Below are 72089 nucleotides of genomic sequence, written 5' to 3' on the forward strand. Positions count from 1 at the left end.
TCGCAAGCACAAGCGCGAAAGAAATTTCGTTCCGTTCGCCCCTTGAAGTCTTATGTATATCTATAGGCTGTATTTACCAATCGGAGAACATTTTGGGTGCATTCCCAAAACACCCTGCTCTTTCTGTAGAAGCACTGCTAATGTAATAGTTCTCTGTAGCAACAGTTATGGTTAGAGATAACAGGGGCTTTGGAATGTGCGCCGGCCAGTGAGGGGAGTTTTTTTTTCTTATTGTGTGCCTGAGTCGCTCGATACACCCGCGGTGCTGCAGGCATGTTTTAAGCCGAGGATGCTAAAAGCGTTTTCCTGGTTGCTCTGTATGGTCGCAATTGCCTTGTCAGGGTGCACTGCTATTTCGACTTTCATCTTTTCCCCGATTCTTTGCATCTCTGTGGGACCGTGATTTTAAAGTTCAGCAAATTTACTCACAATGACAGCTATTTATTGGGACTTCAGAAGCCGAAATGGTCTGAATAGATAAAGTATGACAGTTCTGCATTGTCCTGAGTTACAACACCGGTGTTGGGTTTTGTATTACAGGGTGCTTTGTCGTTCGGATAAACTCCATCTCTATTAGGAGCAGGAACCCAGACGTGATATATTTTTATTTATTTTTTGTGCTGAAATGTATTTTTGTTGCAATTATGATTTGAGCTAATTTTATTCCTTTCACAATTTCCCCGAGAAGGTAATCTCCAAAATAACGTCCAGAGTGAACTTTTTCTGAATGATTCTCTCATCCGTGCGTCTCCATGCATTTCAGATTTTCAAAATACCTGCATTTTAATATTTTAAACAGGTGAAATTCTGCACATGGTGGAAATCCAAAACAACACACAAAATAATGGAGTAACTCAGCAGGTCAGGTAGCATCTCCAGAAATGAATGAAAAGGTGACGTTAAATTCCCTCATCATCCCGAGAACATTTTTCAGGTCGGGAAAACAAGGGGGGAGACCCCAGAATAAAATGTCGTGGAGAGGGGAAAGGTGATAGATGAAGCGAAGTGGGTATGAATGATAAAGGATTCGAGAGCAAGGAATCTGAGAAAAGATGCATGGAGTACAGGGAAAACGGAAGCAAGACGGGGGCGCGTGTGAGGTGATAGGCGGGTGAGAACAGGCATGAGGCCAGAGTGGTGAATAGAAGTAGAGTGGAGGCGGAGGGATTATTTACCGACAGTTATGACATCAGATTGTTGCCGTTGCCTCTTGAGGGTCGCACAAGATTAAACCATGGACCGAAAATGTCGGATGGGGATTCGGAATCAGAGTCCAAATGTTTGGACGCCGGAAAGCTGCGGAGAGGTGGTGATCGACGAAATGAAGCCCAGTTTGTCACGCGCCTCGCCATTGTGGAGACGGCCGCAATGAACGACCACAGCACGTTCACAGGTGATGTGTTGCCTCACCTGGAAGAATGGTCCGGTAGACCTGAATAGTTGTGAGGGAGGGGTAGTGAATGGCAGGCGTAGTAGATTGGCCGCTGTCAAGGAAAAGTACCGTGAGGGAGATCAGAGGTGAGGGACGGATGACAAAAAGAATCACGGAGGGAGCGATCCCTGCCGAAAGCAGAGTGATGGGGTTGGGAGGGAGTGATCTGTTTGTTTGAGGCATCCCTTTCAAAATGTGGTCGGCCGATCCACGTTCACCATGTCTTGCCGCCGCCTTAACAGCGACAGAGTTCCTTTTTGTCCTTATCTACCACACAATGACACCCGGCATTCAACATATTCTGCTCTGCAATTTCCGCCGTGCTACCAAGAACTTACGTTTCCCTCTCCCCCACCCTCAACTCTCCGCTTTCCGCAGGGTACAGGAGCAATGTTTCTTTTTTTAAAAATTCTGGGTAGCCTCCAACCTAATGACATGACTATCGAGTCTCCTGCCAATAACAAAAAGCTCCCTCTCCGCTTTCGTTCTATTCCGCAGTCTGGCCTCCTGCCTCCTCTCATCTGCCTCGCACCTCCTCGTTGGTCCCTCCCCCACTTCCATTTCTCCTCTCCCATCAGATTCCTCCTCTCCAACCCTTTACCTTTCCTGTCCGGCTAGCTTCAACTATCACCCTCTTGCTATTCTCCTTCTCCTCCACCAGCTTTTCTCTTCTACAGTCTTCAGCTTTCCTTTCCCGTTCTCCAGAAGGACTTTGGACAGAAAAGCGAACTGTTGGTTTCATTTTAATTTCAGTAGATTCTATCTAACCTGCTGAGTTTCTCCTGCATTTTGTCTGTTTCTTTTAATATTTGGTGGTGAGATATCGTACTGGAGCATTCGATCCAAGAGAGTTAGTGCAATGCTCTGTTGGAGCCAGTGATGCCTCGCTCTATTTCAATGTTTAACTTGCTTTAAAAATCGGTTCCCTATGATGTTCAGGTTTTTAAAGAACTATGCAAACTTACACTCATATAGGGTGTTTGAAAGGCCATACTTGAAGCTATTTACTCTGATGAACACCAGTTGTCATAGCTCTCACTGTGTAATTTTGAGATAGTCATTTCTCTAAAGTTACATTGCCGAGTTTACAGGAAGAGTGTTAAATTCACTTGTCAGTTTTACGACTACGATTTGTGAATAGAAAACAAAGGCTGTACCTGTTGGAAACAATCTGAGTGCTTAAGACATTGAAACCAATTGAACAGAGTTGCAGATGACAGCCGATCAGACTGTATCAGGGCAGTCTGACTGTCAGGAAGTGTTAAAAACGGAGGGTTGTGTCCGTCCATCTAGGAAGAGTTTGGAGCAACACGGGTAATCAATGGACAACATTATCACCTCCTTCTTGAAAGCAGAAGATAAGGACGCTGGTCACATAGACTATCAGTGTCGATTCCTTTTCAAAATGAGCGGCGGACGAGAATTCAGCACCTGATTCAGCTGCTCTCTGAACTTAGTCTGGCTGACGGCGTAAAGAGCGGTGTTCGTGCAGCAGTTCAGAAGTTGCAGCATGTAGCACAGTTCGTTGAAGAATGAAGGTATCGTCAACCAATATGGGACGCCCACTGCATAAAGCGTTCCGTTCCATATTGCCATCACCCCGTACAACGCCCATAACAGGATGAAATTTCCCGAGACGACCAGCAGTAAAACGAGGCACTTTCTGCGGCTCTGCAACTCCGGGTCTCCAGAACTTTGACTATTACTGCAAGCCCGGAGTCTGCTGCAGGCTATACTGGTGATGCACCATCAATAACTCTCGGAGACGTGAGTTAAGGTAGGCCTTTATTGGCTGGAAGAAAGCACAAACAGCAAGTGACCACCACACAACATCCTGGAGACTGAGGAAGGGTCTGTGCCTCCAGTCGCCTTTATACCGGGGTCTGTGGGAGCAGCCACGGTCTGTGGGAGGAGCCACAGGAACAGTCAGCGGGGGGGGGGGGGGGGGCGTGCCCAGACAGGTATATGTAGTTCACCACATTCAACCCCCTTTGTTTTAAAAGAGAGTCCCCATGGGGCGAAGTTTCTTACAAGTATATTTACTGGTTAAGTCTATCAGGTGGTCGAATCTGTCGCTGCGATCTACGTAGCACCGGCTGTGATTGCACCGGAGACGGTGGTTGTGCTGGTTCCGGCCTGACTGGAGGTGTCAGCCCACTAGGCGTCAGTGATCCCTCATGCGTGTGCGAGGTGTTCTACTAGCAGCAATGACCCGAGCCAGCAGGTACTGGCGCAGCTCATCACTCATAAAGGCGGACCCTCTATCACTGTGGATATAGCAGGGATATCTGAATAGAGTGAAGAGCTGGCGCAGGGCTTTTATGACGGTCGTGGCAGTGGTGTCGGGGCAGGGGATGGCAAAGGGGAACCGCGAGTACTCGTCGATAATGTTGAGAAAGTAGGCATTGCGGTCGGTGGAGGGAAGGTGGCATTAAAGTCAACAGTCAGTCGCTCAAAGGGGCGGGTGGCCTTGATAAATTGCGCCTTTTCAGGACGGTAGAAGTGCGGTTTGCACTCAGCGCAGACTTGGCAGTCCCTGGTCATCGTCCTGATGTCCTCAAGGGAGTAAGGCAGGTTCCGGGCTTTCACGAAATGGTAAAATCGGGTGACCCACGGGTGGCAAAGATCTGCATGGAGGGCGTATAGCTGGTCGAGCTGCGCGCTGGCACACGCTCCCCGGGATAGGGCATCAGGGGGCTCATTGAGCCTTCCAGGCCGGTACAGGATATCATAGTTGTAGGTGGAGAGTTCTATTCTCCACCGCAAAATTTTAACACTTTTGATTTTGCCCCGCTGTTGGTTGCTGAACATGAATGCAACTGAGCGCTGGTCGGTCAGCAAGGTGAACCTTTTGCCGGCGAGATAGTGCCTCCAGTGCCTAATATGGCCTGGGCTTCCACTATGGCCTGGGCTTCTTTCTCCATCGCGGAGTGCCGAATTTCAGGGCCTTGAAGGGTACGAGAGAAGAATGCTACTGGCCTGCCTGCCTGATTGAGGGTAGCAGCCAGCGCGAAGTTGGAGGCGTCACTCTCTACTTGGAAGGGAATGGTCTCGTCCACCCCATGCAACGTTGCTTTGTCAATGTCCCCTTTAATGCGGCTGAAGGCCGCACGGGCCTCGGTAGAGAGGGGAAATGTGGTAGACTTGACCAGGGGGCGTGCCTTGTCTGCGTAATGAAGGACCCATTGGGCGTAATAGGAAAAGAAGCCCAGGCACCGTCTGAGGGCTCTGAGGGTGGTGGGAAGAGGGAGTTCTAACAGGGGGCGTATACGGTCGGAATCAGGGCCAATGACCCCGTTCTCCCCGACATATCGATGCAATGCTCCTCAGACAGGATGAAGAGGTTAATACTCCCCAATGCCATTAGGCTTTACAATTCTACCGCCAGGACTTAAGAACTTTTTAAAAGCTATTATTAATGCTTTTTGAGATAGTGATTTAGATGCATATCATATTCTTTACTGAGTTAAGTATTGTATGTAATTAGTTTTGCTACAACAAGTGTATGGGACATTGGAAAAAAGTTGAATTTCCCCATGGGGATGAATAAAGTATCTATCTATCTATCTATCTATCTATACCCAAGGATAGCAACTCGGGTGGTTCCGAACACACACTTGTCCCTGTTATAGGTAAGGTTCAGAGCTTTGGCCACTAGGAAAAATCGTTGGAGGTTGGTGTCGTGATCGGCCAGTCGTGACCACAGATGGTGATGTTATCCAAATAGGGAAATGTGGCCTTCAGCTGGCACTGGTCCACCATCCGGTCCATTTCCCTCTGGAAGACAGAGACACCATTCGTGACACCGAAGTGACAGAGTCTGCCGCCCGCCTCGAAGTCGGTGTAGCGGCGGTCCTCCGGGCGGATGGGGAGCTGGTGGTAAGCGGATTTCAGATCTATGGTCGAGTACACCTTGTACTGAGCTATCTGGTTGACCATATCCGCGATGCGGGGTAGGGGGTACGCGTCAAGTTGTGTGAACCTATTGATGGTCTGGCTATAGTCCACGACCATCCTCTTTTTCTGCCCGGTCCGAACAACAACCACCTGGGCCCTCCAAGGACTTGTGCTTGGCTCAATGATCCCCTCCCTGAGCAGCCGCTGCACGTCCGACTGAATGAAGGCCCTGTCCCCCGCGCTGTACCTCCTGCTTTTAGTTGCCACAGGTTTCCAGTCGGGGGTCAGGTTGGCGAACAGCGGTGGGGGAGGGATCTTGAGGGTGGAGAGGCTGCAAGTGGTGTCAGTAGCGCAGCTATCGGCATGGTGCTGGGTGGGATGTGCGGGTCGGTCGGTGTGTGTGTGTGTGGCCAGTATTCCTGACAGTGAGTGGTAGGAGGGGCCCGTCATATGCCATAGTCACACTTTTTAGGTGGCTCTGGAAGTCCAGCCCCAATAGCACAGGCGCGCACAGTTGAGGCATGACCAGTAGCGCAAAGTCCCGATATTCTGTGCGCTGCACCACCAATGTCGCTACACAACCACCCCCCCCCCGGATGTCTGTCGAATGCGACCCAGAAGCCATGGTGACCCTCTGGCTTACCGGCCGTGTCACGAGTCCGCAGAGTTGCACCGTGTCCGGGTGAATAAAACTCTCAGTGCTGCCCGTGTCAAACAGGCAGCTAGTCCTGTGCCCCTCCACCAGAATGTCCATCATTGACCTTGCAAGCTGGTGTGGGGCGCTTTGGTCGAGGGTTACGGAGGCCAGAGTTGAATCGCCGTCTTGGTACCCGGTAAGTACCCGTGGGTCGGAGGCGGGGCGAGGTGGCGCCGACAAAGATTGCCGCCCCCATGTCTCGCACCAGGCGGGCAGGCAAGATGGCGGCGACCAAGATGGCGACCCCCATGCCTCGCACGCGGCGCTGCTCGACCCCGCTCGTGGTTTAGACTTACAGACCTTGGCGAAATGGCCCTTCTTTCCGCAGCTGGAGCAGGTAGCTTCTCGGGCGGGGCAGCGTTTTTGGGGGTGCTTTTCGAGTCCGCAGAAGTAACACTGCGTGGACTTGCGACTGGCAGCAGCTGTGGTCGGTTTCGGAGAGTTCGTGGACTCGCGAGTGGCAGCAGCGGTGGTCGATTCGCTCGCAGGTGGCAGGGTCTGCAGCGTCCATGGGACCGGCGGGAGATCGCGCGGCTGGACAGCGTCAGCGTTGTGCAGAGCAGCCTCCAGCGTGTCTGCCATCTCGGTCGCCGAATGTAAGGTAAGATCGGCGTTTTCCAGCAGCCGCTGGCTCACGTACATGACCTGATCCCCGTAACGAAGGCGTCTCGTACCAGGAGCTCCGCATGCTGTTCCGCCGTCAGTCCCTTGCATTCGCAGGCCCGCACGAGTGTCTGTAGGGCCCAGACAAACTCCGCGCTCGACTCTCCGGTCCGCTGCCGCCGCGTCGCTAAGCGAAGTCTTGCGTAGACGGTGTTCACCGGCCGCAGGTACAGTCTTTTGAGGGCGTCCATTGCCCCTTGGTAGGTCGGCAGGTTCCTGATAAGGGAGTATACTTCGGGCTGATCCTGGAATGGAGGATTTTGTGCATGATAGCGGGCTCAGTCACGCGAATCTCTTCTAAGTATGATTGGAAGCATGCAAGCCGGAGTTCAAAGGCAAGAGCTGCTTCTGAGTCTTGAGGATCAATGTCCAATTTTTCTGGACGTAAAATAGTTTTCCATGTTTTAAAATTTCCAGCCTATAAAATTGATGCACCATCAATAACTCTCAGAAACGTGAGTTAAGGTAGGCTTTTATTGGCTGGAAGAAAGCACAAGCAGCAAGCGACCACCACACAACATCTTGGAGACTGAGGAAGGAGCCGTGCCTCCAATCGCCTTAATACCGGGGTCTGTGGGAGGAACCACAGGAGCAGTCAGTAGGAGGGGCGTTCACCACAACTGGCCAGTAATAAGTTTGCGATGGTGAAAGCATTGAGCAGGATAACAACGAGGAATGAGATCACAGTGGAAAAGACAGAACGAACGACACCAATTACTATGCAGAATATTGACCCCAGTATTACCCATCTTTGCATGCAAGGCCACCCTATGTTCGAGGAACTATATATATCTTGGACCATGAAGAACCAGAAAACGTTCTTTAAACAGGGCGATGCAGTCACTGTGCTCAGTGTCTTTGGTAGAGGGGCTGGTAGAATGTTGGTCAATGGAGTGTCCAATGTGTGACTGTGGAATCAAGGGTCAATGGGGCGGCGTAGCTGTTGAAACGATGAGATCAGCGGGAACATCTGATGGGAAGACGGGGCTTCCAAAGGAAAGCTCAGTGAGATGGTGTGTGATGATGGGGCTTGTGTAAAACGCGTCTTGGTGCCCATGACTTAAAAGGCAAGAACCTGTGGTGATGGAATGGACTCAAGGAGGTTTGCACCTAGAGGGAGGAGACCTTGCAGAGGCGTGTGGTCAGTGGGAGCAGGTGGCTGATGGGTGTATTTAGTGACAGCGTGAAGAGGAAGATGGGATAGTGCTGGAGGTTGTGGAAGGTTGCGCGTCAATGGGTACTGGTAGAGTGCAAGGCATTAGGGGGATTACAAGAAGCTTGTGGACGAGTTGTGGTGTTTGTATTGGCAGCTGCTGCCGAGGTCTAGGTGTCTAGTTGAGACGTGCGTAGTCAGTGCAAGAGGCGTGTTTTATCATTTGGTGTCATTAGATAACACTGCTTGATCCCCTTTATCGAATTTCAAATGTCATATTTTTTGTTATTCTCTCAACCACCTGCATCACCTGGTTGGGCAACTCCAAACTTGCTCAGCTCTTTATTAATGCTAAGAAAAACAAAGTTCTGCTGTTTCTGATCTCTGAAGAAATCCAGTGTAAATGTTCTAGCAGGCAGAAAAAGGAAGAAACAGATCAGGGTTCTGTTTTGGTTAAGTACAGTAGCAGTTTCTATTATCCAAAGATACGTAATTTCTATGACAGCCAATTATCTACCAACTTCCTAAATACCTTTTGGAAACCAGGATCTGTCCCACTTGCTTATTCATCCGCTGCATCATTGGAAGATACTGTCCCTTTTTAAAGTGATTTCACTTTAATAAATGCAAATTCTCGAAGTGACGACCGAAGGAGCCACTTTGTGGCATTGTATCCCTCTGTTTGGAATGCTGTTTTATTATTTCATATTATAATTAATGATATAATTTTCTGAGGTAGGTTTTGAAGTGTGTGAATCACTAGATGTAGATGATGGAGGTTTATGGATTAGAGGTAGAAATTTTGATTTTACTTAATATAGGATGGATTCGCAATTAATAAGGTCGAACAGTCGGCAAATAGATGGGATTTAACATTTCAGTAGCTACAAGACAAGTTAAGTGTTTTTCAAACTCGATTAATGGACCTGCTCTTGATTGGAAATGATATGGTCAAACTCGTTAAAAGGTGTCAATAGTAAGTTTCCAGGCATGAGGATGGATAATAAGCTGACTTGGAAACGCTGGATCAGAAAATAATTGATAAATATAAAGAAACATTAAATACTCTCAGTTAACTCTGTGAGCATTCTAGGGTGTTAATGAAAGTATTTGTTTGTTTAATTGGTTCTGTTCTTGATTATGGCTGTGGTTTATAGACCAGCTTCATCTTCAACGTTATTTTGTTTGGGTGTGATACAAGCACAGGCTTTAAGATTGTGTTATGGTGCAGTCAAGTCGTCCCCTGTTTCGGCTTTACTGGTTGAAATTGTAGAGGTTGAATTTAATGTTAACATACTGGATTAATTTAAGGGGGGGGGGGATGAATAATTATCCTGTTAAAGGTGTGTTGGAGGACGGTTGGGAACTTCACAAGCAGATTGTTTGTGATTTTTGGGTGCCTGGGTTCCGATCACGCTTGAAATATGGGTACGTTCGGTTATGCGGATATCCCACAGTCGCCTTCTTGGTAACCCAACCTTGTTTCTTTCAATGCCTTTAGTTGATTATTGGATGCACGATTTATTGAAGTCTAACGATTATGTTATGCCTGAGAATTTGTTGGTTCAGTATATATTAAGGATATTATTGAGATAGCTTAACCATTTTTACAGAAGATTCAAAACATAATTTAACTGGGAATGTTGGTGCTGCTGTGTTATGCGTGAATTATAGGTAACAAGAAAGAAATGAGCTACCAACCATTTATCAGTATTTTCAACAGAATTTGTTGCCATCATTTAGTATGTGGAGGAATTTTTTCCATATAAATTTGTAATTTGTTCAGATTCCCATTCGGTTTTCAAGACTTAAAACAGTTCATTCTCGCAACAGGTCAGATTTACTGCTGGAAACTCATCAAACGTCATTTCATATTCAAAGCATTGGATTCGGGGTCCGCACTGATTTGGGGGTGCATGAAGACACGGAGAGCAGTCGAGTCCTGAGGGGTCGGTAGACCAGAGGGATCTTGGAACACAGATTCATAATTACTTGAAAGTGAAGTCACAGGTATACAGGGTCGAAATGAGACCTTTTGGCACATTGGACTTCACAAATCAAAGTACTGAGTACAGGAGATGGTGTGACGACCCACTTTCTGCGTAGGCGCCCCGGCTCACAAATAGCCAGCGCGCGGGGAGAGACTTTGGTAATGCACCGCTGACGTCATTTGCGCTAGGGATTAAGTGCCAGTGCCGCGAAGTTTAAATAAACTAGTCTCGAAACGACTTACCGACTGCGTGTCGTTGTCCCTAGCTCTGTATGTAGTACATCGCTACATTGGTGACTCCGACGGTCCAAACGGGATTTGGATCAAAGATCACCGACTCTTCATCTGTTCACGCAGTTTCACTAAAACTGCCGACTTTCTGGACGCTGCGACCACGCGTGTGGTTTAGCCAAGCAGAAGCCCAGTTCCAGATTCGGCAGACATCTTCTGATTCCACGCGTCACTATCACGTGGTGAGCGCCCTTGACCAGGAGACGGCCGCCCAGGTTGCGGATTTCATACAGTCGCCCCAGGAAGAAGGCAAATTGAGGGTGGGTGAGATGAGAACTAGACGTTGCAGTTTAAGGGTGAAAGATTAAATATTGAAGAGGGACCTGAGTGGGAATTCCTTCACTCAGGGGGTGGCGAGGGTGTGGGAAGAGCTGTCAGTGGATGTTATGGATTTCATTGTGGAGAAGTTTGGATAAGTACATGGACGGGAGGGGTATTGAGGGCTATAGTCCAGCTGCGTTTATGGGCCTCGGCACAATAACAATTCGGTACAGACTAAATGGGCAAAAGGGTTTGTTTCTTTGTGACATTGCATCCTGACTCCAAGTAAAGTGTAGATGAAGGGGAATTGATTTGGCCTGTTGTTAGGAGGAAAGTGATGTGTTTAACGGCTTTCTTGCTGGGGATATAAGTGAATTGGTACGGGACATCCATGGTCAAAGTGAATACGATCAGGGCCAGGGATTTTAAAGTTGTTGGAGAGCAAACAGATACAGACACTCAGACACACACACACACACACACACACACACACACACACACACACACACACACACACACACACACACACACACACACACACACACACACACACACACACACACACACACACAATTTTCCCATTGCCCTTCACCACGCTTCCCAAAAATTGCTGATTCCCCCTCTTTGCCTCAAACTCTTCCGCTCCCAAGCCACCATTTTCACCTCTGCCCACTCTCACTCTCTGTCATGGTCCTGGCTGGCATTTCCCACCTTTTCCCTTTCCTCCCGAATTGGTCCTTAATCCCCACACTTGATTCCCAATCTTTCCCAATTCCTCTCAATCACGAGCACCTGGTTTCCATTAGCCACCGGAGGATAAGACCCCGACAGCTCCGGTCAGCCCTTGCCAGATTGTTGGTCGACTTTCAGAAAGAGAGGAACCTTGCCCCAAGTCTTCAACCCCGTATCTCTTCATGAATCAAGCCTCTCTAGTCCTGACTCAGCCTGGTCTCGATTCTGCGCTCGCTACGGTGATTCTGCCTCCTGATCCTGCCTCCGTGTCAGAGTCCTGCACTTGGGTTCGTTCTTCCTGCCACATCCCTGTAACGCCATCTCCTCGTCGTTACCTCATTGTCCCTTTCTCTCCATCTCTTTTCTCCCACTCCCTCATTCTTTCTCTTCCACCTCTCCCCTCACCCATTTTCCTCAATTCCACACTCTCTCTTTCTTTCTCCTCTCTTCATCCGTTCCCTTCTCCACTGCCACAATCTTTCCTTCACACATTCTCCCCTCCCACTCACTTCTTTTTTCCCTTATTGTATGTTTCTCCCTTTCTTCACAAAGGTTTGCTTGCCTCTCGCCTTCTTTCTAATTCCCCTTTACTGCAGCTTGTAATCATGAATTTGTTGGACTTTTGTTCTGTATTTTCTATCGGTTTTGTGTTAAACACCTTGCCCTGTATTACCACTAAAGGTGTTCAGCTCTGTGTGTGTGTGTGTGTGTGTGTGTGTGTGTGTGTGTGAGAGAGAGAGAGAGAGGGAGGGAGAGAATAGCCTCATTGTCTTTCTCTCTGTCCTCCTTTCTTCATCCGTTCTCTTCCCCACTGCTCCACTCTTTCCTCCACACATTCCTCCCTACTCTACCCACTGAGTGCCCTTCTTCTCTCCCTCATAGTCTCTTTCGCCCGTTCTGCCTGGACGATGATCAGGGTAAGAACGTATAATGAGGTGAAGGGAATCAGCAGCGGGTTGTGGCAACGAATGAAAGAGTAGCAACATTTGGAAGCTGATTGACAGAGAAGTTCTTTTGTTTGTCTGACTGATGACACAAACAATACCTTTGGTGAGGTGCTCCACTGGTCGAGGAACATGTGTGTTGGGAATGGTTGTATCTATTGAGGGAGTTGTTCCTACTTGTTTATGCTGTAATATTATATCTGGATGATTATTATGGATTGTCCTATCTGAAATTATGTATTGATTATCATATAATTTATAAGCTTTTGACTCTAAAACTGAATCTTGGTTGAATTTATGGTGCCTTTTAGAAGTGATGGATGGCATCTATGAGTTTGTATTTTAAAGCAAGATTTTGGTGAATGATATTTGCCACTTGATTGTACCTGTGTAAGTAATCAGATTGAGTTAAACTGCTGCAGGATCCTGGAATGTGTTGGATTGTGTCTGGCTTCTCTTGGCACTTATTGCCTTGTTTGTTTGTATTTCATGTTTTTTCGATTTTTTCCCCCTTTTGTTAACCACCTTGTCCTGTTGTTTCTGCAAGGAACCTCTCTGTTTCTGGGAAGAGGTCTCCAACTCTCAGTCAGGTGTGCGATGCTTCCTTGTCACCATCTCATCTGCTCAGATCGTTGGGATGTCTCCCATGGAGGGTCATACTCATTCCACTGGATAATATTTTCTTCCATAATGGTGATTCATTTTTCTGAGCTGGTCTGTCATTGAAGTTTCCTGGTTTGTATTTCCTATCACAATTGCATATACACACATGGAGTGCTGAATCCTGTTCACCTTTAATGAAAATATATACTTATAAATTTTATCTGACTGTTGTCTAATTTTTTTTTCATGTGTGTTATCTCTCTTCCTCCTTCTGTCCAAGGTAATGTTAATCTAAGTGGGATTGAGTGTAAGTTGTCTTTTCTAAAGTTTTCTACAGTTCTTATTTATCTTTGTAAATTTTATTGATTGAAATGGGACCAAAATATTTTCATTAAAAAAGTCGATGTTGGTATTGATGAAAATGTTTATTGCTTTTGTTGTATTTGTTTACTATTGAGCTCTTTTTGGCAGGGTTTTTTTTTAAAGACTTGAACTAAATTTTGTCAAAGGTTTTCCCTATTTTGCACTACTTTCTATTTTCTTTGCTTTTTGATATTCCAGATACGTGGGTATCAAGTGTCCTGATGAAGGGTCTTGGCCCGAAATGCTGTTTCCCATCCATAGATGCTGCCTGACATGCTGAGTTCCTCCAGCACTTTGTGTGTAGTTCTCTAGATTCCTAGCATCTGTAGGTCCTTTTGTTTCCCAGATCCTTATGTTTCTTGAAAGAACAAGCCGGTAATACAGTTGTGTGACTCTGTTGGTAAAATATTAAATAAAGTCATTAGAAAGAGGTGGCATAGGGTTGGAAGGTGTAGAATCTGTGGGTAGAATTAAGGAACAGCAAATGTAAAAAAAAAAAAATCCATGATAGGAATAGTATGGATGGAGACCTCCAAACAGTAGTAAATATGTGGTCCATAAATTACAATGGGAGATAGAAAATGTGTGCCAAAAGGGCAATGTTACAATAGTCCTGGTGGATTGTCATGCGGCTGATTAGGAAAATTAGGATGATGGTCTCAAGAGGAGTAATTCCTAGAATGTCCACAAGATTTTTTTTTAGAGCAGTTCGTGGTTGAGTCCACTTGGGAATCAACTATTCTGGATTGGGTGTTGTAATGAACCAGAATTAATTAGCTCACTTAAGTTCAAAGAAATCTTAGGGGCAAGTGGTCTTAATATGATCAAATTCACCCTGACCTTAAGCTAAAGTCAGATGTGGAATAAGGACAATTAGAGAGGCGAGAGAAAAAAAATGATCAAAATTGATTTGAAAAGTACACGGGCAGGGATGAAAACAGAGGAGCAATGATTGGAATTTCTGGAAGCAATTCGGACACCACGGGATATACACATCACAAAGAGGAAGTAGTTTTCTAAATTTAAGGTGACAAAGCCGTGGCTGATAAGAGACACCAAAGACAACATAAAAACCAAAGAGGGCATAGAGCAAAAATTACAAGGAAGTTAGAGGATTGGGAAGCTTTTAAAAACCAACAGAATGCAAATAAAATAATTAAGAAGGAAATGATGGGATACATAGGTGAGCTAGCCAGTAATATTAAAGAGGATACCAAATTTTTCTTCAGGTGCATACAGTGTGAAAAAGAGGCGAATGTAGATATCGGACCATTGGAAAATTATTCTGGAGAGGTAGTAATGGGGTGGGGGTGCAAGGGGATGGCAGATAAACTGAATAAGTATTGTACTCATTCCTATCTGTGGAAGACACTGGCAGGAATATGGAATTCCCAGATGCCAGTGGTCAGAATGTGTAAAGTTCTGTCACTCGGCAGAAGGTTCTTGGGAAACAGAGATGGTCTGAAGGTAAATTGGTCACCTGGACAAGATGGTGTACACCCCAGAGATCTGAAAGAGTGGCTGAAGAGATGTGGAGCCGTTTGCAATGATCTTTCGAGAATCGTGCAGGAAATTATATCCTAGGAAGTTTTTTTTCCTTCACTGCTCTCCTCTCCCAGTTTCACCTATCACCTACCATTTCTTCCACCCCTTTCACCCCCACACTTCTACCTCTGACGTCTCATCTTTTTTTCCCCCCAATCCCGATGAAGGGTCTCGGCTTGAAACATCGACTGTTTACTATTTCCCATATATACTGCCTGGCCTCCTAGGTTCCTCCAGCATTTTGGCTATGTGTTTCTTGGATTTCCAACATCCACAGATTTTCCCCTGTTTTTGATAAAAGAAAAGGTAGGATCATATAATAGAGCAAGAAAATAGTGGGTAATTAGAGGATTGGAAAGCTTTCACATAACCAACAGGAGACAACAAAAAAAAACAACACTGGAGAGACAAGATGAAAAATTAAGGTAAGTGAGCAAATAATATCAAGTATCAAAAGTTCTTCAGATATGCAAAGAGCAAAAGAGAGACAAGAGTTGATTTTGTACCACTGCAAGGTGATGATGGCGATTTAGTAATGCAGTAAAGAAACTGCGGCCAAATGTAATAAGTATTTGTGTCAATCTTCACTGTGTAAGACATCAGCAGTATAAGACCATAAGATATAGGAGCAGAATTAGGCCATTCAGCCCCATCAAATCTGCCCCGCCATTCTCTCATGGCTGATCCCGGTTCTCACTCAACCCCATGCACCTGCCTCCTCAGCATATCCTTTAATGCCCTGACTGCTCAGCAAACTATTAGCTTCTCCCCTAAATGTACTCACAGACTTGTCCCCACTGCTGTCTGTGACAGAGAATTCCACAGCTGGCAAACGCTCCTCATATCTTAAATTCTTCATTCCCGGAATCGTCTTCTGGAACATCCTCTGGATTCTCTCCAACAACAAAACACGTTTTCTGAGATATGGGTCCCATATACTCTAAGTGCGGCCTAAGTAGTGTCTTATAAAATACCAGCATTATCTCCTTGCTTATACATTCTACTTTAAATAAATCCAGCATTGTGTTTGCCTTCTTTACCACAGACTCAACCTGTAAATTAACCTTCTGGGAGTCTTGCCCAAGGACTCAAGTTTCCTGCTGTACTTCTGTTGTTTGAACCTTCTCCCCAAGCAGATAATAGTTCACTATTGCTCCTTTTGCCAAGATGCATTATCGTACATTTCCCAATATTGTATTCCATCTGCCACTTTTTGCCCGTTCTTCAAATTTGTTCTGTGTCTTGCTGCAATTGCATTGCTTCTTTGGCACGACCAACGCACCACCTATCTTTGTATCATCCGCAAACCTTGCCACAAAGCTGTCAGTTACATTATCCAAATCATTGGCAAATAATATGAAAAGTAGCAGACCGAATACTGATCCTTGAAGACCACTAGTCACTGCTAGCCAACCAGAAAAGGCTCCTTTTGTTCCCACTCGCTGCCTCTTGGCTGTCAGCTATTCCTCTATCCATGCCAGTATTTATTCTGATTTTTATCCTGTTAAGCAGTCTCATGTGTGACACCTTATCAGGTGCCTTCTGAAAGACCAAGTAAATTACATCCACCGCCTCTCTTGTCCATCCTTATTACTTCCGCGAAGTAATAAAATTTGCTGAGCAAGATTTCCCTGTACAGAAGTTATGCTGGCTTTGACTTATTTTATCATCTGTCTCCTAGTACCCCAAAACCTCATAAGTTATAATAGACTCCAACACTTTCCCAGCCACTGAGGTTAGGCTAACTGGACTATAATCTGCTTGTTTTTGCCTTGCTCGCATCTCAAAGAGTGGAGTGACATTTGCAATCTTCCTGTTCTCCGGGACCATGCCAGAATCAAGTGATTCTTGACAGGTCATGACTAATGCATCTGTTATCTCTTCAGCAACCTCTCTCAGGACTCTGGGATGTAGTCCATCTGGTCCAGTTGACTTATCCGCTTCAAGAATCTGAGTTTGCCTAGCACGTTTTTCTTTGTAATAGCAACGGCACTCACCCCTGCTCCCTGACACTCATGGATCTCTGGAACACTGCTGGTGTCTTCTACAGAGAAGACGGATGCAAAGTACCTATCAAGTTCAGCTACCATCTCTTCGCCATTTCTCCTCGTGAGCATCATTTTCCAGTGGTCCCATATCAACTCTCGCCTCCCTTTCGTATTTTTACAACGGGTTTATATTATTGTCCAGTTTGCTCTCATATTTCACCTTTACCCTTCATATAGCTTTTTTAGTTACCTTTTGTTGGATTTTAAAAGCTACCCAATTATCTAACTTCCTCCTCACTTTTGCTACTTTGCAAGCACTTTCCTTGGCTTTTATACAGTCCTCAACTTCCTTTGTCAGCTACGGTAGTCTAGCCCCGCTGTTTGAGAACTACTTCTGCGAGACATAACTATCCTGTACATTATGAACTATTCTCAGAAACATCGGCCATTTCTGCTCTGGCATCATCCCCACCAGTATCCTTCTCCAATCCACCTGGGAAATCAACTCTCTCATGCCCCTGTAATTCCTTTATTCCATTGCTATAATACACATGTGACCTATGCTTCTCCCTCACAAATTGCAGTAGGAATTCAATCATTTTATGATCACTGCCTTCTAATGTGTCATTTACATTAACCTCCCTGATAAGATTTGGGTTATTACACGACACCAAATCTAAGATAGCAATAATCCGAGTACTCTCAGCCATCAACTGCTCTAAAAAGCCATTTCCTAGGCATTCAATACATTCCCTCTTTAGCGATCTGACACAAACCTGACCTTCTCAATTCTTCTGCAGATTGAAGTCACCCACTACAATTGTGTTATTTAATTTATTACATAAATGCCAGACATTCAGGAGTATCTGGGGCAGAAGTAAGGACGAATGCTTTTACCAAGGAGAGGAGGTGTTTTGGAAGCTGAAAGGTCGGAAGGTAGAAAAGAGTCCTGGACCAGTAGGTGAACATACCAGTGTTCAGAAAGAGGTAGCTGAAGAGATTGTGAAGGCATTAGAGTCATAAAACACTACCAGACAGGAAAATGCCATTTGGTCAACCTAGTCCGTGCCAAAGCATTAATTTGCTGAGTTCCAACAACTTCCTCCTGGACCATAGCCCTCCATATCCTTCTCATCCATGGACATAACATTCTCTTAAAGGTTGAAATCGTCACTGCCACTTGATCTGGCAGCTCATAACACACTCTCCCCGCCTCTGAATGAAGAAGATCCCCCTTAGTTTTCTCTTAAAATAATGAGTAAATATCTATCACAAATCACTAGATTTTGGAATAGGTCTGGTGGACAAGAAAGTTACAAATGTCACTCCACTCCTTAAGAAAAGAGGGAGGCAGAAGGAAGAAAATTATAGGACAGTTAGTCTGACCTCAGTGGTGTGGAATATGATAGAGTGGATTGAGGATGAGTTCTCTGGGTACTGTAATTGGGGACGCATTTTGAAGTAGGCCAAAGTCAGCAGGATTCCTTTAGAGGAAATTGTGTCGGACAAATCACTTTGAATACTTTGAGGAAATAACAGGCACGACAGATAAATCAGAGGCAGCGGATGTTGTTTACTTGATTTTCAGATGATCTTTAACAAGGTACCCCATGCAGGGCTTATTGAGAAGGTAAGGAAGCATGGGATCCAAGAGGACATTGCTTTGTGGATCCAGAACTGGCTTGCCCACAGAAAGCAAAGAGTGGTTGTAAATGGGTCATATTCTGCATGGACGTCGGTGACAAGTGGTGTGCCTCAGGGACACTGAGAACCGTACTCTTCGTGATTTTTATAAATGACCTGGATGAGGAAGTGAAGGGATGGGTTAGTAAATTTGCTGATGACACAAAGTTTGGGGGTGTTGTGGATATTGTGGAGGGCTGTCAGAGGTTACGGTGGGATATTGAACGGATGAAAAATTCGGCTAAGAAGTGGCAAATGGAGTTCAACCCAGATAAATGTGAGGTGGTTCATTTTGTTAGGTTAAATATGATGGCAGAAAATAGCATTAATGTTAACACTCTTGGCAGTGTGGAAAATCACAGGGATCTTGGGGTCTGATTCCATAGGACACTCAAAGCTGCTATGCAAGTTGACTGTGATTAAGAAGGCATATGGTGCATTGGCCTTCCGTGGGATTGAGTTTAAGAGCCGAGAAGTAATGTTGCAGCTATATAGGACCCTAGTCACATCCCCCTTCTATTAATTTGCTACCCGACCTCGTAAAAAAATGCTATAGAAAAGCCACATGATGAGGAATCTCTTTAAAAAAAAAAAACGATACAATAAGCTTGTCATGACGGTGCCTCGATGACTCCACCAGGAACTAAGGGCATTTCTGCTTCTTCTTCTTAGTAACATGAGAGGATTCTTCAATGAAGCAGAAGATAGGTAAGCAAATGCAATGGGACAGTTACTGACTTCCAAGAGCTGTTATAAAGATTTGATATCGTGCAGTAGCAGGGACTAAGATTCTGCAGAAACAAGCGCTGAAATGTTGCTGTTTCTCTGGACTGGTGAAAGCTGCTAGATTTACACTGGACTTCCTCAGATGTCAGTAGCATTTGCAGTTTTTTATAATCATTAATGAAGAGCGGGAAACCTTTGTGAGAACATCACCGTGATATAGAGGAAGGTTAATGGGAAATATAACAGATGAAATTAAATACTGAAGATCGTAGCTCCCAATAATAAAACACGCCTCTTGCACGACACTCTCGCACTGACTACGCGTGACTCCAGGTAGCTACAGATACTGACCTTCGGCATCTCTTAGCCCCCACAGACACCACAACTCCTCCTCTAACCTCTTCCCAGCGCCTTCTGTACGAGCTGTACCCACATCTCTCCACAAGCTTCCACCAGTGACCATTCCCCTTCATCTCCCTGCTCATTAACACACCCTCTCTCCACTACCTCCCAACAAACACACGTCTCCCCAAATAACCATTCCTACTCTGCCCAGTCCTCCGACACAGAAACCCATTGAGTCCATTCCATCAGCACAGGTCCTTCGCATTGATATCATAGATAGCCACCCCACATGTTTTACAGACATCCAAAGACCACACAGCACCTCACTGAACCCTTCTTCTGAATCTTCCTCCTCGCCATCGACATCCGGCAATGTCTCTGATCCTTCCCATCAGCTTGTGTCAGTGGGTGTAGCACGCTCAGACTAATGGGCAAGCTGAGAGGACGAACCTGGACCTGCAGCCAACCCCTCTCTGCCTTCTGTCCTCTTGGAGTAACCATTTAATCTGGGCCGAGTTCGCCCACAATACCCTTCAGCATTCACCACTGGGCATGACCCCATTGAATATCAAATTGAGTTTCTGCCCGCTTTGTCTCCTGATCAGGAATTAGATGTCGGTGTCCCCTCCGCCGAATAATTTGTTCAAAGGTGTCTCAATGGCCAAAGACTGAAGGAAAGTTCAGGCCGGCAGCAGGCCAAGGCCAACAGACAAATGTTCAATATTGATCAGCAGGTCTCAGTTCAACTTAAGATCGTCCGCTCAAACTGGAATCGCGGAAACTAGTCCCTTGCTTTATCAGTCTCTGAGGAAAACTATCCCGGCAACATACGCATCACATCTTCCTCGTTCTCTAGGAATGCATCCACCCTACACGTATCGGAGTTTACATATTTACATTTTCCATACTTGACCCCGAATTGAAAGCCACCATGCCTCCCTCCCCCGCCCCCCACAATCCCTCTGCCCTTTACCACCAAGGGTCAGTCTGCACAGTCCAGGAACTGGTTCATTCATGGAAATTAAAGGGACCATTACAACACTTAGTCGTTTAGAAGGGATATGGTCTGGAGGAACCATGTTTTGGATTCTGTCCTTCATTCAGAATTCCAAAGGACATTCCAGACAGACAGTCAGGTGCCGGCCACAGTGGGACAGAATCTATTGCAACCTCGGGTCGGCGGTGCAGGACTCTCAGTTCTCTGCGTGGCCTTTTTCTTTGCTCTTTTTTGTGTGTTGTCTGAGTTTTACTAATTATAGTTATAATGTATTGTTGCGCTTCGGGTTTTTTATATGTTAGTCTTCCATAGCGTTCCATCTCGTTGCAGTTATCCTTGGATACTTCTAATTAACTCTCCTTCAGACATTATAGGTATCCAATTAAGTGCCCTTGGATTTTTGACTCTCGCCAGGTTGGTTACCTGTAAACTTAAAACGAGTCTGTGCACGGATTCCGTCGTACCATGGAGTATATAGAAAGGGGCTGTGTTAATCCCTCGGGGCTCTGTCGGCCTGATCCTTGCGAGTGAATTTCTGCCCGACTAATTCCGAGTTATCCAGTATCCTGTAAGTTCTACTGCTTTGTTTCTCCCTCTCCCTCTCCCGCTCCCAATTCCCAGCTTTGTTTAACTGTTTGACCCTGCAATTGATGCAGTGTGACGACATCCTTCATTATCTCCAAAGCTCCAGCAGCTTCGCACTGGGAAGCAGCCGTTCACCTGCTCCGTGTGTGCGAAGAGACTCCTTCAGTTAACCCACCTTGTGATGCTCCGATGAGTTCACAATAAATAGAGGCCACATTTCTGTCCGGAGTAAGCAAAAAGTTTTACTCAATCATCGCAACTGCTGCAACACCAGCAACTTCACATCAGGGAGAAAGTTCAAATCAGCTCTGTGTTAAATGTTTAACCATCACGATGACTAAAGGCAGCTGCAGGCTCATGAGGGACTGTTACTGTCAGATTCTGCAGTTCTTGCGGCTGCTCATCACACCCAGGACTGAACCCTGATCACTGAGCATTGGAGGAGTCTTTTCTGCTGATGTTAGCCTTGAACTAGAATAGTGTTTAATATTGTGGATCTGTGAAAGATAAATCAGTTTTCTATCAAATCCCGTGTCTCAGGTACTTACTGTCTCTACCACACTCGCAATGTACACTAGAAAGGCCACTCAGCCCATCTGGTCCCTGCCCATGTTTCTGTTCCATATCAGTATATCAAAATCTATCCCTGCTGTTCCTCTCTCACTCTCCCTGTGATGACAGGTTGCAGCTAGTCACCACACTGTGGGAGAAGAGATTTTCCTTGAATTTCATAGAATCATAGAAATCGACATCACATTACAGGCCCTTCGGCCCACAGTGTTGTGCCGACCATGTAATTTACTCTAGAAACTGCCTAGAATTACCCTACCGCATTCCCTTCTATTTTTTCTCGGCTCAGTGTACTATCTAATATCTATCTAATATGTAATATATAATTTCCCAGGGTCTCTTAAAAGACCCTTTTGTATCCGCCTCTACCACTGTCACTGGCAGTACATACCACACAGTAACACCACTCTTTGTTTAAAAAACTTAGCTCTGACATTCGGAGCAAGAAGGCTGCAAGTGAACTGCTGATTTTTCGGAGCGAAGGGAGCTTTATTTTTCTACTCGGGTTAAAGAGAGGCGAGACTGCGCTGGCACATGACGTCAGCCAGTAGAGTGCGAAAGTTTTAAAAAGAAAACAGCCATATCTAGTGGACAGTGGAGTGAGAGGCAGCAGAGTGGTAGGGCTTTGTCTCAACAGGTTTAGGCGGTAACGGAACAATACGAGGTAGGAAGTAAGTGTGCGAAGCCAGTTTTCCGAGCTCGGTGTCAGATGTGAAGGGTCCTGGAATCTCCAGCCTCCCAGATGGCTATATCTGCACCATATCTGTGTGTCGAGCTGCGGCTCCTGAGGGACCGATTTAAGGAACTGGAGATGCAGCTCGATGACTTTCGCCTGGTCAGGGAGAGCCAAGAGGTGATAGAGAGGAAGTATACGCAGGTGGTCACACCGGGGCCACAGGGGACAGACAAGTGGGTCACAGTCAGGAGGTGGAAGGGGAAGAGTCAGGTACTAGAGAGTACCACTGTGGCTGTACCCCTTGACAATAAGTACTCCTGTTTGAGTACTGTTAGGGGGAGGGGGAAACAGCCTACCTGGGGGAAGCGACAGTGGCCGTGCCTCTGGCACAGAGTCTGGCTCTGTGGCTCAGAGGGATGGGGAAGGGAAGAGGAAAGAAGTAATGACAGGGGACTCTATAGTTAGGGGGTCAGATCGGCGATTCTGTAGACACAAGAAAGAAACTCAGATGGTTGTTTGCCTCCCAGGTTCCAGAGTCCAGGATGTTTTGGATCACATCCAAGATATCCTGCGGTGGGAGGGAGAACAGCCAGAGGTCGTTGTACATATTAGTACCAATGACATAGGTAGGAAAAGGGAAGAGGTCCTGAAAAATGACTACAGGGGTTTAGGAAGGGAGTTGAGAAACCGGACAGCAAAGGTAGTAATCTCGACATTACTGCCTGTGCCATGCAACATTGAGAATAGGAATAGGATGAGGTGGAGGATAAATGCTTGGCTGAGGGTTTGGAGCAGGGGCCAGGATTCAGATTTCTGGATCATTGGGACCTCTTTTAAGGCAGGTGTGATCTGTGGGGGAAAAAAAGGACTGGTTGCACTTGAATCCCAGGGGGATCAATATCCTGGCGGGGAGGTTTGCTAAGGCTACCGGGGAGAGTTCAAACTGGAATTGTTGAGGGGTAGGAACCGAACTGAAGTGACTGAGGAAGAGGAGGTTAGCTCACAAATAGATAAAACTTGTAGACAGTGCGAGAGGGAAGATAAGCTGGTGATAGCGAAGGGGACGCGCTCAGACCGATGGCTTGAGATGTGTCTATTTTAACGCAAGGAGTATTGTGAACAAAACTGATGAGTTTAGAGCGTGGATCAGAACTTGGAGATACGATGTGGTGGCTATTACAGAGACTTGGATGGCTGAGGAACAGGATTGGTTACTTCAAGTGCCGGGTTTTAGATGTTTCGGAAAGGACAGGGAAGGAGGCAAAAGAGGTGGGGGTGTCACACTGTTGATCAGAGATAGTGTCACAGCTGCAGAAAAGGTGGACGCCATGGAGGGATTGTATATGAAGTCTCTGTGGGTGGAGGTTAGGAACAGAAAAGTGTCAACAACTTTACTGGGTGTTTTTTTTTATCGGCCGCTAAATAATAACTGGGATATCGAGGACCAGATAGGCAAACAGATCCTGGAAATGTGTTATAATAATAGAGTTGTCGAGATGGGAGATTTTAATTTCTCAAATATTGATCTGCATCTCGCTAGAGCAAGGGGTTTAGATGGGATGGAATTTGTTAGGTATGTTCAGGAAGGTTTCTTGACACAGTATGTAGATAACACTACAAGTGGAGAGGCTGTACTTGATTTGGTATTGGGAAATGGACCTGGTCAGGTGTCAGATCTCTCAGTGGGGGAGCAGTTTGGAGATAGTGATCATAATTCTATCTCCTTTATTGGAGAGAGATAGGAACAGACAAGTTAGAACAACGTTTAATTGGAGTAAGGGGAATTATGAGGCTATCAGGTAGGAAATTGGAGGCTTAAATTGGAAACAGATGTGCTCAGGGAAAAGTACGGAAGAAATTTGGCAAGTATTCAGGGGACATTTATGTAGAGCTCTGTATAGGTACGTTCCAATGAGACAGGGAAGTTATGGTAGGGTACAGGAACAGTGGTGTAAAAAGGCTGTAATAAATCTAGTCAAGAAGTAAAAAAAAGATTACAAAATGTTCAGAGAGCTAGGCAATTTTAGAGATCTAGAAGATTATAAGGCTACTAGGAAGGAGCTTAAGAAAGAAATTAGGAGAGCCAGAAGGGGCCATGAGAAGGCCTTGGCAGGCAGAATTAAGGAACACCCCAAGACATTCTACAAGTATGTGAAGAGCAAAAGGATTAGACGTTAAATAAATAGGATCTATCAAATGTGACAGTGGGAAAGTGTGTGGAATCGGAGGAAGCAGCAGAGGTACTTAATGAATACTTCAGTATTTACTATGGAGAAAAATCTTAGTGATTGTAGTGATGACTTGCAGCAGACTGAAAAGCTTGAGCATGTAGATATTAAGAAAGAGATGTGCTACAGCTTTTGGAAAGCATCAAGTTGGATAAGTTGCCGGGACCAGATGAAATGTACCCCAGGCTACTGTGGGAGGTGAGGGAGGTGATTGGTGAGCCTCTGGTGATGATATTTGCATCATCAATGGGGACGGGAGAGCTTCACGAGGATTAGCGGATGTTGTTCCTATATTCAAGAAAGGGAGTAGAGATAGCCCAGAAAATTATAGACGAGTGAGTCTTACCTCAGTGGTTGGAAAGTTGATGAAGAAGATCCTGAGAGGCAGGATTTATGAACATTTGTAGAGGTATAATATGATTAGGAGTAGTCAACATGGCTTTGTAAAGGGCAGGTCATGCCCTATGAACCTGATTGCATTTTTTGAGGATGTGACTAAACACATTTGATGAAGGAAGAGCAGTAGATGTAGTGTACACGGATTTCAGCAAGGCATTTGATAAGGTACCCCATGCAAGGCTTATTGAGAAAGTAAGGAAGCATTGAATCCAAGGGGACATTCCTTTGTGGTTCCAGAACTGGCTTGCCCACAGAAGACAAAGAGTGGTTGGAGATGGGTCATATTCTGCATGGAGGTCGGTCACCAGTGGAGTGCCTGAGGGATCTGTTCTGGAACCGTTACTATTTGTGATTTTTATAAATGACCTGCATGAGGAAGTGGAAGGATGGATTAGTAAGTTTGCTGATGACACAAAGGTTGGAGGTGTTGTGGATAGTGTGGAGGACAATCAGAGGTTATAGCGGGACATTGATGGGATGCAAAACTGGATTGAGAAGTGGCAGATGGAGTTAACCATTTTACACTTATCTGGGTTCATTTTGGTAGGTCAAGTATGATGGCAGAATATAGTATTAATGGTAAGACTCTTGGCAGTGTGGAGGATCAGAGAGATCTTGGGGCCCGAGTCCATAGGACGCTCAAAGCAGCTGTGCAGTTTGACTCGGTGGTTAAGAAGGCATATGTTGCATTGGCCTTCATCAATTGTGGAATTGAATTTAGGAGCCAAGAAGTAATGTTGCAGCTATATAGTACCCTGGTCAGACCCCACTTGGAGTCCTGTGCTTCACTACAGGAAGGATGTGGAAGCCATAGAAAGGGTGCAGAAGAGATTTACAAGGATGTTGCCTGGATTGAGGAGCATGCCTTATGAGAATAGGTTGACTAAACTTGACCTTTTCTCCTTGGAGCGACGGATCAGCTCCTTGACCTGATAGAGGTGTACAAGATGATGAGAGGCATTGATCATGTGGATAGTCAGATGCTTTTCCCAGGGCTGAAATGGTTGCCACAAGAGGACACAGACCAAAGCCTCACATCATCTTATACTCCTGCATTAATTTCCTGTATGTTTCTCTCCAGGCAGAATAAGGCAATGAGATCACTGTGAAATTGACGTCCTTTAGGGTTCTGGATGAAGTTGGTTAAACTCCTTCTTCCCCACTCTTTTCAATGTTTTCTGTCATTTCCACTAATTTCAAAGGACAGCTTTTCTCAGACAGCTGGGTTTTTGCAATGCATCTCTAAAGTTTGCCAGCAGACTAATGAGTGAATCTTCGATGGAGCAGAGTCAGAAACCAAAGAGTTATCAGCCTGAGTTAGGGCTTTGGGGCTCTAGAAAGAGGTGGAGCCTAGAGTTTACAAGGCAGAGGAGGAAACGGAATCAGACCAGCAGGATGTTGCAGCAAATGAAAGATCAGAAACATTTTGAAACAGTTTGATTGAAAAAAGAGTGATGCACCATCAATATCTCTTGGAGACTGGAAGTGAACGATAGGCTTTTATTAGCAGCAAAAAGGGAGCACGACATCTCAGAGACGGAGGGAGGAGCAGTGCCCCAATCACCTTTATACAGGGGTCTGTGGGAGGAGCCACAGGAGCAGTCAGCAGAGGGGCGTGTCCAGACAGGTATACATAGTTTACCACAAAGTGATTCATTATTTCAAAATACTGGAGGAAATCAACAGATCAGGCCGCAAATTTGGAGAGGAATAAATAGACAACATTTAGGCCGAGCCCCTTCAGAATGCCTAGACTGTGTACTCCTCTGCTTAGTTGCTGCCTGAACTGCAGAGTACCTGCAGCATTTTGTGTGTGTATGTCTCTGTATTTCCAGCAACTGCAGAATCTTTTGTATTTTATATCTACATGTAAGAGAATTGTACTTTGGCATTAGATACACGTTGATATTCAGTATATTGTTTATGTGAGCCGCGTTGTGCATTAAAACAGCCGCTGAATTTTCTATACACACACAAAGAAAAACTGAGGTATGGATATGGAACCGAAACTTGCAGCAATATTTAATGGCACCGTGATTACCCATAAATCTGTGCGTTAAAAATTTCACCGCCGCCGAAACACCGATCAAATGCGCAGGTGTCAGGGTTGTGACGTTGCCGAATATCACGCATGCGTGAAGTACACAGAAGGCCTCAGGAGGACGACTAGAGGTAAGAACAGGTCTCCGGGGAAGGGTTAAAGGGGCTTGGAGGGGGTTTGAATACGGACTGCGGGACAATTGCTGTGAATTTCGGAGACCGTGACCCCAATCCCGCAACAGTCCTGCGGTCGTCCTTCTCTCTCAGCCCCACGAACCGTACACGGGTCCCGGGGAGCTTCCGGCTGATGAGGGAATGGTAACTGATGGATCTCTCAGACAGAGCTGAGCTCCAGCTATCTAAATGCAAGGATTAGGCACTTGGAGAAAGGGAACAAAATCTTTTCCATCGCCAGTTGCGAAAATCACCTTTGTTCTACCTCCAATCACAAACGAGAAAATCTGCAGAGAGGGCACAGTTTTAAGGTGAATGGAAGTGAGTACGCAGGAGATGTCAGGGGTGTGGTGTTCTTTATACGTACCGTGGGTTACTGATAACAAACCACAGTCTGCAAGAATTGAACTTTTATTTAACAGCAACAAAATCACGTTTTACATTGCCATGCTCCTTGATCATCCTTCATTTCTGCGCATGCTCAGAGTTCTGACACGTGATCTTTTTAAGAGGCTCCAGGACAGATACATTGCGCGGAGAAAAATAGAGAGCTATGGGGAACTCTAGGTAATTTCTAAAGTAAGTAATGTTCGACACAGCATCGTGGGCCGAAAGGCCTATATTATGCTGCAGGTTTTCTATGTTTTTTCTCTTTTTTTTCTATGTTGGAAATCCAAGAAATGCACACAAAATGCTGGAGGAACTCAACATTAATATTCTTTTACATAAATTCTGCCTGGCCTGCTGAGTTCCTCCAGCATTTTGTGTGTGTTGGTTGTTCTACCTCTTGTTCTGGACTTTTCTACCCATGAGAACAGTTTTAGACCCATTCTGTCTGGGTACATATTGATATCAAACACCTTTGCCCTGGGCAACAAGTAGCTTTCACATCAGAAATGTACCAGACTCCAATGAGACAGACTACTGCCATTTACTTCATATTCACTGGCATTGCCATCAATGAGTTCACCACCGTCAGTCACTGTGGGAGGGTTCAGGGGAAATATGTGCATTACAGAAACTGGTGTTACCTGTGTGTATTGTGGTGAAGCAAAAGTTGCTGGAGAATTTGCAAGTGGAAAGAAATGGAGTGATATTTGGAAATCTGACTTTTTAAAGAAGCATTTAGCAAGCAAATCATATGTAGATGTTGTGCAAAAGCTCTGGTGAGAAAATACTTCATTACCCGCTACATAGGTTGTGCGAGAGTGCAGATGAACTTGATCAAACCAAGAGGAGATCAAAGTTCTTATTTGACAGTGATTTGCTAGTTGCTAAAGTGAATACTTCTCTATATAAAATTCAGTGCACACCATGTTGTCACTGGGTAAAAATTGCATAGCAGAAGATTTTTGTGCACATATTTCAAGTTAGAGGGGATATTGGTGGGAATCCAGTGTCCTTGACGCCTGTACCTACAAGATGTGCATCCAGCTGCAGCTTGTAAATGCTGGAAATGGATGAATTCCAGATCATCTGGGAATCGGAGGAGGGTGATGGATATCACATTAACAGATGTGAGTTACGCCAAGGTGCAGGATACAGGAAACTGGATGAGAGTCAGGAAGGGGAATGAGGTTAAATAGCCATTGCAGAGTACTCTTGTAGCCATCCCACACAACAACAGGTAGAGCACTTTTGAAATTGTTGGGAGGGGTGGTTACATGACTGAGGAAAGTCAAAGGGGTGATAGGGGATTCGTTAGTTAGGAGAACAGAACTATAAGGGGACTAATATTCTCGTGGTAAGGCTTGCTAGTGCTTCCTTTTGGGGTGGGTGGTTAAACTAAAGATGCAGGGAGGATTGGAGCCAGAATGACAGAACAGATAGTGGAGAGTGTAAATTGAATTGAATTGACTTTATTACTTGCATCCTTCATATATATGAAGAATAGAAATTTTTACATTATGTCTCTGTCTAAATGTGCAATGTGCAATTTATGGTAATTTATAACAATTAATATGTACAACAGGACATTCAATGTAACATAGAAGTACAATTGTAACAGCATGAATTAAGCAGTCTGATGGCCTGGTGGAAGAACCTGTCACGGAACCTGCTGGTCCTGGCTTCCATGCTACAGCACCATTTATGTTAAAATCCTGAATAGTGGGAAGTTCATATATACAGATGGGCTGGGCTGTCCACACCACTGTCTGTAGAGTCCTGAGACTGAGGGAAGTATAGTTTCTATACCAGGCAGTAATGCAGACTCTCAGGATGCTCTCAAGTGTGCCCCTGTAGAAAGTTCTTGGGATTTGGGGAACCATACCAAACTTCTTCAACAGTTTGAGGTGAAAGAGGCGCTGTTGTGCCTTTTTCACCACACAGCCATTATGTACAGACCAGGTGAGATCCTCGGTGATGTGTATGCCAAGGAACTTAAAGCTGTTCACCCTCTCAACAGCAGATGCAATGATGTCAATAGGGTTTACCCTGTCTCCATTCCTTCTGTAGTCCACAACCAGCTCCTTTGTTTTTGCAACATTGAGGGAGAGTTTGTTTTCTTGACACCAGACAGATGTTGTTCAGACCTCAGACAAAGTCAGCAGTCAAAAGGTTGAGCATGGTGCAATGACTGTGCTGAGCTGTGTATATCACAATGCAAGAAGCATCATAGGAAAGCCAGATGAGCTGAGGACAGGGCATTATGATATTGTAGCCATTACTGGGAGTTGATTGCACCCAACAGTCTGAGGGATTTAGAGCAGGGGTGTCAAACTCATTTTAGGTCACGGGCCGGATTGAGCAAAATGCAGCTTCATGCGGGCCGGATCAGTCGGACGCGTGCGAACGCAGCTTTCGTTGCCTCCGTTTTTTCAGCCTGCTCTCATGTGTTTCAGTCTCTGCTATAACTACAAAGTGTTTCACTTTACAAATTCCGTTTCTTATGAAGAAGACTGCCGAATAAACACTAAAAACCCTGAAAACCTGGTACCTGAATAAACTCAGCATTAGCCATATCATACGCCATAGGCGCTTCGATTACTAGGGCCAGCTTTAATAGTAATTAGATATTATCTCGCGGGCCAAAGATAATTCCACTGCGGGCTGGATTTGGCCCGCGGGCCTTGAGTTTGATATATATGATTTAGAGGAACAAATTTGTAGAGAGATCGCAGAAACAAAGGTTGAGATTGTAAGCGATTTTAAATTTCCATATATTGACTGGGACTCCCATACTGTAAAAGGACTAGATGGGGTAGAGTTTGTCAAATGAGCCCTTAATCAGTCCGTGGAATTTCCAATGTAGAAGTGTGCAATAAGCTATTAGGAAATGATCCTAAATGGGAACAATTTTTATCTAGTGAGCATAATGCTATGAGATTCCAAATATGGAAAAAGAGAGGTCTGGACCACGGTTTGACATTCTAAATTGCAGAAAGGTCAATTTTGATGGTATCGGAAAGGATCTGACAAGCATGGATTGGGACAGGCTGTTTTCTGGCAAAGGAGTATTTGGTAAGTGGGAGGCCTTCAGAAGTGAAATTTTCAGGGTCTCTAGTTTGTATGTGCCTGCCAAAATAAAAGTTGAAAGGTAACTGATGCAGGGTACCTTGGTTTACAAGAGATATTGAGGCCCCAGATATTTTGTTCCCATCAATGCCTCAGACTGTTGGGTGCAACCAAGACTCATTAATGACTACAATGTCATAATTCTATGTCCTGACCTCATCTGACTTTTTTTTAGTTGTATTCTGTTAGTTTTTAAAAGCTTCCCAATTTTTTTTGCTCTATTATTTGCCCTTTCTTTGGCTTTTCTGTTGGCTTTTGCCTCTCATTTCAGCAATGGTTGTGTCCTCCTGCCTTTAGAGTGCTTCATTGGAATGTATCTACCATGCACCTCCCGAATTGCTCCTAGAGACTCTAACCATTGCTGCTCCACTGTCATTCCTACCAGTCTCCCCTTCCAATCAAGTTTGGCCAGCTTCTCTGTCAAAGAAGCGTGGAGAAGTTTAGTGCAGAAACAAGCCATTTGTCCCATCTAGACAATGCTGATAACATTTAAGCTGTCTAATGCAATGACCTGCACTTGGACCACAGCCCTCCATACTGCTACCATCCAGGTACCTATCCAGACTTCTCTTAAATGGTGAAATCGAGCTCACAGGCACCACTTGTGCTGGAATCTCATTCCACACTTTCACAATCAATTCAGTGAAGAGGTTTTCCACATGTTCCCATTAAATCTTAAATGGGGAAGTCACTTACTCATGACCTCTGGTTGTCGTCCCACCCAAACTCAGTGGAAAAAACTACTTACATTATCCTATCTATACCCACATAATTTTATATGCTTCAAACAAATCCTCAAAGCAATGTATTTTGCAATGTATCCTTGTTTATGCTTAGAGCCTTTTTTAGGTGTGTAAGATGACAAGAGGTAAGATTGTGTGGATAGCCAGAGGTTTTCTCCCAGGGCCGAAATGGCTAACATGAGGGGGCATAGTATTAAGGTGCTTGGAATTAGGTACCGAGGGGATGCCGGGGTAAGTTTTTTACACAGAGCGGTAGGTACATGGAATGCACTGCCAGCAGCGGTGGTCGAGGCAGATACAATAGGGTCTTTTAACAGCCTCTTAGATAGGTACATGGAGCTTAGAAAAATAGAGGGCTATGCACTAGGGAATTTCTTGGCAGTTTCTAGAGTAAGTTACATGGTTGGCACAGCATTGTGGGCTGAATAGCCTGGAATATGCTGTAGATTTCTCAGTTCTGTGTTGAACAGCAAAATAACTTTGGCTATCCTCAATTCTCTGATAATTCCCCCATCACGAAGGATGATTTGATTATCTCTGCTAAGGCCCCGACAATTTCTGCACTTGCCTCCTGTAGGGTCTGAGGGAGCAGCTTGTCATGCCCTGAAGATTTATTCACCCTAATCTGCCTCAGGATAACAAACATCTCCTTTTCTTTTATCTGTAAAGGGTCCACGATTTTAATGCCACTTTTCCACACTTCCATAGACCCTGTGTCCATCTCTTGAGTAAGTAGAGATGAAAAAATATTTAAGATCTCCCCCATCTGCTTTGGGTCCACACGTGGATTGCCATTCTGGTCTTCCAGAGGACCAACTTTGTGCCTTGCAATCCTTTTGCTCTTAATCTATCTCTAGAATCCCTGAGTATTATCCTTCATCTTTTCTGCGACAGCAACCTCGTGCCTTCTTTTAGCCATCCTGATTTATTCTTATGTGGTGTCTTGCATTTCTTATACAGTCAGCCCTCCTAATCCGCGGGGGATTAGTTCCAGGAGCCCCCGCAGATAACAAAATTTGCGGATGCTCAAGTCCCTCATTTAACATGCATCAGTGCGGTGGTCTTTAGGACCCAGCGGAATCCCGGACTTTATTTAACATGTCTCCGTGCGGTGGACATTAGGACCAGACGGCGCAGCACTGAATCCGCAGTGTTTCTGTTCACAAAAATAATCATGATCGCGATTGAGAATAAGGTGGAAGTAATAAAGCGATCAGAAAGAGGTGAAACACCATCGGTCATTGGAAAAGCGTTAGACTACAGTCAGTCAATGATTCGAACAATTTTAATGGAGAATGTGAAAGGCACTGCCCCAATGAAAGCTACAATTATTACTAAGCAACACAGTGGTTTAATTATTGTAATACGTATGTTTCTTAAGTGTTTTATATGCATAGAAAGGTAAAATATGTACTATATACTAAGAAAAACGCTTGACTGACACTAAATAATACCGGATATACCTGTTCCGACTTCAAATCCGACTTAAAGACGGACACAGGAACGGAACTGATTCATAACCAGGGGACTGTCTGTACTTTTAAGTCATTTCTAGATTACTTATAATACCTACTGCTATGTAAATAGTTGTTATATTGTATTGTTTAGGGAATAATGACCAAAAAAAAGTCTGTACCTGCTCAAGCAACGAGTGCTGGAGAGAGAACTTCCGGGTTTTCCCTATCTGCATTTGGTTGAATCCACACATGCGGAATCCGCGGATAAGGAGGGCCGACTGTATTCCATAAGAACCTGCCTGCCTATCCCTGTTATGCAACTCTGTCTTGTGCTCCACCAGGGTCTCAATATCTCTTGAAATCCAAGGTTCCCTACAGTTTCTATCTTTACCTTTTATTCTGACAATCACATACCCGCTTTGTACTATCAAAATTTCGCTTTGAAGGCCTCCCATTTACCAACCACAACTTTGCCATAAAGCAGCCTGTGCCAATCCACAAAATCTTAATTCCAGGTGTTGAGCCATGCCCTGAACACATCTGCCTTTCCTACCCTGCTCCTTGTAATGAAATATACAGGGCTAAGTATATTCACTGCACCAAGCTCAACTTTTTCATTCCTGACTTTGTCTGAGGACTGAACAACAACTGTCTCCACAACCCCTCCACTATCTGTTCTGTTATTCAGGCTCCCATTCCCCCTGAAACTTTAGTTTAACTCCTCCCTACACCTACCTCCCACTATGCAGTTCTATCACCCCATTGGCTTTCATCTCCCAGATCAATAGTTTACCAGGTACAGGCAAATAGGAACAAATGGGGTACTTATGAAGTACAGGAAATTCAATCGAACACTTATGAAAGAAATAAAAGAAGGCATGAGGTTGCCCCAGCAGTCAAGGTGAAGGATAATCCTCAGGGTAGTGGTCACCAACCTTTTTAAGCCCAAGATCCCCTACCTTGGACTTAGTGAAAAGCAAGATCGACCCCGGATCGATTAGTTACACACATGCGCACTGGGGCAGAAAAGACCGGAAGTAAAACCCCACAACCCGGAAGTAGAAACAATGTATAAACACCAGGAGTACCCACCCTTTTTTGCACCGCGGGCCGGTTCAATATTGACAATATTCTTGCGCACCGGCTGACGAGGGGTAGGGTGGGTGATGTTACTCACGACCAGAATACAGCGATACTCGAAGCAGGTTCCTCATGTCCAGTCTATTCCGCAATTTAGTTTTTGCGGCTCTCGGCACTTAGCTTCTGTCCTGCTTGCTCACATTTTTTTCTGCTGAAAAACTCAACGGGTTTGTCTTTAAGTGCGGGTGCTTGGACTCAAGGTACCGAAGCAGTTTTGAGGGCTTCATTGCCTCATTAGACAGCCTCCGGGCCCGAACTCTGGCCTCCCGCCCGCCTGCCGCCAGACGCCTTGGCCAGGTGTGGCTGGTTGTGGGTGGGGTGAGAGTACAAGGTGAGGGCTGGAGTTCCCATGCTGGGGCCGTGGTGGTCGCAGTCCGGAGAGAGTGACCGACCGAGCGAGGAGTGTGACAGGACGTGCACCGCCCCCTCTCTCCCCCCCCGCCCCCGTAGGATCTATCGGCCAACAAACGTTTGTTTCAGTAGATTGCAGCAAGGTAGCTCTCTGCTACTTCGAAACCCTGAGCCCGAATGAGGTCTGTGAATATTTTAGCACCGGGTTCCCCACGAACATTCGGTGTGCCAAACAGGGTCAGAGGCGACGCCCATCTGCCCGCGCTCCAAGATAGTGCAACGGCACTTCTCGCCGGCCGCTCGAGTGTATCACTACGTTTAGGCGACTGATGACCTGGCATGTGTTCAAGTTCAGCAGTGGGCATGACAGGGAATGAGGGAAGGTGCAGCCGACTCATATCGTTTCCTCGTGGCCCGGTGGTTGGGGACTACTGAAGTACACTGTGTAGCGCGGGGGAGCTACACGCATGCGCACTGGGCAGAAAGAGCGGAACTAAAACCCCGCAACCCAGAAACAATCTCTCAACAGTATTTGTGTATTTATTTTTCATTTCTTTTCGGGATCCACTGAGAAAGTCTCAAAGATCAAACAGTCGATCGCGATCGATGGGTTGGTGACCACTACCTCAGGGATTCTGCAGATGTTAAGAGCAAAATGATTGCAAGGGGAAAAAAATAATCCTCTGCAAGATCAGAATGGTAATCTATATAAGGAGACAAAATAGACGTGGGAGATTTGTGTTTTTGCATTCGTATTTACTCAGGAGATGGACACAGTCTATAGAAGTGAGGCAAAGCAGCATCAACTTCATGGACTCTGTACAGATTACAGAGGTGGAGGTGTTTACTATCTTAAGGCAAATTACCATGGATAAATCCCCAGGGTCTGACAAGTTGCTCCCTAGGACCCTGCCGAAGACAAGTGCAGAAATTGTCGTGGCCCAAGCACAGATATTTAAATAATCCTTAGAGTCAGGTGAGGTACTGGAGGATTGGAGGACAGCCAGTGTTGTTCCACTGTTCAAGAAAGGCTCTAAAAATAAATGAGGAAATTGTACATTGGTGAGCTTGACATCATTATGGGGAAAGTTATTGGAACGTATGTTCCCAATGGAACATCCCAGAGTGCTTAAGGAAGTAGCCCAAGAAATAGTGGATGTATTAGTGATAATTTTTCAAAACTCCTTAGATTCTGGATTAGTTCCTGAGGATTGGAGGGTGGCTAATGTAACCCCACTTTTTTAAAAAAGAGGGAGAGAAAAACCTAGGAATTTTAGACCGGTTAGTCTGACATCGGTGGTGCGGAAAATGCTAGAGTCGGTTATCAAAGATGTGATAACAGCACATTTGGAAAGAGGTGAAATCATCGGACAAAGTCAGCATGGATTTGTGAAAGGAAAATCATGTCTGACGAATCTTATAGAATTTTTTGAAGATGTAACTAGTAGAGTGGATAGGGGAGAGCCAGTGGATGTGGTATATTTAGATTTTCAAAAGGTTTTTGACAAGGTCCCACACAGGAGATTAGTGTGCAAACTTAAAGCACACGGTATTGGGGTTATGGTATTGATGTGGATAGAGAATTGGTTGGCAGACAGGAAGCAAAGAGTGGGAGAAAACGGGACCTTTTCAGAATGGCAGGCAGTGACTAGTGGGGTACCGCAAGGCTCAGTGCTGGGACCCCAGTTGTTTACAATATATATTAATGATTTAGACGAGGGAATTAAATGCAGCCTCTCCAAGTTTGCGGATGACACGAAGCTGGGCGGTGGTGTTAGCTGTGAGGAGGATGCAGGGTGACTTGGATAGGTTAGATGAGTGGGCAAATTCATGGCAGATGCAATTTAATGTGGATAAATGTAAGGTTATCCACTTTGGTTGCAAGAACAGGAAAACAGATTATTATCTGAATGGTGGCCGATTAGGAAAAGGGGAGGTGCAATGAGATCTGGGTGTCATTGTACACCAGTCATTGAAGGTGGGCATGCAGGTACAGCAGGCGGTGAAAAAGGCAAATGGTATGTTGGCATTCATAGCAAAAGGATTTGAGTACAGGAGCAGGGAGGTTCTATTGTAGTTGTACAAGGCCTTGGTGAGACTGCACCTAGAGTATTGTGTGCAGTTTTGGTCCCCTAATTTGAGGAAAGACATTCTTGCCATAGAGGGAGTACAAAGAAGGTTCACCGGATTGATTCCTGGGATGGCAGGACTTTCATATGAAGAAAGACTGGATCAACTAGGTTTATACTCACTAGAATTTAGAAGATTGAGGAGGGATCTTATTGAAACGTATAAAATTCTAAAGGGATTGGACAGGCTAGATGCAGGAAGATTGCTTCCGATGTTGGGGAAGTCCAGAACGAGGGGTCACAGTTTAAGGATAAAGGTCCTTTTAGGACCGAGATGAGGAAAAACTTCTTCACACAGAGAGTGGTGAATCTGTGGAATTATCTGCCACAGGAAACAGTTGAGGCCGGTTCATTGGCTATACTTAAGAGGAAGTTAGATATGGTCCTTGTGGCTAAAGGGGGATCAGGGGGTATGGAGAGAAAGCAGGTACAGGGTTCTGAGTTGGATGATCAGCCATGATCATACTGAATGGTGGTGCAGGCTGGAAGGGCCGAATGGCCTACTCCTGCACCTATTTTCTATGTTTCTGTGTGCAGGAACCGGATATATAAGTATTTGGATAGATGTGGACTGATTAAGGATAGACAGCATGGTTTTGTGTATGGTAGGTCATGTCTAACCAATCTTATAAAGTCCCTCGAGTAAGTTATCAGGAAAGTGGATAAAAGCATTGCAGTGGATTTTGTCTACATGGACTTTAGCAAGGCACTTGACAAAGTCTCATATGGGAGGTTGGTCAAGAAGGTTCAGTCACTCAGCATTCAAGATGAGATAGTAAATTGGATAAGTCGGTGGCTTTGGGAGAAGACAGAGTGTGGTAGCTTTTGGTTGCCTCTCTGACTGGAGGCCTGTAACTAGTGGTGTGCCAAAGGGATTAGTGCTGGATCTGTTGTTGTTTGTCATCCAGATTACTGATATAGATGACAGTGTGGTTAACTGGATCAGCAGATTTGTGGCTGACACCAAGATTGGGGTGTTGTGGAGAGCGAGGAAGACTATCATGGCTTGCAGTGCGATCTGGACCAGCTGGGGAAATGGTTTGAGAAATAGAAAATAGAATTTAATGCAGACAAGTGAGAGGTGTTGCACTTTGGTAGGACCTACCAGTGTACGTCTTACACAGTGACTCGTAGGGCACTGAGGTGTGTTGTAGAAGAAAGGGACCTGGGAATACAAGTCCTTAATTCACTGAAAGTGGTATCACAGATAGGGCTGGAAAGAAAGATTTCAGCCCATTGGCCTTCATGAAACAAAGTACTGACAATAGATGAATGTTATGTTGACTTGTAGAAGACATTGGTGAGGCCTAATTTAGAGTATTGTGTGCAGTTTTGGTCACCTACCTACAGGAAGGATGTAAAAGAGGTTGAAAGAGTTCAGAGAAAATTCACAAGGATGTTGCTAGGTCTTGAGGACTTGGGTTATAAGGAAAGATTGAACAGGTCATGACTTTATTCCTTGAAACGTAGAAGATTGAGGGGAGATTTGATGAAGGTATACCACAATTATGAGGGGTATAGATATGGTAAATGCAAGCTGGCTTTCTCACTGAGATTGGGTAGGACTACAACCAGAGGCCATGGGTTAAGTGTGAAAGGTGAAACGTTAAGGGAAACTTATTCACACAGATGGTCATCCAGGTGTGGAATGAGCAGCCAGCACAAGTGGTGCATGTGAACTCGATTTCAACATTTAAGAAGTTTGTATAGGTACCTGGATGGTAGGGGTATGGGAGTGGGCAGTTTAAATTGTTCAGCACATACTAGATGATCCAAAGGGACTGTTTCTGTGTTGTAATTTTCTATGACTGCGACAAGAACCTGAAATAATACAAAAATTCATTCTAAGTGCTTTTAACAGCTGTGCGGACCAACCATACATCTCAGCAGGAATTTTATATGTGGTGTTCAAACTGTGGCACTTTGTTAATAATACACAAAAGAAAATCCCAGCAGCACGTCAAGAAAGACTATTTGTGTGAGAGTGTTTCAGTTACTGTGGGGCCAGGCATCCATGCTGCTCAGCAGGAACAGGAAATAGTACCAATTAAGAGAGTCAAACTGAGCCAAGGCACAAATTGGAGATGGCAGAAATGCCCCATTCTTATAGAGACAGGAAGAGCATCAGAGAGTTTAATGGCCATTCCAGATACCAGCACTGTACCCAGTTAGAAGATGATTTCTCCCTCCAAATTGTGTTCAACCTCACTGTAACAGTGTGATGTCAGTTCACACCTTGACAACTCAAGTGATCTCATCTGAAATGTCATACGCCCATTGATGGATTTTGTAAATCTTTTTACAGATTACAAATGACAAGGTCTACGGGAATCTCGAACACAACTCGCCAGTTTTGCTGTCTTTGTCCAGATATTTAAGATGTGGAGCAATGGATTCGCTCGGTCTTCCTTCCTGCGTAGACTGTGGGGAAGGATTCACTCGATCATCTGACTGACTGGCATGCCCATCATTTTACACAGGGGCGAGCCCATTCATCTGCTCAGACAGTGGGAATGGATACAGTCGGTCATCTCAACTGAAGGTACATCAGCAAGTTCGCACTGGGCAAGACCATTCATCTGTTCTCTGTGTGAGAAGGGATTCAGTTGGTCTTCCCACCTGTAGACACACCAGTCAGTGCACACTGAGCAGAGGCTGGTCATCTGCTGAATTTGTGGGAAAGTTATTTACTTGGTCATCTGACCTAATGGCTCACCAGCGAGTTCACACCAGGAAGTGGCCGTTCACCTGCTCGGACTGTGGGAAGGGATTCACTTTTTCATCTAAGCTGAAGGTACACCAGCGAGTTCACACTGGGGAGAGGCCGTTCACCTGCTCAGATTGTGGGAAGGGATTTACTTGCTCATCTAACCTTAAGGTACATCAGCGAGTTCACACTGGAGAGAGGCCATTCACCTGTTCAGATTGTGGGAAGGGATTCAGTCAGTCATCCACCCTAATGGCTCACCAGCGAGTTCACACTGGGGAGAAGCCGTTCACCTGCTCAGAATGTGGGAAGGGATTCACTCGGTCATCCGACCTACAGAGCCATCAGCGAGTTCACACTGGGGAGAAGCCATTCACCTGCTCAGTCTGTGGGAAGGGATTCACTCAGTCATCCGCCCTGCAGAGTCATCAGCGAGTTCACACTGGAGAGAAGCCGTTCACCTGCTCAGACTGTGGGAAGGGATTCACACAGTTATCTAACCTACAGAGTCATCAGCGAGTTCACACTGGGGAGAAGCCATTCACCTGCTCAGAATGTGGGAAGGGATTTACTCGATCATCCACCCTACAGAGTCACCAGCGAGTTCACACTGGGGAGAGGCCGTTCACCTGCTCAGACTGTGGGAAGGGATTCACTTGCTCATCTAAGCTTAAGGTTCATCAGCGAGATCACACTGGAGAGAGGCCATTCACCTGCCCAGACTGTGGGAAGGGATTCAGTCAGTCATCTCAACTACTAACCCACCAGCGAGTTCACACTGGGGAGAAGCTGTTCACCTGCTCAGAATGTGGGAAGGGATTCAATTGGTCATCTGATCTACAGAGTCATCAGCGAGTTCACACTGGGGAGAAGCCGTTCATCTGCTCAGTCTGTGGGAAGAGATTCACTCAGTCATCTGCCCTGCAGAGTCATCAGAAAGTTCACACTGGAGAGAAGCCGTTCACCTGTTCAGAATGTGGAAAAGGATTCACCCAGTCATCCCAACTACTGGCACACCAGTCAGTTCACAGTGGGGAGTGGCCGTTCACCTGCTCAGAATGTGAGAAAGGATTCGCTAAGTCATCCCAGCTACTGGCACACCAGTCAGTTCATACTGGGGAGTGGCCGTTCACCTGCTCGTACTGTGGGAAGGGATTCACTCGATCATTCCAACTACTGACACACCAGTCAGTTCACACCGGGGAGAGGCCGTTCACCTGCTCAGTCTGTGGGACAAGATTCACACAGTCATCCCACCTGCAGAGTCACCAGCGAATTCACACTGGGGAGAAGCCGTTCACCTGCTCAGAATGTGGGAAGAGATTCACTCAGTCATCCAACCTACAGAATCATCAGCGAGTTCACACTGGGGAGAAGCCGTTCACCTGCTCAGAATGTGGGAAGAGATTCACTCAGTCATCCAACCTACAGAGTCATCAGCGAGTTCACACTGGGGAGAAGCCGTTCACCTGCTCAGAATGTGAGAAAGGATTCACTCAATTATCCCACCTACTGGCACACCAGTCAGTTCACACAGGGAAGAGACCGTTCATCTGCTCAGAATGTGGGAAGAGATTCACTCGATCATCCACCCTACAGAGTCATCAGCGAATTCACACTGGGGAGAAGCCGTTGTTATGAATCCCTAGGTTTTGTTTGCTGTGGACTGTCATTTTAAGAGGGGGAGACAGATTAAGAAGGTGAATCAGTCTGACGCAGCTTGTTTAAATTGCTCACAGCTTGTTTAGTTTTAGCCGAGGACACAGACACTCAGAATCAGACAGAGATGAAGGAGGAAAAATGGAAGGATCGAAACAAGGGAACTAGTGCCCAAGGGTCACTGTTTAGAACTTTCCTATGCCCACAAAGGTGGGTTAATTATCGATTCAGCGTACATCAAATGTGTGGGTGTCACCTTGTTTGATCCGTAGGAGTGGGGTTGAAGACGATACCCCTCGTGACAAGTCACTTTTTGTGATAATTCGTGTGTGGATTTGGAATGACAACGGATAAAATCTACAGTGACTGTTTTCTCATTTTACCACTGTGGAATCTGTGGAATTCGACATAATTGCCTTCTCTCGACATTTACCCTGGATAACAAATATCTCTCTTTCATTACCTATTCCGTGGATGAACTGAACATTCATGCTTTACCATCTCAAGACTGAGCCTTGTTTCTCCTGAGCTCAATAGTTTGGGAGTTATATTTACACATAACACTGTTAATTTTTGTTTATCTTGCTTCAGTTACTACATTATAAGTAGACACTAATAAAGAGTCCTGACAAAGGGTCTCGGCCCGAAATGTGGACAGCGCTTCTCCCAATAGATGCTGCCTGGCCTGCTGTGTTCCACCAGCATTTTGTGTGTGTTGTTGTTTGAATTTCCAGCCTCTGCAGATTTCCTCATGTTTGCACTAATAAAGATGGTGGTTTTTACATCAAAACCAGACTCCAGGCATAGACTATTGCTGCTGGTTAATTTCTAAAGCGTTATTTGGGGGTGTATTGATTAATTATCAATTTCATTGGGGAAATCCCTTTTGATTTATTTGTGTGTGGAATATCAGCAGCAATGGATATTGATAGATTTCTGGAAGCGCCAACCTCTGAGGCATTAGAGGACGCCAGAAGATTGAGTTGTTGAGTATTGCTAAAAGGTTAAAATTTGCTCAGGTGAAATTGACAATGAGGAGGGCATGTGAGGAGGATACTAGCTGAGCATTATGTATCTGAGGGTGTGTTTAAACTGGAGGAGTTGGAGGTGTTTCCTAAAAGTAAACCTAGTGACCTTGAGCTCCAGTACAAGTGAGAAAAATTAAAGATGGAGCCTGCGGAAAGGCAGAGGCAATTTGAGGCTATAGAGGCAGAAAAACAAGAGGAAGCAGAAAGACATGCTGTTCAGGCTGGAAAAGATAGAGAGATTGCAGCAAAGGGGTCTAGCGTTAGACTCTGGTGATAAGTTTGAGGCCAGTAGGGAAGTTAAATTGGTACCTCCATTTGATGAGGCAGAAGTTGATAAATAATTTCAGCATTTTGAGAAGATAGCTCAGTGTTTAAAGTAGCCAAAGGAGGGTTGGCCTATTCTCTTACAATGTGTAATTTAGGGAAAGGCTCAGCAAGCCTATTCTACTTTGACAGTTGATGAAGCAGCTGATTATGACATAGTGAAACAGGCTGTGCTCAAAGCTTACGAATTGGTCCCAGAAGCATACAGGCAAAAGTTTAGAAATTTGAGAAATTCTGTGAACCGGACTTGTATGGAATTTGCTTATGAGAAGTTTGTGTTTTGACCGCTGGTGCACATCTAAAAATGTAAATGATGGTTTTAACAGCTTGAAAGAGTTGGTTTTAATTGAAGAATTCAAAAGGTGCGTTCCTGGTAACATAAAGACGTATTTAGATGAAAAGGGTGCTGCCACTTTGCAGGAGTCTGCTAGATTAGCAGATGAGTTTGCTTTAACTCATAAGGTTAAGTTTACCTCGAATAAGAGCTTCCAAAAGAGTAGCAGGGATAACCAGGCTAAACCAGAAATTAAAGCTGAGGCTAGTAACGAAAGTAAAGATGAAGGGAAGCAGTTGAAGGAGAAATATTCTGGTCTTTCTTGTTACTATTTTAAGAAAGCTGGTCATATGATGGCTAACTGTTCCGTTCTGAAGAAGAAAAAGTAAAAGGGGCAGTCCCAAATGTCTGTGTTCAGTATGTTGAAGCACCTATAAACCCACAGAGTTCTGAACATTCTGATGAGGCTCAGTTAAGGACTGAGAGGTCTGACCAAGTTAAGGGATCTGATCATTTTATGTCACATGGGTTTGTAAAGAAAGGGTCAACCCGTACCAGTGAAAATTCTTCGCAATACTGGGGCTTCTCAGTTACTTATATGAGACAGCGTTCTAAAGTTTGGTGATGAGACTGACACTGGTGAGGAAAATCTTATTAGAAGCATTGGGGGCGGCAGGGTTTCTGTGTAACTTTCTGTCTTACAAGGTAACTTTACAGTCAGGGTTGGTTGCAGGACCTGTTAATATCGGATTATGCTCCAGTTTGCTGGTGGAAGATGTTACTTTGCTGTTAAGGAATGACGTGGCAGATGGTGAAGTTGTTCCTACTGTGCAGTTGACAACTAAGCCAAGCACTGGCAACCCACAGATGGATTTTAACATTTATCCTTCCTGCACAGTAGCTCGAAGTATGGCTAACAAGTCTGCAAATGCAGACAGTTCTGTGCAGCATGATTCTGCTACCCATGATAGCCAAAATTCGGATTCAGGTTATGATGACTTGTCAGGGACTTTACTGCCTTCATTGTTTCAGAAGGATTCAGGCAGTAAGTCTGATGAGAAAGACTAATGCCTGTCTAGGAAGGAGTTTATAGCAGCACAGAACCGACACCCTGAGATTGAAGTTTTAAAAGAAATTGCTCTCTCAGATGATGAGATTAAGAAAGTGCCAGTAGGGTATTATCACAAGGATGGGTGTTAATGAGGAAGTGGAAGCCATCTGCTATACCAGCGAGTGAGGAATGGGCAATTGTTCACCAAGTTGTAGTTCCTGAACTTTATAGGACAGATATTTTAACGTTGGTCCACAGTATGCCTTTAGGTGGCCATTTTGGAGTGAATAAAACTAAACAGGATTATGAAATAATTTCACTGGCCTAATTTGAGGAAAGATGTTGTGACCTTTTGCGGAACCTGTCACACTTGTCAAGTTGTGGGTAAACCAAATTAAGTCACTCCAGTGGCCCCATTCCGTCCTATACCTGCATTCAGTGAACCCTTTTTCAAAGTTACAGCGGATTGTGTTGGCCCATTGCCAAAGACTAAAGCTGGCCATCAGTATCTGCTAACTATTATGTGTACTGCATCCAGATTCCCAGAGGCAATACCTCTCAGAAATATTAAAGCTAAAACTGTGGCAAAGGCTCTTACCAAGTTTTTATTACTTTATTTGGTTTGCCTACAGAAATCCAGTCTGATCAAGGAAGCAATTTTACTAATGGATTATTCCAGCAGGTAGTTTATGAACTGGTAGCTAAACAAATTACATCATCTGCGTACCATCCGGAATCACAAGAGGCTTTAGAAAGATTTTATTCTACCCTCAAAACAATGATTATATACTGTGTTGAAAATCGAAAAGTCTGGGATGAAGGAATACATTTGCTTTTGTTCACAGTAAGAGAGTCTGTACAGGAATCACTGGACTTTACTCCATTTGAACTTGTGTTTTGTCATAGAGTGAGGGGACCTTTGACTTTCTTAAAGGAACAGTGGATTGATGGGAATGTACATGTTAACTATGTTTTGAAGTTCAGAAATAAACTACACCAGGCCTGTAGACTAGCGAGACAAAACTTAAAGATTTCTCAAAACAAAATGAAGTGTTTGTTTGATAAGCAGGCTTGCAAAAGAAAATACCAGGTGGGGGATAAGGTGCTTACCTTATTTCCTTTTTTGTAATTTATTTTTTTAATTGAAGTTCATCCATTTCCATAAGATGTATTTCAGACATTGTACATATATATCACAAATCTCCACAAAGTATTTATCTGGGGTATATACTTATAGAAAAGAGTGGAAAGAAAAAACAAGCAAAAAGAAAGAACTATGTACAAGTAGGGAGTGATTTTTTTTGTTTACAACAGATTCATTGATTTGTGAGAATAAAATCAGGCCTATGAGGCATTATGTAGTTAAACCATTTTTCCCAGTATGAATCAAATTGTTCCAGCTTATGGTTAACAGATGCTGTTATCTTCATTTTGTAAATGCCCATTGTAATTTCCATCCATGTATTTAAAGTTGGGCTCTCCTGTGATAACCATTTGCTAGTAAGAGTCTTTTTACCAGCCACCAACAGTATATTCATTAAATATTTATCTTTTTTCAAAAGGGAGTTTGGATGAGAGGACCATTAGTTCAGCCATGATGACAAGAGGGAGCAGACTTGATGGGCAAAATCAACAAATTCTGCACCTATACCTTGCGGTCTTATGGATAAGTTTAGGGGAGTAGGTTTCTAGCTTTTGTCAACAAAACTTAACATCAGACCAGTAGCCTGCATTGATTTACTTTATAGCCGTCAGCATTACTGAACTGCAATAACCAAACCCGAACAGTTCAGCTCACATCCGTGACTGGTAATTGTAATGGTATCCTTGCTACTTCATCATTCCCAGTACGAACATGTTACTTTGAGTGGAAGGTTAACCAAATCACTTTACAATTTCTATATTGAGGTTACCGACTGATGTTGACACTTGGAGATAATAAACTGCACAAAAAGGCCATAAAGTAGAACAAATAATTACAATTTTAGTACATTACATGTACTTTTTATATATTAAACATGGTGAAATATTGCAGCATCCTGTTGTGCAGAGTGTCTTGGGAGTGCTTCTTTATGAATCACAAAATGTTGGCTTCCAGGGTATAACTGGTTATTAAGAATACAAAACGGAATGTTGGCTTTCATTGCTGGAGGGATTGAATTCAGGAGCAGGAAGATCATGCTGTAACTATACAGGGTACTGGTGAGGCTGCAGCTGGAGTATTGCGTGAAGTTCTGATCTCCATATTTGAGGAAGCATATACTGGCTTTGGAAGCAGTGCAGAGGAGTTAATTCATCATGTTGATTCCAGGGATGAAGGGGTTAACCAATGAGGAGAGATTGAGTCGCCTGGGACTCTCTCGAGTTCAGAAGAATGAGAGGGGATCTTACAGAAACATACACAATTTTGAAAGGGATAGATACCATAGAAGTAGGAAAGTTGTTTTTATTGGTGGGTGAGACGAGAATGAGGGGACATTGCCTCAAGATTCAGGGGTGAAGATTTAGGACGGAAATGAGGAGAAGCTGTTTTTCCCAGAGAGTGGCGGAATTCTCGGCCCAGGGAAGCAGTTGAGGCTTCCTCACGAAACATACTTAAGAAACAATTAGATAGGTTTTTACATTCTAAGGGAATTATGGGTTATGGGGGAAAGGCATGGGGAAATGGTAGATGGAGCTGAGTTGACGGACAGATCAGCCATGATCTTATTGAATGGCGGGGCAGCCTCGATGGGTCGGATGGCCTATTCCTGCTCCTATTTCTTATGTTCTTATGTTTTATACCATGCAGAGAATTTTTCAACAGTTTAATTACTGAAGGACTCATTAATTCCGTTTCGAAATATCCTCCGATATCTGGTAATCAGCCACAGACGAAAATTTAATGATATCCCAGTCAATAATCTTTCCGTGAAGGTAATAACTTAATACTTGTTGCTTTATCCCAGCTGTTCGGATATATCTTGAGACCCTGAAATATCAGTCGCTTTTAGCTCAGATCAAATACTCTTTCAATTAATTGTTTTGAATTTGCAAGAAGGATTAATTGTGTTTGCATTTTATTTGCAAACCTCCCCTGTGGCTACAAATAGGTACTTCAGTCCATTGTTCAGCTCCTCTCTGAACTTTCTCCAGAGATCAACGTGTTGGTGCTGGTACTAAGAGGCGACAGCATGTACCCACAGACATATAGGATATAGGTCTGTTTGCTGAAATATCTATTTGTATAGAAATGGCTTCCGTCTTGCCACTTCACAAAAAATACGGCATACGGCATCGAAAATAATACAAAATTAGCTGACAGGGAGAGTAACGGGAAAAAGCCTTTTTCCCGCTTGCCACCTCTGGATCATTACAATCTTCGCTGCTCTTTCGAAGTACCTTGCGAACTCTATTTGCCGCTATAATCTGTTTGACGGCTGAAACGTTAAATTTAGAATTAAACAGATTGGTAATAATGGTGCTGTGATGCAGTCAAATGCCTAGTACGCTTTGCACAGGAGTGGCGTGAAGTATACGACTACGGCTATACAAAGCCATCGATCCACTGCAAAGTAAAATAGAATGACCTGGCTACCACACGCTGCACTTACTGTTGTTATTTCAATAGTCGCTGTTCTCTCGGTGCAATATCGGTTCTGCAGCTTCTGACAACATATGGCGAGGCAGCGATCGAAAGTGAAAGCAACTGCCAACCAAGTAGAACAGGCCCAGCCTGCGAGACTCAGCACAAGGAGCAGAGAACACGCCGGTGTTTCTGGCAAGAAGTCAGCAAATAAATAAATATGATGTATGCTCTGTAATATAACAACAACAATGACAACCATCAGATTATCTGCCGCCATAGCCTCCAAGTAGAGAGTAATGCATTTGGACAGACCGGATTTTCCGCGTCAGAGGATCACAATCACAGTTAAATTAACTGAAATAAGTTATTAAAAATTACAATTACTATCAACGCAAAATGTTTAGTATGAATTTATAGTGTAGTTTCAATGGCAGTCGATTCAACCATTGCGTGGAGTCTCTGCCAGGGTAACAGTCAACTTGGGCTGACCAAGTTAGGATGCAGATGGCCCAATCAGGCTGATTCTAGGTTTTAATAAATAATTTAAACCTCACCTGTTTCACGTCCTTAAGATACACATCAGCAGGAAAGCCAGTGGCTGACAGCACAACGCACTCGGGCGCCTCTGTTAAGTCGTGATAAAAGGGCCGGATACCAATCCGTAATGGGAAGGTTATCAAGGGCTGTCCCGAGTAAGACGGCGTCTTGCCGAGAACGGCATAGGTAGTGGAGAGATTGGTTTTAATTTCAGGCTTAATGACTTTATTATACTTCTTCAAAAGTTTATTTATTTTTCCTCATTTTAAAATGAAATTATCTGAGAATTACATCAGTAAAAAGACATGAATATATTTCACTGGAAACCGGGACATATTTGGAGATGTCGGGGAAGCCTTCAGACCTGACAGGATGCGAAGCGGCTCGCATTCTGTCTCATGGAAGCAGATCATCAAAGTTCAAGTCAGACGTCGTACTTTGTGGGCTTTGTGTAGTAGAAGAACGGAGATGCCAATGAGCCGACCAAAATGTTAGTTGCTGCATGAAGAGCGAAGCACCAAAATCGCGAAGGGATAGCGGACGTGGCCTTAAAGTAAGATCTTCTGAGACGAATTGGTGGGAAATCAAGATGCCGAGAGAAAGGTCAATATGAATTCGAAAGCAATGCCAGGACATAACGTTCCACAAATGCAGTAGATACTTGGTTGGATAGTTATACTGAAATTGAAGAAGGAACAAAATAACGACTGGACGGTCATTGCAATTGACAATAAGACCATAAGACAAGGGGAGAATTAGGCCATTTGGCCTATAGAGTCTCCTCCGCCATTTCATCATGGCTGATCCATTCCCCTGCTCAACCCCAATCCCGTGCCTTCCCCCGGCTGCTTTCATGCGCTTACCAATCAGGAAAAGTAACTCTTGTCTGAAATATACGTTAAGACCGGTCTTCCACAGCCACCCGTGTCAACCAGTTCCACAGATCACTACACTCTTGCTGAAGCAATTCCTCCTTATCTCCGTTCTGAAAGGACACCACTCTAGTCTCAGACTGTATCATAGTCTCATTTTCTCCGCCATTGGGGAGGACCGATGGGATAATGTCATGTGTGTAGATTGCACTTGGCAGATAAGATGGTAGCTCAACTAAAGTATTCATTATCATGATACCTGTGAAGGTTGGCCATATTTTTATGTAATCTAATGACAGTTATAACACAGTGAGAAACAGTATTACCCATTTATTTCACTGCATAACACTGCTCAGAGTCCGTTTGCATTGTCAGGATGGTACGTGAAGCAATATTTTTGCAACCTGTCTTCATGTAGTCCTCCTGAAGGGTCTCGACGTGAAACATCGAATATATTTTCTCTCCATAGATGCTGCCTGATCTCCTGTGTGGTATTTTCCTGAATGCACGTTTTGTAGGCATATTTAAATATTTCTGTCATACAGTTCTACGACCAATAATATAACGTCGTAATTTAAGATGAGGTTGAAAATACATTGACATATATTAATACATGGATCAAACTCCTCAAATATCTCCATCCAAAATGAAAACACTAGATTAATGGGAATTACATTCAGAATTTAAATTAACTGCCAAGATTTCCGTTTATCATACAATAACAGAAAATATGCACTGGACAGCATTTGCATCTTGACCATCAAGACAGAATTAATTTGCGATGACCCGCAGATACCACAAAAATGTAACATTACTTGGAACACTGAATGCTGCAAGCACTGGGTAGTAAATTCTGACGGAGTTGTAAATGGCGGAATATCCCATTTTCTACTGGTAGCAAATTGTCCCAACTGCCTATATGCACTGATTCAAGGAGTTCTTATACAATAGTTATTGGTCACATTAGACAGAATCCACTGAATAGGCAAACAGTGTCAACTATCGTTTTACTCGTTATATAACTAGCTTTCAGTTCTCACTGAGACATTTGTTTGCATTCATGAATATTTAATGATTTCAAGAATTCCAACAAATCTGATCACCTGCAGAAATGCTCCACACAGCCACCCTTTATGACGATGAATACCACAGTTTCTCCACCCACAGGTTTGAGAATCCCTCCTCATCTCTGTTCAGAAGAAATGAACCTCTTCTCAGTAATACGTAGACCAGATGTTGAGGCAGGTGCACCATATATTTGCCTTTATCATAGGGAGGGGGGAGTTGAAATATCGTGTTATACTTGTGAAAATTATTCATTGGTTATCCTTTAGATCACCGTGTGCAGTTGTCATCACAGGAAGAATGTAATGAAGCTGAAGATGCTACATTAGAGTTTCACATGGATTTTGGCTGGTCTGGGACACTTAGGTTGCAAGGAAAGACTGGATGGGTGGAGACTGTTTTCTTCGGTGGTGAGCGGGCAGTGGGGAGGCCTGGTGGAATTTTATAACACATGAGAGGCAGAGATGGAGTAGAGAGCATGTTTTTCCTGGGTTACAAATGACTAATTCTAGAAGTTACAGTGTTAAGGTGAGAGGATGGATAAGTTTAAATCTGTGCGGGGTCAGATTATTTCTCTGAGTTGAGACCGATCAATGCATGCGCTGCCACGGGGAGTGGGGTAAGCTTTACGGTGGTGGCATTGAAAGATTTTCAGATAGGCACAAAAATATGTTGGGAATGGAGAGACGTGGATCACGTACAAGCATAAGAGATTTGGTTTAATTTGGCATTGTAATCAGCAAAGACATCGCGAAGCTAGGTGCTACTTATGTGCGATAATGCTTTGTGTTCACTGTGAGCAGTAATAGTGTCAGCCAACAACATACAGCTTTCCCTGTAGCTACGAATAAGACAGCAGGATGTATGGTTAGATAGATAGAGAGAGGGAGAGAAAAAGAGTGAGAGTGTGAGAGAGAGAGAGAGGGGGGGGGATATGGAGGATTAAGTTGTGAGTTAAGAAGAAGGTCCTGTGCTATCTTGATCTCACTATTACTTCTCGTTCCGCGTGAACTAGGAAGGAAGTTCAGTGAAATACTTGGCTGAGGAGTTCATGAAGTTGGATGGTTCTAGTTACATAGATCATTGGGATCTCTTTTGGGGCAGGTGAGACCGATGTAATGAAACCGGTTACTCCGTAGATGAAGTTAGTTGGTTGCCAGTAAAACTCGGAAAAGTGTGTGGCAAAGTGATGGGAAGCAGTGCTGCAGATCAGCAGATACCATTCACTGGATTGTAGAGGCAAGGTTAAATATTGTCGAAAGCAAGTCCCATTGGGGCCAAGATAATGGTGGGACTGAAGTGCTGAAATATTGATTTACTTACCCCTCTTTGCACTGTGAACTATCAGACCAACAAAGACCACAGTCAGCCCGCTGTGGACAGTAGGCTTTATACTCGCCTATTTGAACACGAGGTGGGGAGATATCTGCACAAAACAGTTTAAGAACTGCCCAGAGTCGGCCTGACATAATTCCAGCAATACACAACGGAGGTGGGCATGTAGAAACAAAACACGTCTCTGCGGAAACGCAAAACTCACATAACGTCGATGTGGTGGGGACTATAACGTATCTTCCGTGTATAACACATGGTCGTAAGTTATCTATAAAGACAATGTCCTTCACTAATGGGGCACAGATACTCTATATAACTCAACATGCCGTGCAGTGAGAACTCCGACCTCCACGCACTCAGAACTCTACTCATTGTTCCAACAGAGTACAACCCCCGTAATCAGGGACAGAAATAAATAAAACACTGACACTAGACTGCAATTCATTGATACGAGCAATCACCTGCCTTCACTGAGTATCTTTCAGGATATACAGGAGACAGCTCATAGAGTGGAACCTCTTAACAACCTCAAATTCATAGAAAATGCATATTTCATTAGTGTGATCATTTAAAGGGCTAACAAACATAACTGGTGAAAAATGGACAGAAACAGGCAGGCAGAGAAGGAGAACCTTCAGCAGATCTCATTCTGATTACCTAGAAGCCTAGCTGAACTTTCGCTTCACTTGTCTGCCTCTCGAGTCTGCCATGCTCAACACTTTCTCTCCATGTAATTGTCCAAAGATCTTTTAGGTGCCGTAACTACACGTGTCAGTATCCTCAGTCATCAACTTCCATATACACAGCAAATTGTGAATAACCTACCTCTCGCATTTCATTGGCATATGTACTCTGACTGTAAAACTATGATTTCTCGTTTAGGAAACTACTATTCCTGGAAAAAGCTATTCATGCCTCAGTCGGTCCCTTGTCATGAGTTTATAAACCTCACTAAGGTGACTGCGTTTCATTGAATACAATGTCTTCGCCCATTCAGCCTCTCTTTCTCCCTTAAGCGCTCTAGCCCTGGGTATCCTCAAAGCTTGCTTGTCTCATTCCAATTAAATTACTTCCTTCTGATGAATAAGTCAGCTGGATCTCTGTGTGCAGTAGTACTGCTCACCGAATCTTTGCAAACGTGATGAAGTCCTGATGGTTTCTTCAAAGGGAAATCTCGCCTGTCAGACCCGTTGGAATTCTTTCAGCGTTGGCATAGGACAGTCAGTGCGTGTGTTTTTGTCACTTCGTTTACTTAGCATTTTAGGAAATCTTTGAGATGCTGCCGCACAAAAGGCTGGGAAGCAACATTGCAGGAAGGATAAGAGCATGCACACGAGAATGGTTAACTGGCAAGAGGCAAATCGTCAGAGAGAAGGGGGCTTTACAGATGGCTGCCGACGACCAGTGGAGTTCCACAGGGTTCATTTAAAAGAGTGCTAATTTTATGTTGTCTTGAAACGATTGACATATCGGATTTAATGGCTTTGAGCCGATGCTTGCGGACAATGCAGAAATAGATGCACGATTCATTTGGTAATGCTGAGGAAGTCTGCAGAAGTACCTGGGGAAACTGGGAGAATAGGCAAATAAGTTGCCAGTTCACAAAATTCGATGGAAGGAATCAAAATGAGAGTATTTTGGACATGGAGGGAATTTGGAAATTGGAGATGTAAAGGTTTGTGTAAATGCAAGTATGGGATTGATGATGTCTACTTTGCATGTTGAATCGCGAATATGGCTGGAAACCAATGTTATCATTTATACGATATAAAGGAAAAAATAATGTTCAGACTTAAGTGAAGTTATTGTTACGTCCACATTTGGAGTAGTCTGAACAGTTTTGATCATCACTTCGAATATAGAACATAGAACATAGACCAGCAGGAGACGGTCTAGGAAATTCTGCACATGATGCTGTGGTGATGCATTATCCTTCCCAGTGCAATTACTCTGACAGCAATATATGAGCGTCTGAGACTAAATGTAAATATCTCTCCCAATCTCACTGCGTTCCGTGGTCCGTATTTCAAGAACCTAATGTTTAAAATTCAATTAAATCTTCAGATAAGCTGTTTTCTTATATGGAGAGTGGATGATATCAGCAACGTGCTGCCAGTAGAGGTGGCTTAATCAGATACCACAGACTATGCAAGCAGGAGCTCGAACGACTTTTAGAATCAGAGAGGACAGGAAAATTGGTAATTGGGAAGGGCAAATTATGAGGCTATAAGTCTAGAACTTGCGGGTGTGAATTCAGATGATGTTTTTTAAGGGAAATGTACCATGGACATGTGGTCGATGTTTAAGGATCTTTTGCAGGATATTAGGGATAAATCTCTCCTGGTAGGAAGATAAAGAATGATAGGGTGAAGGAACCATGGGTGAAAGTGAGGTGGAAAATCCAGTCAGGTGGAAGAAGGCAGCATACATGAGGTTTAGGAAGCAAGGATCAGATGAGTCTATTAAGGAATATAGGATATCAAGAAAGGAGCTTAAGAAGGGGCTGAGGAGAGCGAGAAGGGGGATTGTGAAGGCTTTGGCGAGTAGGGTAAAGGAAAACCCCAAGGCATTCTTCAATTATGTGAAGAACAAATGGATGGCAGGAGTGAAGGTAGGATCGATTAGAGATGAAGGTGGGAAAATGTGTCTGGAGACTGTGGAAGTTAACGAGGTCCTCAATGAATACTTCTCTTCGGTATTCATTCATGAGAGGGAACTTGATGACGGTGAGGACAATAGAAGTGAGGCTGATGTTCTGGAGGATGTTGATATTAACGGAGTGGTGGTGTTGGAGTTGTTAAAATACATTAGGATCGATGTCCCCGGGGTCTGACGGAATATTCCCCAGGCTGGTCCATGAGGCGAGGGGAGAGATTGTTGAGCTTCTGGCTAGGATCTTTCTGTCCTCATTGTCCACGGGAATGGTACCGAAGGATTGGAGGGAGGCGAATATTGTCCCCTTGTTCAAAAAAAGTAGCAGGGATAGTCCGGGTGATTATAGAGCCTTACATCTGTGGTGGAAAGCTGTTGGAAAAGCTTCTTTGAGATAGGATCTATGGGATTTGGAGAATCATGGTCTGATCAGGGACAGTCAGCATGACTTTGTGAAGGGCAGATCGTGTCTAACAAGCCTGATAGAGTCCTTTGAGGAGGTAACCAGGTATACAGATGAGGGTAGTACAGTGGATGTGATCTACATGGATTTTAGTAAGGCATTTGATAAGGTTCCACACGATAGGCTTATTCAGAAAGTCAAAAGGCATGAGATCCAGGGAAGTTTGGCCTGGTGGATTCAGAATTGGCTTGCCTGAAGAAAGCAGAGTGTCGCGGTGGAAAGGAGTACATTTGGTTTGGAGGGTTGTGACTAGTGCTGTCCCACAGGATTGGTTCTGGGACCTCTACTTTTCGTGATTTTTATTAACGACCTGGATGTGGGGGTAGACGGGTGGGTTAGCAAGTGTGCAGATGACACAAAGGTTGGTGGTATTTTAGATAGTGTAGAGGAACGTTCAACCCGGAGAAGTGTGAGGTGGTACACTTTGGAAGGACAAACTCCAAGGAAGAGTTCAAAGTAAAAAGCAGGATACTTGAAAGTGTGGAGGAGCAGAGGGATCTGGGGGTACATGTCCACAGATTCCTGAAAGTTGCCTCACAGGTAGATAGGGTAATTAAGAAAGCTTATGGAGTGTTAGCTTTCATAAGTCCAGGGATAGAGTTTAAGTGTCGCGGGGTAATGATGCAGGAGTAGGCCATACTTGGAGCACTGTGTACGTTCTGGTCGCCTCACTATAGGAAGGATGTGGAAGCATTGGTAAGAGTACAGAGGAGATTTACCAGGATGCTGCCGGGTTTAGTGACTATGCATTATGATCAGAGATTAAGGAAGCTAGGGCTTTACTCTTTGGAGAGAAGGAGGATGAGAGGAGACATGATAGATATATACAAAATATTAAAAGGAATAGGTAGAGTGGACAGCCAGCACTTCTTTCCCAGGGCACCACTGCTCAATACAAGAGGACATGACTTTAAGGTAAGGGGTGTGAAGTTCAAGGGGGATATTAGAGGAAGATATTTTACTCAGAGAATGATTGGTGCATGGAATGCACTGCCTGAGTCAGTGGTGGAGGCAGATACAGTAGTGAAATTTAAGAGACTGCTAGACAGATATATGGGGAATTTAAGGTGGGGGTTTATATGGGAGGCAGGGTTTAAGAGTCGGTAGAACATTGTGCGCCGAAGGGCCTGTACTGTGCTGTATTGTTCTATGTTCTATGTTCTAATCTTACTTTGTGAGATATGCGAGGTAAAGTAAAATTGTGATTCCTTTACAATATTGGTCTACAACATCAGGAGATTAAAACTGTTAATGGCAATGAGGACAATACTTTTGTGGATATTTAAGACTCCCCAGGATGCCTAATATTAAAAGTTGTTTTTTTTTAATATCGCGATCGCTCTGCCATGCAATTGAAATGTTGTTTTATAGTTTTGTTTCATATCTCAGTAAAATTCTTGCAGCTGGTGCTTGTGAATACTTGCACTAACTCCCGTTATTTATTAGAAAATGCACATGACAATGGAGTCTTATTGACACTACAAATGTTTCTCATCTTTCGGGAACTCAGGATTTTTTTTTCTGCTATTCCTTGCCTACTGGTATGGCTATTATGAAATGTACGGCTCATATCAATGGGAATGATGAAATAACTAACAACAGCTACAGTAGAACTTCATTACATGTGAATGCACTTCCGTGTTACCAGCCAACCGATTCTATTTAAACTCTAATGATGAACTAAGTACTTGTTATTGCACATGCATTTTTATCTAAATGCAGAATCTAATCCAAGTTGTAGAAATGAAGCCATAAGTATTGCTGAACTTTTATTCTTTGGTCGAGAATCCCTACGAAGACCTCAAGTGATAATGGGCCACAAGGGAAATGGAGCTTCTTGATTGGGTGTCTTGTAATTAAAGGAACCCTTAGAAAGCAGTGACCACAGTATGAGCGAATTCACCCTGCACTTTATCATATATATCAGAATTGCAGTGGAGTGAAGGGAACTAAAGAGGCCAGAATTGATTGGACAGGGATACTAAAATGGATGATGGGTCAACATCGATGGCTGCTGTTTCTGTAGGAAATTCGAGAAGTTCAGGAAAGATAATATTCAAAATATAAACAAGTCTTTTAAAGAGAGTATCACACAACAGTGACTGATAAGGGAAGTCTGAGCAAAAGAGAGGGCATATAGCAAAAAAAAGCGGGAAGGTAAAGAATAGGGAAGCGTTTCAAAGCCAACCGAAGTCAAATAAAATGCCACAAGGAGAGAAAAGATGAAATACGAAGCTTCGCTTGTCAATAACATAACAGAGGATAGGAAACTGTTTTGCTGATGAATATAAAGGATAAAGGGGAGAAGGAAGTGGATATTGGACCGTTGGAGCATGAAAGTGGAGAGGTAGTTACGGGGAACGAAGAAACGGCAGTTCAACGCAGAGACCGGAAGAGCGTAAATATACATCAACCAGCTGGACCAGGTTGACTACACTAAAGTTTCCTGAAAGGTAAATGAAGAGATTGTGGAGGCATTAATTCAAGAATCACTGGGTTGTGGAATGGCTCCAGAGGATAGGAAATTTGTAAATATCACCCCACAATTTTAGGAGGAAAGAAGGGAGATGAAAGGAACCTATAGGTCAGGTACCCGTTCTTCTGTCCTTGGAAAGATGTAGTAGTCCATTACTACGGATGAAGTTTTGGTGTATTTGGCAGCACGAGGTAAAATAGTCCAAAGGCAGCATGGTTTTCTAAAGGGAACATCTAGCTTGTCAAATCTTCTGAAATTCTTCGTGGGAATGCCAGGCTTTGGCTAAAAGGTGGCTTCAGTTCGAAATTGGCGTCGGCTCTGTGTAAGTTTTCCGGGCAAGTTTCTGTTAAGTTTCCCTTACTTCGGAGTGTGTTAGCAGTACTTAGGTTAGCTCAAATGGTCCTTGTGTGTGCTTCATCCCGGATGCTGGAACCCTGCGACTCCCTGAGTCTCCCAGGGAACTTCACGTGTGTGGTTTAATCCAGATGCAGCTCCTTGAAGAATCTGGAGAAGCGGTTCGATGATCTTTGGCTTCTACGAGAAGCTGAGGAGATCATCGATCGGAGTTACTGGGAAGTAGTCACCCCTAAGTTGCAGGAGGCGGGTAGCTGGGTGACTGCTCGGAAAAAAGGATTGGGAGGATGAAGGGCAGTTAGCGCAGAACACCTTTGTGGCTATCTCCATCAAGAATTAGAAAAACAAAACATTGAAAACATATAAAACCTGCAGCACAATACAGGTCCTTCACCCCACAAAGCTGTGCCGAATACATCCTTAATTGAGAAATTACCAAAGGTTGCACATAGCCCTCTATTTCTCTGAGCTCCATGTACCTATTCAGGAGTCTCTTAAAAGACCCTATAGTATCCGTCTCCATCACCATCGCCAGTTGCGCGTTCCATGCACTCACCACTCTCTGCGTAAAAAAAAAACTTATCCCTGATATCTCCTATGGTGTGCACATCCTTCCTATAGTGAGGCGTCCAGAACTGAGCACAGTACTCCATGTGGGGTCTGACTATATAGCTGCAACATTACCTCCCGGCTCCTAAACTCAATCCCACGATTGATGAAGGCCATTGCACCGTATGCTTTCTTAACCACAAAGTCACACTGCGCAGCAGCCTTGATCCTATGGTCTTAGACCCCAAGATCGCTCTGATCCTCCCCACACTGCCAAGAGTCTGATCATTAATATGATATTCTTTCATCATATTTCACCTATCAAAATGAATCACCTCACACTTAACTGAGTTGAACTCCATCTGCCACTTCTAGTCCATTTTAGATCCCATCAATGCCCCGCAGTAACCTCTGACAGCCCTCCACACTGTCCCTTCTGACAGCCCTCTACACCTCCAACCCTTGTGTCATCAGCAAATTTACTAACTCATCCTTCCTCTTCTTCTTTCAGGTGATTTATAAAAATCATGAAGAGTAGGGGTCCATGAACAGATCCCTGATGCTCATCTCTGGTGACCGCCATCCATGCAGAATATGACCCGTGTAAAATCACTCTTTGCCTTCTAGTGGACAAGCCAGTTCTGGATCCACAAAGCAGATCTTTGACCGCTTGGATCCCGTGCCTGCTTACTTTCTCCATAAGCTTTGCTTGGGCTACCTTATCAACTGACTTGCTGAAATCTATATACACAGCATCTTCCTTCATCAATGTGTTCAGTTACATCCTCAAAAAATTCAATCAGGCTCATTAGGCAGGACCTTCCTTTCAGAATGCCATGCTGACTACTCCTAATCATATTATGCCTCTTCAAATGTTCTTAAATCCTGCCCCTGAGAATCTTCACCATGACCAACCACTGAAGGAAGGCTCATTGGTTTATAATTTCCTGGGCTATCTCAACTCCATTTTTTGAATGATGGAACAACATCCGCAACCCTACAATCCTCCGAAACTTCTCCAGTCCTCATTGATGATGCCATGATCATCGCCAGAAGCTCAGAAATCTCCTCCCTCACCTCCCACAGTCGCCTGGAGAACATCTCGTCCAGTCCCAGTGACATATCCAACTTGATGCTTTCCAAAAGCTCCAGCACATCCTCTTTCTTAATATCTATATGCTCAAGCCTTTCAGTCAGCTCTAAGTCATCTCTACAATCACCAAGGTCCTTTTTCGTAGTGGCTACTGAAGCAAACTACTCATTAAGTTCTTTTGCTATCTCCTCCGGTGCCATACAAACTTTTCTACCGTCATGCCTGATTTGTCCTATTCGCACACCTCTTATCCTCTTGCTCTTATCATACTTGTAGAAAGCCTTGGGGGTTTCCTTAATCCTGTCCGGCAAGTCCTTTTCATGGCTCCTTCTGGCTCTCTTATTTTCTTTCTTGAGCTCCTTCCTGCTAGCCATATCATTGTCCAGTTCTCCATCATTACTTAGTTTTTTTTTAACCTTTCGTAAGCTCTTATTTTCTTCTTGGCTCGTTTTAAAACGGCTTTTGTACACCTCGGTACCTGCACTCTATCATCCTTTACATTGGATTTCCTCATTGGAACGTACCTATGCATAACTCCACGCAAATATCCCCTGGACGTTTGCCACATTTTTTCATACATATCCCTGAGAACATCTTTTTCCAATTTATGCTTCCAAGTTCCTGCCTGATAGAATCATATTTCCCCTTACTCCAAGTGAGTTATTCCCGAACTGGTCTGTTCCTATTCCTTTCCAATGCTATGGTAAAGGAGATAGAGTTGTGATCACTATTTCTAAAATGCTCTCCCCGTGAGAGATCTGACATCTGATTAGGTTCATTTCCCAATACCAGATCAAATACTGCCTCTCATCTTGTTGGCTTATCTACATATTGGGTCGGGGAAACTTCTTTAACGCACTTAGTAAACTCCATCCCATCTAAACCCCTCTCTCCAGGGACATGCCAATCGATATTTGTGAAATTAAAATCTCCCACCATGACAACCCTGTTATTACGACACCTTCCCAGACTCTGTCTCCTTACTTGCTTCTCGTTGTCCCTGTTACCATTGGGTAGTCTATAAAAAACACCCAGTAGAGTTACTCAGCCCTTCCTGTTCCTAACTTCCAACCACAGAGACTCCGTAGACAATCCCTCTATGTCCTTTTCCTGTCATACGGCCATGACACTACCTCTGATCAACAGTGTCACGCCCCACCTCTTTTGTCTCCCTTCCTATCCTTTCTGAAACATCTAAAGCCCGGCACTCGAAGTAACCATTCTTGCCCCTGAGCCATCCAAGTCTCTGTAATGGCCACAACATCATAGTTCCAAATAATGATACACACCCTATGCGCATCCGCTTTGTATGGAATTCTCCTTGCATGGGTCTGAACGTGTCCCTTCTCGATCCACTGCCTATCTGCCCTCAAGCACTGTCTCCAAACTTCCTCTATTTGTGAGCCTCTTCGTCCAACTCTTCAATTTGGTTCCCAACCCCAGCAATCTTCGTTTAAACTCTCCTCAATACCTTTAACAAACCTCCCCGCCAGAATACTGCTCCTCCTGGGATTCAAGTGCAACCTGTCTTTTTTTACAAGTCACCCCTGCCTCAAAAGAGGTCCCAATGATCCAGAAATCGGAATCCTTGACCCTTGCTCCAATCCCTCAGCCACGCATTTATCCTCAAACTCATTCTATCTCTGTACTAATAGTCGTGTGGCACAGGCAGTAATACCGAGATGACCGCCTTTGCTGTTCTGCTTCTCACCTTCCTTCCTAATTCCCTGTCGTCTGCTTTTAGGACCTTCTCCCTTTCCCTGCCTATGTCGTTGGTACCAATATGTACCACAACCTCTGGCTGTTCTCCTTCCTACTTCAGAATATCTTGGACGCAATCAGAAGCATCGCGGACCCTATGTCATAAGTACAGGGAAATGCAAAGTCTTGAAGAGAGAAATTAGAGAGCTCGGCAGTAAACTAAGAAGCAGTAAGCCTGGATAGTGATTTCTGGACTGCTACCTATGCTAGGCGCCAGTCCAGGTAAAAACTGGATTATTTAACAGGCAACTTCGTGGCTGAGAACTCGGTGCAGGGGAAACGGTTTAAGCTTCTTCGATAATTGGGATCTTTTCTGGGGGAGTTCTGACCTGTGCAAAAGGAACCAGTTGCAAATGAACGTGAGGGGTCCGATATTCTCGCGTGCAGATTCATGAGAGTTGTTGGGGAATGCTTAAACTAATTTGGCAGCGTGATGGGAACCACAGAGAAGGATCTTAGGATAGGACTGACGTTGAAAAAGCAAAGATAGCGTGCAGTCAGAATGTGAGAAAGAGCAGGCAGCTGACAGGATCAAACTGCAGTCGGCAGGGTGAATGTCAATGTATTAGAGATACAGAATCAAAATGGGTTGCAAATACACAGCTGGAAGTGTTATATTTCAGTGCACAGTGTGTAAAAAATAAGGTCTATGATCTTGTTGCAGGCTTGCAGATTGCTGGGTACGATATTGTGGTCATCACTAAATCATAGCCGAAGCATGGTTGTCGTTCTGAGCAGCATGCCCAAGACTTCAAATTGTATCGTAGTAATAGGAAGGTAGACAGGTGGATATGCTGGTAAAAAAATGGAATCAAATAACTAGAAAGGTGCGACAAAGGATTAGAAGATGTTGAATCCTTGTGGGTTGAGTTATGAAACTGCATGATTAAAAGTACCTTGATGGCAGTTATACAAAGGTCTCCAAACTGTCACTGGGATCTGAGCTACCGATTCCAATGGGAAAAAGGCGTGTCAAAAGGGCAATGTTGTGATATTCATTGGGAATTTTAACATGTAGGTAGATTAGGAAAACCAATTGGTCATGGATCTCAGGAGAGTGAATTTGTGAAATGCTTGTAAGGTGGCAGTTTACTACTAGAGGATCTTTATACTGGGTTGAGTGTTCTTCAATAAACCAGAGACAATTAAGGAACGTATGTTAAAGGGCTACTTTGGAGACAGTGATAACAACATAATTAAGTTCAACTTGAAATTTGATAGGGTGAAAGTAAACTCTGTTGTGGCAGTATTTCAGTGGATAAAGGAAATTATGACATATTAGTGGGCCAGAGTAAATTGGAAGGGGAATGTATCATGGATGACGGAAATGCAGAAGTCATATTGAGCTTCTAATGAAGTGCGTAAGGTGCAGGATAGAAACCTACGAAACATAGAAAATCCACAGCACAATACAGACCCTTCGGCCCACAAAGCTGCACGAACATTTTCTTACCTTAAAACTACCAAGGCTTACCCATAGTCCTGTATTTTTCTATTCTCCATGTATCCGTCCGGGAGCCTCTAAAAAGACCCTATCGTTTCTGCCTCCTCGACCTCCGCCGGCAGCCCATTCCAAGCACTCACAACTCTCTGCATAAAAGAAAAAAATCTCACCACTGACATCTCTGTACCTACTTCCAAGCGCCTTAAAACTATTTCCTCTTGTGCTAGCCATTTCAGCCCTGGGAAAATGTCTCTGACTATCCACACGATCAATGCCTCTCATTATCTTGAACACCTCTTTCAGGTTACCTCTCATTCTTCGTTGCTCCAAGGAGGAAAGGCCGAGTTTGCTCAACCTAAGTTGAATGAACTCGGCATGCCGACCTCCCCACCCCACCCCCCAAAGCAGGCAACAGTATAGAAGTATTCAAAAAGCAAAGAAATACTCAAATGGTAAAATAGGACAAACGTGGTTTTCAAGGATGTCAAAGCTAAGGTAAAAAGAAAATAAAGTGTGTGCATCAAATAGTAAAATAGCGAGATGATAGTGGATTTGGAAATTTTTAAAAAACAGCAAAAATAACAAAAATCATTCGCGGGGAATATGAAATATGGAAAATGCTAGGAAACTATATAGGTGGATAGAAAATGTTTCATCTATTATTTAAAAAATATTAAAAAGGAAGTGAGAGAGAATAAAAATCAGATCGGAGAATTACAACAGGGGGGAAGGAGATGACAAATGAACTAAATGAACATTTTGCATCATTTTTCAATATGGAAAACGCTGACAGTGTCCCAAGTGTTCGAGTGAAGATGAATGAGTGCAGTTACTTTAGCGAGGGAGAAGGCGTTCAAAAATCTGAATGAATCAAAGCTACATGAGACAGACGGACCAGATGAACTGCAGATTAGGGTACCCAAAGAGGTTGCGGTGGAAATTGTGGAAGCATGATCTTCCAAGAACCATTGGTTATGGCGGGTTTCTGGAGAACTGGCACATTGCACATGTCACTCCACTCCAGGGAAGGGCGGTGGCAGCAGAAAGAAAATTATAGACCGACTTGACTGGACTCAACAGCAGGGATGATTTTGGAGTCAGTTGTCAAGTATGGGGGTATGAGGTATTTGGTGACATAAGACAAGATTGAACACAATTGACATGGTTTCCTTCAGTGTAAAACTTGTCTGACCAAGCTGTTGGAATTGATAGAGGAGATTACAAGTAGGGTACATACAGAGGAAGTGGTATTTGTATTTTCAGAGGTATGCCACACAACAGACTGCTTTCTGCCGGAATACGTGGTATTCCAGGAAAGTAGCTTGCATGATTAGATCAATGGCTGATCGGTAGGAGGCAGCGAGTGGGAATTAATTGATCGCTTTCTGTTCGGGTGCAGTGATTAGTGATATTCCGCAGGTGTCAATGTTGGAACCACTTCAGTTTATGCAGTATATCAATGATTTGGATATGCAATAAATGCATTTGTTGCCAAGTTTGCAGATGATGTGAGTATTGGTGGAGTTGGTGTTGAGGAAACTGGAAGGCTGTAGAAAGACTTGGGCAGTTTATAAGAATGGGCAAGAATGTGGAAAATGAAAAACCGCATTGGAAAATGCATGACTATGCACTTTGGTAGTAGGAATAAATGTGCAGACTGTTTTGTAATGGGGAGAAATCCAACTCTCTTAAATGCAAAGGGACTTTTGACTCCACGTGCAAGTATAGAGTGAGGAAGGCAAGTTCAATGTTAAAATTCATTGCAAGAGGTCTAAAATATGAGAGCATAGATGTGAGATTGAGGTTTTGTAAGCCACTGTGGAGGTTTCTCCATGAGGATTGTGAACAGTTGTGGGATCCTTATCTGTGAAAGGATGTGCTGGCATTGGAGAAAGTGTAGGGAGGCGACAGACAGGCGAAGACAATGACAGAATCCAGCATGGGAAATGAAAAAAGGGAGGAAGAGATGAGAAAAGATCACTGGTTTGTAAACATCAATGTTAATGCCATCAGGCTGAAGACTACTGAGACATAATATGAAGTGTTGCTCCTCAAACCAGAGAATTGCCTCATCGTGTCATTAGACGAGGGAACCCTTTGACCGCATTATTTGGTACTATTGGAGGGATAGACTTTATCTTGAAGACACATGATTTGCAAGTTTTGGTTTTTCATTCTCTTATAGCTAGGAGGGCGCTCTTGCTTAAATGGAAGGATGCTGCTCCGCTTAAACATGCTCAATAGTTACGGGATGTTATGTCATGTTTAAATTTAGAGAAGATCCGATGTTCAGTTTTTGAATCTAGCCAAGACTTTTATATATTGTGGGGACCATTTTTTGAGTTATTTTTCAAAACCTTTGATTTGCTGTAAAAGTATAGATGTTGGCGAATAATATATTTTAATATATGATAAGGGTTTTTCCCCTTTTTCTTGCTTTTACTCACAGCTCAGACTTTGGTACGAGGTTAAATGATTTTTTTTCTGTACAATAAAATTATATTTTGATATTATGATTTAATGTAATTTTTATGAATACAGGGTTTTGTGATTGTATCTGTATTTTTAATACAATGTATTTGGTACTATTTCATTTTTTTTCTTTTGAGTTATAATATATATATCTTCTTGTACTCTGTATTCCTTTATGCAGAAGCTAGTAAAAATATTGAAACAGAGGAGAGAATGTATGTCGACACTAACCAATGTAGAGATAACTGCATCGCGACCACTGGATATAGTAGATGACCCCGACAGAGTCATAAGAAGATAAATACATAGGAAATAGCAGCAGGAGTAAACAAACTGGCCCGTCAAATCTCTTCCACAACTGAATAAGGTAATGGGTGATTTGCCATTGACTCATATCAACCTACCTGCCTTTTCCCCTACTATGCAGAAAAAAAAATCACGGGTGAAGTGTTGCCTTACCTGGAAGGACTGTTTGGAGGCCTGAGGGAGAAGGTGAATGGGCGGCTGTAGTTCTTCTTCCGCTTGGAGATGGAAATTTGTTAAGGACGAATTATCAATGAAATTACGGAGAGAGTGTTACCTGCAAAGAGTGGAGGGTGGTGAGTGGTAGGATAGGTGAAGGTGTGAATAGTGGTAGGATGCATTTGAACACGGCGGAAGTTATGGAGAATGACGAGCTGGTTGGGGAGTCATGGACTGGTGGATAAGGACAAGAGGAACTGTATCCCTGTTTGAAATTGTGAAGATGTGTTGACGATTGTTGCCCGTGAAATTGCAGAGAAGTGAGTAAGCGCGGCACCAGTGGTTGACGAATCAATAGCAAACTGCTCAAGTTCATGGCTGCCGAATAGTTCCTTCTATCCATTACTTAGACAATAAATCCTGTTGGTGAATGTTCTGATTAACCGAAAATGAGAGCAGAAAGGGGGCGTCTCCTCTGACTGGTGCTTGAGCAAGTAGTGGACGAATCGAAAAGGAATCTGACAACATCCCCGTTCAAGGAGGAAGAAGTGTACAGTATGTCTAGTTAGAGTCAGTTTCAGTTAACCAAACATCCAGGTAACCTATGAGCACCACTGTGCCAACCCTCTGAGTGACAGATCGCCCTTCCCCAATGGTTTCAGGTTCTGAATATGATTTGCATTCCAGCCTGTCACAGGGGTTACTTTCTTAATCTTGTGTTATCTTCTTTGGTGCTTACAACAAAAGTGGGTTTCGGAAGGCAGGTACGTCACCTGTCCCGGATGGTGGGCATTCTAGTCTTCTGGAAGTGTTGGCTAAAGAGATCGTGGAGGTAATAGTAATGATCTTTTAAGAATCACTAGATTTTTGACTGGATCTGGAAGGTAGAAAATTACAAATATCATTCACTCTTCAAGAAGGGATAGAGGCAGAAGTGAGGAAACTATGTTCCAGTTATTCTGACCTCAGTGGTTATGTGGATTGTTTGCAGTCGATTATTAAGGATGAGATCTTAGGGGACGTGGAGGTACATGATAATTGCATGCTTTGCAATTATCTCAAGGGAAGATTTTGCTTGACGAATTCTTCCGAATTCTTTGAAGAAATAGCAAGCAGTATAGACAAAGGAGAAGCGGTTGAGGCTGTGTACTTGTATTTTCAGAATGACTTTGAAAAGGTGGCACCCATGAGCTCCAAGCCCATGTATTACAGAAAACCTACCACATAGATAAAACAGATGCAGGTGTGCAGGAAGCAAAGGTTGGGAATAAAGGGAGACTTAGCTGCTGGCTGCTGGTGACGAGTGTGTTCCATAGGTGTCCCTGTTGTGACCGATTCTTTTCACGTTTTACGTCAATGATTTGGATGAGGCAATTGATGTGTTTGTTGAAAATTCTGCAGACGATATGACAATATATGGAAGGACAAATTGTTTTCAGGAAGTAGATAATCTGCTGGAGGACGTAGACAGAAGAGAAGTATGGGCAAAGAAATGGCAGGTGGTGTACAGTGTCGGGAAATGTATGTGGTCATGTAGTTTTGTGGAAGAAATGAAATGGTTGAGTATTTACAAAATACAGAGAAAATGCAATTAACTGAAGTGCAAAGCGACTTGGGAGTGTGGGCGATTCCTAAATGTTAATTTGCCGGGTCAGTCTGTAATGCGAAACAAATGCGATGATAGCATTCATTTTATGAGGACTGGAATGTAAATTGAAGGATGTAATATTGAGACTTTATAAAGCACTGGTGAGGCATCACTTGAAGTATTGTGAACAGTTTGGTGTCCATTATCTCGGAAGGGATATACTGAAACTGCTGCGGGCTCAAAGGAAGTTCACAAAAATCAGTCTACAATTGATTTTTTTTGGAGAAGGAAGTCAGAGGATCAGAGCGGGAGCCATTTTGATTTTTTCTTCTTCTCATCGGAGTTAAGAGAGGCGGGACTGCGCAGGCGTGTGACATCGGGCAGTGAAGCGGGGAAGATTTAAAAAGGAAACAACCTTATACAGCGGGCCATGTCGTTTCGCGGGTGGTGGAGTGAGCCGGGAGCAGAGTGAAGGCTTAAAGGCTTGGGCTCAATGGGCTTAGGTGGAAGCGGGCGAGGCAATGTAGGTTTAGGTTTCAGTTTTTCCTGTTATTTGAGGAAGGGGGTAAGTATGAGTGTAGGGGCAGCTTGTTGTTCTTGGTGTCGGATGTGGGAGGTCCTGGAGTCTCCTAGCCTCCTGGATGTCCACATTTGCACCAGGTGCGCCGAGCTGCAGCTCCTAAGCGACCGTTTTAGGGAATTGGAGCTGCAGCTCGATGATCTTCGTCTGGCCAGGGAGAGTGAAGAGTTGATAGAGAGGAGTTACAGGCAGGTGGTTACACCAGGGCCACGGGAGGCAGACAGGTGGGTCACGGTTAGGAGCGGGGAGGGGAAGAGTCAGGTACTAGAGAGTACCCCAGTGGCTGTATCCCTTGACAATAAGTACTCCAGTTCGAGTACTGTTGGGGAAGGCAGCCTACCTGGGGGAAGCAACAGTGGCTGTGCCTCCAACACAGAGTCCAGCCCTGTAGCTTACAAGGGTAGGGAAAAGAAGAGGAAGGCAGTAGTAATAGGGCACTCGATAGTTAGGTGGTAAGATAGGCGATTCTGTGGATGCAATCAGGAGACCAGGATGGTAGTTTGCCTCCCTGGTACCAGGGTCCGGGATGGTTTTGATTGCGTCCAAGATATCCTGAAGTGAGAGAGTGAGGAGCCAGAGGTTGTGGTACATATAGGTACCAATGACATAGGTAGGAAAAGGGTAGAAGTCCTGAAAGGAAAATATAGGAAGTTAGGACGGAAGTTGAGAAGACGGACTGCAAAGGTAGTAATCTCGGGCAGTGATAGGAGGAATGGAATGAAGTTGAGGATAAATGCGTGGCTGAGGGATTGGAGCAGGGGGCAAGGTTTCAAGTTTCTGGATCATTGGAAACATCTTTTGGGGCAGGTGTGATCTGTACAAAAAGGATGGGCTACACTTGAATCCTAGGAATACCAATATCCTGGCGGGGAGATTTGCTGAGTCAACTTGGGAGACTTTAAACTAGAATGGTTGGGGGGTGGGAATCAATTTGAAGAGACCAGGAGAGAGGAGGTTAGTTCACAAATAGAGAAAGCTAGTTGACAGTGTGTGAGGGAGGATAGGCAGGTGATAGACAAGGGGAGTGCTGAGACCGAAGATGTAGTGGAGAAGGAAGAAAAAGATAATAAAGTTGTTTGCACCGTTAGGGATAAACAGAGAAGAAGAGGTGGGAGAGTTTCTTATGTGCATCTACTTTAATGCTAGGCGCATTTTAAAAATGGTGGATGAGCTTAGAGCATGGATTGCTACCTGGAAAAATGATGTTGTAGCTATTAGTGAAACATGGTTGCAGGAGGGGTATGATTGGCAACTAAATATCCTGGATTTCGTTGCTTCAGATGTGATAGAATCAGAGGAGCAAGAGGGAGAGGTGTTGCATTGCTTGTCCAAGAAAATATTACAGCGATGCTTTGGCAGGATAGATTAGAGGGCTCGTTTAGGGAGACTATTTGGGTGGAATTGAGGAATGGGAAAGGTGTAGTAACACTTATAGGAGTGTATTATAGACCACCTAATGGGGAGCAAGAATTGGAAGAGCAAATTTGTAAGGAGATAGCAGATATTTGTAGTAAGCACAGGGTTGTGATTGTGGGAGATTTTAATTTTCCACACATAGACTGGGAAGCCCATTCTGTAAAAGGGCTGGATGGTTTGGAGTTTGTAAAATGTGTGCAGGATAGTTTATTGCAGCAATACATAGAGGTACCAACTAGAGAAGGGGCAGTGTTGGATCTCCTGTTAGGGAATGAGATAGGTCAGATAATGGAGGTATGTGTTGAGGAGCACTTCGGGTCCAGTGATCACAATACCATTAGTTTCAATATAATTATGGAGAAGGATAGGTCTGGACCCAGGGTTAAGATTTTTGATTGGAGAAAGGCTAACTTTGAGAAGATGCGAAAGGATTTAAAAGGAGTGGATTGGAACTATTTGTTTTTTGGGAAGGATGTGTACAATATCCTGTGTATGTTACTAAAAAGGGCTTCTTTGGTTTGTTACGGGTAGGGATGTTTCTTTGTCTGTTAAATGTTTCTCTCGCCGTTGTTTCACTTTAGAATGGCTGATATGGTAATTGTATTCATTTGTTAATCAATGGGGAATGTTATTGTGTTTTGTGAGGCTGGGAACTTGGGGGAGGGGTTGCGCGGGCTTGGGAGTGAGGGGAGTCGGGAGGGAGACGCCGAGGAAGGTGGACGTGCGCTTGGAAGACCACCGGGGAGTCCGAGGTGGAAGACGTGGAAGTCGGAGGCAAGCGACGAGGGGTCGAATGGTTCGCTGGTTGAGCTCCAACGAGTGCACTAACTGACTGAACTTTGATAAGTTGGCGCCTTTTGTTTTTTTCTTGTATATATATATATATTGTATTGCCTAATACTCTTTTAATTTTAGTAAACTCTTTAAAGTGTATTTCATACCAGTATTTGTTGTGGGTTTGATGCTGTTGGTGGGCGCGAGGCATAAACGCGATTCTCACAGCACCTGCGTGTACGGGAGGTGGGTTGGTGTGTGGCTGGATCTCCTTTTCCCCTAGACATATACCAGCCTTTTGGGTAAGTGTTACATTTGTGGGGTGCTCGTCCCGGATTGGATTGTCAGGGGGCTGTGGAATCGCGCAGGCTGCAAAGCGGAGATGGACAGAGATAAGATTGTTACCTGGTGCGAATTTGAAGGTGTACCGGTACAGTACGCATGCGTAGTGAGCGGAGTGGATTTTCGAGTTTCGGGAGACGTGCTAGTGCGGGGGTTAAGTTTGGTGAACGGTATGGGGCAGGTAGAATTGATAGCTAGACGGTGTGGTAAAGAGGTGGAGTCTAGCTGGGTGTTGGTTAGTACGAGTGCTGACGTCAGGACGTTGGAACTGCCGGCGACGGTCAGTGTACCGGGGGAGGAGGGGCTGTGGGGGCTCCACCCCTTCTCCAAGGATGAGGCTGAGGAGACATTGGAGGAGGAGCTAGAGCTAGAGGAAAACCCCAGAGAGGTGGCCGGCACTAGCAAAGGGAAGAGGGAGGAGGGAGTCGTGACTATGCCCCGCCCCCCAGGTAGGGGGGAAGCCTTGGAGCTGGCAGCCGCACTTAACTCCCTGGTGGGAGTGGCCGAGAGGCCACGGTTGAAGCTGGGGGTGTTCTCCGGAGCCAAGCCTACTCCGGACGGGGAGGTGGCCTATGAGACCTGGATCGAGCATACGTCCTTGATGTTAGAGGAGTGGCCAGGCTCGGAGGAGGAGAAGAGGCAGCGATTGGTGGGAAGTTTGAGGGGTTTAGCAGCCAAAACAGTCCGGGAGTTGAAAGCTGAAAAGTCTGGGGCCTCAGTGGAGGAATGTATAGAAGTTTTGGAGGGAGCGTTTGGGTTGTCAGGGGAACCCTGGCTGCTTTTAGCAAAGTTCCAACGCCTGGAACAATGGAGAGGGGAAAAGCTCTCCAAGTACATATTTAGGATGGAGGGGATGCTCTCGGGGCTGCGGCGCCAGGGGGTAGTGAAGGCGCCTGACGTGGCTAGCGTGAGGATGAGTCAGTAATTCAGTGGCTCTCTGGAAGAGGACAAGGTGGCGTGGACTATCCGGCAGGCTTATAGGAAAGGCCCTCCTCCATCGTTCGGGCCACTGATTAGAGAGGTGCGGGAGGAAGAGAGAGCGTTGGGGCAAAAAAGGGGCGCGGGCCTACGGGAGTGATCCTCAGCGATACAGGAAGTGGTGGCTGGGTGGAGGAATGACAACCCACCGGGGGGTAGAGAACCCCCTCTGGAGGGGAGGGACAGGGGAGGTACCCACTCTCAGGGGCGACCAGTGCAGTGGGTTGGGAGTGGGAGTCGTCCTGGGAGAGGAGGGGCGGCAGGCAGCATGTGCTTTAACTGTGGGAAAGAGGGGCATTTCAGGCGGGACTGTGGGCGGCCGAGGGTGTGCTATAGCTGTGGAGAGGAGGGACACTTTAAGTGGGATTGTGAGAGACCAGGAGTTCCGCGGAGGACAAGCCCCCCTGCGACTAAGAAGGGGGAGGTGTCGGGAAACTTAGGAGAGGCTCAGTGAGGGAACGGACTGGAGCCTCTGGAGGAACACATTCCCAGAGATCAGCCAGGGGACCACCGGGTGCCCACACCTCTATTCCAGATGGGCTGGTAGGACCCCGTGCCAGTGTGGGTCTACGGATAGAGGGAGTTTACGCAAAAGCCGTTCTGGATACGGGATCGCAGGTGACCTTATTGTACCGGTCTTTCTACAACCAATATCTAAAGCATTTGCCCGTAACCCCATTTGACGCCCTGCAGATTTGGGGTGTGAGCGAGGGTGACTACCCATACGATGGGTACCTATCGGTGAGATTGGAGTTCTCGGAGGGCGATGTGAGAGTGTCCGAAGCTATTGAGAAGTTGGTGTTGGTGTGTCTTGACCCGGTGGAAACCGGTGGTGCTGCCCTCCTGGTGGGAATTAATTCCCCTGTTGTGCGACGGCTCCTGGGACGAAGCGGGGGAAGCGGGGGAAGACTTTCTGGAGACCCTCTCGGTGCATCCAGTGTTTCGAGCAGTGTTCGAAGAAGGGGTTGCCTCCCTAGGACTGGACTCGGAGTGTAAACGAGAGACAGTGTGGTGTACGCAGGCGAGGCCCAAGGTGATCCAACCTGGGGAGGTAGCACTAGTGATGGGGACCCCCAGATTCCCAGGTGTGTCAACGGGCGAAGACCTGTTAGTAGACGCCCTGGACGATCTTGAAGGGGAGACACGAATTCCGGCGGGGGCGCTGGTGAGGCCCGAAGTGCAGAGACCAGGGGAGGTACATGCGAGGTGTATAGCTATAAGTGTCAGGAACACCACGGCAAGGGAAATCACCTTTAAGAGGGGAATGCCGCTGGCACATCTGTTCCCGGTGACGGTAATGTCTAGCGCACCAGTGAGGACCCCTAACGGGGAGGGATCGGAGCATCGAAGGGAGCTGACCGCTGAAGTCTTTAACTTCGGGGATTCCCCTGTGTCGCCGGAGTGGAAACACAGGCTAGTGGAGAAGATGCTGAAGATGGAAGCTGTTTTTTCTCGGGGTGAGTTTGATGTGGGCTGCTCCAAAAGCACTCGCCACACCATCCGGGTGACGGAGGACACCCCGTTCCGAGAGAGATCCCGGCGGCTGGCTCCGGCCGATGTTGAGGACGTGCGGTAGCACTTGTGCAAGTTGAAGGAGGCCGGAATCATAGCTGAGTCCCGAAGTCCTTATGCGTCCCCAATAGTGGTGGCACGGAAGAAGAATGGGCGAGTGCGCATGTGTGTTGACTACAGGACGTTGAATCGGCGAACTGTCCCTGATCAATATACTGTCCCAAGAGTCGAGGATGCGCTGGCCTGCCTGAGCGGTGCAAAGTGGTTCAGTGTGCTGGATTTAAGAAGTGGGTATTACCAGATCCCGATGAGTGTGGGCAATAAAGAGAAGACCACTTTTATCTGCCCGCTGGGGTTCTTTCAGTTCGAACGAATGCCCCAAGGCATATCGGGAGCCCCAGCCACCTTCCAGAGGCTCATGGAGAGAACTGTGGG

At 44.7% G+C, this 72089-nt stretch overlaps 1 protein-coding gene across 1 annotated transcript; it reads left to right on the forward strand.

Annotated features, from left to right (window-relative positions):
* Positions 1-26892: 26892 nt before the first annotated feature.
* On the forward strand, positions 26893-41929 carry LOC140714154 (uncharacterized). Its single transcript, XM_073025001.1, has 2 exons — positions 26893-26940; positions 38624-41929. The coding sequence occupies exon 2, from the start codon at positions 39026-39028 to the stop codon at positions 40664-40666; it is 1641 nt and encodes a 546-aa protein (XP_072881102.1). The 5' UTR covers positions 26893-26940; positions 38624-39025; the 3' UTR covers positions 40667-41929.
* Positions 41930-72089: the final 30160 nt, after the last annotated feature.

This window comes from Hemitrygon akajei, chromosome 2 (genome assembly GCF_048418815.1).
Source record: "Hemitrygon akajei chromosome 2, sHemAka1.3, whole genome shotgun sequence".
Lineage (NCBI taxonomy): Eukaryota > Metazoa > Chordata > Chondrichthyes > Myliobatiformes > Dasyatidae > Hemitrygon > Hemitrygon akajei.

Excerpts from the sequence above, each read along its gene's own strand:
- LOC140714154 (XM_073025001.1), top strand. The coding sequence starts at position 39,026 with ATGGCTCACCAGCGAGTTCACACCAGGAAGTGGCCGTTCACCTGCTCG.